This window comes from Danaus plexippus (genome assembly GCF_018135715.1).
Source record: "Danaus plexippus chromosome 13 unlocalized genomic scaffold, MEX_DaPlex mxdp_40, whole genome shotgun sequence".
Classification (NCBI taxonomy): domain Eukaryota; kingdom Metazoa; phylum Arthropoda; class Insecta; order Lepidoptera; family Nymphalidae; genus Danaus; species Danaus plexippus.
Genome location: NW_026869850.1, coordinates 515,716 through 587,804, shown reverse-complemented (window position 1 = coordinate 587,804; position 72,089 = coordinate 515,716). Strand labels below are relative to the sequence as shown.

General features: G+C 30.3%; 1 protein-coding gene across 1 annotated transcript; it reads right to left on the bottom strand.

Annotated features, from left to right (window-relative positions):
- Positions 1-15,514: 15,514 nt before the first annotated feature.
- On the bottom strand, positions 15,515-40,899 carry LOC116770127 (metabotropic glutamate receptor 2-like). Its single transcript, XM_061528001.1, has 17 exons — positions 40,238-40,899; positions 39,683-39,825; positions 37,960-38,046; positions 37,617-37,700; positions 36,154-36,298; positions 30,575-30,826; positions 30,286-30,460; positions 22,262-22,368; positions 22,009-22,158; positions 21,364-21,497; positions 20,605-20,771; positions 20,235-20,393; positions 19,850-19,996; positions 17,742-17,971; positions 16,694-16,845; positions 16,387-16,504; positions 15,515-16,317 (listed from the first exon to the last, which is right to left on the bottom strand). The coding sequence occupies exons 1-17, from the start codon at positions 40,827-40,829 to the stop codon at positions 16,073-16,075; spliced, it is 3,087 nt and encodes a 1,028-aa protein (XP_061383985.1). The 5' UTR covers positions 40,830-40,899; the 3' UTR covers positions 15,515-16,072.
- Between the last annotated feature and the right edge of the window lie 31,190 nt (positions 40,900-72,089).

Below are 72,089 nucleotides of genomic sequence, written 5' to 3'. Positions count from 1 at the left end.
GTACAAAAGTCATTACGATCTATTCATCAAAAAACTTGCATGAATATAGCTAGAGGTAGACATAAAGTGGAAAATACATTGAAATACGAATAAAACTCTTTATTTTTTAAATATCACATGATGTTCTGACTATTTTCCGATTTGTAATTAGTTATGGTAATCTATTTACAATGTTGTAATCTCTATAATTTCCATTAATAATATTAAAAGAAACTTATATTTTATTTAAAATAAAATAATATATAAAGAAAACCAATCTGATGTAGGTTTTCTTTATTGACTGATAATATCATTCAAATTTATTTTTTTCGTATTGAGACTTAGAGCTCTAAGTATTATGTAAAAATAACAAAACACTTCAATTAATTTTCCTGTGAGACGCTTAAGCTTACCAATTACCATTTCTATAAAGAAACCGATATGAATCGGTCGCAAAACAAAAAATAAGTCAATGTAATTAATTCGTGTTGATGTTTTATTATTTCCGAATGTAATGTATACAATCGTTCCTTTATAATCTATACTTCATTCAGACCATATTCGAAATGTATACACAGGACTTCACACATAAATATATTTGGATGGATATATGAATAAAAATAATGAATGCAGCCAAAAATATATGTATTTAACTCTGCATTTAAAAACCTTGTGTACTCTATTCTTTGGCAATAGCTTTTTAATCTTAGTTAAAGTAAATTTTACGATTAGAATGATTTACAAAGTGATTCTTAGTTTATGGATATTTTTTTACTGGCCACTGTACACACTAAGAATTATTCTTATTATTTTTCATTAACCTACATGAATTGAAAAGCCTCTGTATGTTTTAATTTAAAGTATACGATAAAAAGAACCATTTAAATTACCCCGAAAAGGTATTCATTTTCTTTTACGGTTTTTAACGGCTAAGAGACCTGAGTGTTTTATAATAATTTGTAAATGATTGTGAAATTAATAACAGTTTTTAGAGTCAAGTCGTTAGACGGACACTAAAGTTTTGTGTTTTAATAAATTATAAACTTTCCGCGTAATAGCACTATAATGAATATGATATCAATACATAATTGTAAAAGCCTTTGTAGTAGACAACAAATAAATGAAATTCTGACACATATATATTTGAATGAGAAAATAAATGTAATCAAGACAATCAATAAATACATACGTACCTGCCGGCCAAAAGTCTGAGACCACTTGTAAAAATCTTCTTCACCAACAAAATATTTCAAAACTGCATATGATAAATAGCTAACTTGAATGCCTGCATATTCTATTATTATTAAACTACTAATTATGGTCATTATTCTTGTATATTTATAAGTTATGATGCTATAAAGGTCTATTGTTACAAAACATTAATGAGTGCCGCGCAGGGACCAGGTGGCAGAGTCATTGTAATATTTTTATGAGCTGCTCATTACTAATAATTTTGGTTTTGTTTCTAGTTAAAAGAAATTCAGGATTATTTAAGCATTCTAAAAAATATATTTTACCTGAGTTTTTATAAAGTTAAATAAATCTTGGTTAGTCTGAGCTCGTCACTGTTAAAGTAAAGACATTAATATGGGTAAAGTGCGCGAAATTAGCAATGAAACTCGTTGTGTTTTACATAGTTGTTTTACATAACGAAGGCAAATCTGATCATGCGATTGCCTCTCAACTTAAGTTCTCGAAGACTTGTGTTCATAACACAATAGCCCGATACGAAGAGACTGGCAGTTATAGAGATCGTTTGCGATCGGGAAGGCCGAGAGCTACCACTTCTAGCGAGGATAAATTATCGTCGTTACCAGCAAGCGGAATAGACGCCTAACAGCACCACAAATCCGAGCAGAAGTGAACAAATCCCGATCTAAACCTGTGTCACTGACTGCAGTAAAAATATGATAGAGAGATGCTAAACTATTTGGTCGCGTTGCCGTTCGAAAACCACTACTTAGGCCACAAAAAAAAAAGAAACGAATGCAGTGGGCCCTTACCTATCGAGACTGGACTGAAGAAGACTTTAAAAAAGTTCTTTGGACAGATGAATCCTTATTTGAAATATTTGGATCGAAAAGACGAATTTTCGTTTGATGTAGCGCCGAGGAAAAGATGATGCCAGACTGTGTGGTGCTAACCGTCAAACATGGTGGTGGTTCCATTATGGTCTGGGGATGCTTCTCGGGCTATGGAACCGGAGATTTGGAATTATGAAAAAAGAGCAGTATAAACGAATACTACAACAAAATGCCGTTCCGTCTGGTGTAAGATTAATCGGAAATAGTTTTTTTTTTCCAACAAGATAATGATCCTAAACATAGTTAAAAAATATGCAGGGGATAACCCCTTCTAAATAATTAGAAGATAAAGAAACAGAAGGGGTGTTAAAAAACATGGTGTGGCCTCCTCAGAGCCCGGATCTCAACCCGATCGAGCTTTTGTGGGAACAGCTTGATAGAAATGTACGCAGTTGTTGCCCCTCCTCGCAAGAAGACATGTGGAAGACTGTACAAGAAAGCTGGAACAATATTTCACAAGAGACAATCGACAAATTGATTGGTCGTATGCCAGGACTAGTGAAAAAAGTAATAAAATGCAAGGGAGGGTTTTTTTGATGAAAAATCTGTTTAAATATTAACGGCATTTTTAATGTAAATTATATATTTTTTCTTCTTGAGGTATGTGAAGGAAGTATGTATAAGTATGTCAATTATTAATTAAACCTCTTGCTTCGTAGTTTTTTTTAGTTTTATTTCATTTTTATTCTTTGATGAGGGTGGTCTCAAACTTTTGGCCGGCAGTACGAGTACCTTTATTAAACAATTAGGCATTATCATATAATTAATTTAAGCATCCAAAGGCGTAATATTTCGCTTGTTCCTTATAGGTTTTTTTATTACATGTTAATGTTACCTTAACCTTTTTATTCTACTCATTACAAAGTAAGATTTTGAAATTTTAAAACTTGTTAACTTTGTTCTTATCTTTTAACAAAATATCATTATTTTTTAATTGGAATTTTATTGATTTGGGATTTAAAAATCTTGTTTCTTATCTACCGCCAACGGTTTGTAAATTTTTCGTGCTGCACGGGATGAGTGCATAACGTTTAGATGTCTTCGACCTTATGTGTGGTAACGGTCATGGGATTTCATATCTTCTTTCAGGTAACTTCACTATTGAAATAAGCATATTTTTAATTTGTACAGCCTTACTGATTAATCTTGTTATATAATTGCAGTCACTTGCGAGGATCTGAGGTTTGTTAAACAGGATGCAAAGCTTTTCCAAGATACTCAGATAATCAGAGAATATGTTGGTATATGTATCATAATATTAACCGTCGGTCATCAGAGTAATGCACGCTGCCAACCCGTTCAACATTTCTAGTTATTTTTCTGATGAAGTTATTCGAAGGGTCGTATGTTTCTGCACTGTTCAGACCAATCCCGCATTAACACAGCAAATCTGGTAAATGATTACAAGGTCTCGTTTAAATTCCATCCTTTGTAATTACTTGTGCACTCTATCCACAAATTTGAATATTATATTAAAAAACCTCCTTTTAAAAGCAGTTGCATTTCCATTCTAAAATGCACCACATTAACATGAGAGGCCTGATTGATATCTGTTTGTAGTTTACTGTCACTTAGAGACTTATAAGAAGCATTGGCTTTGTTTTGACAAAGTGCCTTACATACCTGACTTACACTTTGATTTTATTTTTTATCAGAACGACGTTGTAAGCGTGTATATTTTCGATATTATCTGCTAACAGCTTTTCTGTCACCTTGAAAACTCCAAATTTTCCGCTTTTCGGATGCTGGTGGACACTGGTGTGAAGAAAATAGTCTACATCGTTCAGTAAAACTACTTATGTGGGCAAACTTTGTTACCATTCATCAAGGGTCGTCTTAATAAATTTTGTTGCCCACCATCAAAATAAACATTTTCCAACTGAGTTGCGTGATAAAAGAAAAAAACGAAAAATTTTGTTTTAGCTCTAAGTCTTTCCAAGTTGGTCAAAGCAGCTACATGGGGTCAGTGTGGACGATAATACAATTGGTTCTTCTGCTGATAAAATATTTAAATATAATCATCCAAATTAAGTTAAATTAAGTTTAAGCATCCAAGTTGGCTCCTATTTAGACATGCTTGTATCGACTCTATTTAATGTTTGGTACAGACGAAATATTCCTAAACAAATTCAATTATCTGTATATTTGGTGAAACTTAATGTCATTTTAAAAGTATGATACATTTTTTCTCTGAGGTATCTTTGCTTAAACAAAGCACTGGTTTGTTGTGGGCCGGTGCTGTCAGATGAAACCTCAATGTAGAGTCTGTGGAAAAACGTAAGTAATGTTACAGTGTAAGTAGTTTATATATCGATTTAGGGATTCAGTAATGTTTACGAACTGAATTCCTTATCTAAGTGGTTTATCCTTGTTGAAAAAAGTAAATAGGAATCCTCTATCTGAATCAGTTTCTAAATTGTGTTTAATTTTCCATTAATGTTTTGAACAGACCAAGTAGTAGCTTACTTTTAAATATACTTTTCGGCACCAGAATGATAAAAATAAATTAAGTTAACACATTTTTTTTTTATATTTATTACTTTTTAATAACAACGTTTGTATGATTGTGTATTTATTTATTGCTGATGCTTTCTTTAAAAATTCAATTCAATTTATTTTTAATAAGTTAAACTATTCTTTTCTATTGAGTTATTTGATATTATTTTATTGAAATAAATTGTTTCAAATTTAATATATTTAAATGAAGATAGTTATAAAATCATCTCAATTGTCTTTTCCAACAACAGCTGCTTTGCGTTAGCCTGATGTATTAAACGTTTAATCCACGCTAAGACTCTCTATGAACGACGTGTTAGGACATGTATGGAAATGAAATATTTAACGTTTACTACAGTGAAGGTTTACATATATTTTCTACTATCATAAGATCATTTGTAAGATAATCACCAGCTTATAGCTATTGAAGTTTTTAAGACAAAAAAAAAATTGAATTTCATTCTTTATCGAAGTTCAAGTTTCTTCTCTTTAGAAGGAAGATTTTTTAGATCAATAACAACAGTTTCGATTAAGGAGTACATTTGAAGAACTGCAATTAAACATTTTTTTTTTGTATAATAAAACAATATTTTTTAATTATAAAAAGCGATTGATCTCTATTAAAATTTGTTTAAAATCCTTGCAACTGTACAAAAATACATGCAACTGTACAAAGTGTGATGTTTGCCACTATTTTTGATAACAAAGCTTTAAACATTAAATAATCCCTAAATATACACCAACTTGAAATAAATTTCCGTAATAAAAAAAAATAATTTTATATTATTCTATTTACTATAAAGTAACGTTAAGTTCAAAACAAAATTATGTCACAGCGCCTTCGGGGTTCAGTTTCGAAGGAGTAACTATAGAAATAAATAATAATAAAATATATCAATTTTTTATTTATGAATGTATTTAAGGACTTGTAATACTAACAGCTCCATTTTGAAGGCGATATACAACCGATTAAACTGAAATAATGTTAGAAAGTTTGGTTTGGACCTTAAAGCATTGTTTTCCTTCGGACGTCATTCTTGATCAAATATGGCTGCATATCCAAGAGAGCGGACAGATTATTTTAATGCATTTCTGAAATACGGGTATTAAATGAAAGCGTTTCCTAATGATAACTGAAAATACATATCAGGCGAAAAATTTTACAAAAACAAGGTAAAGAAATTTTTAAAAAATAGCTATAAAATGAAAAAATATAAAATTCGCCATCAAGTTCTTTCACCATCTAATTATAATATCATTATATAATGTATTTGAAACAAAAAGTGTCATGATATTTAATTCCGGAGAAAAACAAGTTAATCACTTCATGTGATTTTTTTTTGACGTCTGATATTTTTGACAACAAAGTGAATACGAGTACTTACATCGACATGATTTGTATCATATAAATTAGTAATGACGTCCAAGATCCCAGGGCCCCTAGAACTTACATATTTTTTGTTGGACAAAACATGTATACATCGGCTCTATTGGCATTAATGACGGTTGCAACATGCAATTAACCTGACATCAATTATTATAAAAATTTATTGGTAGTTATAATCACAACGTCATGACAACCTGTTTAAAAGGAGAATAGAGCTATGTTTGAATTTTGGTATAAATACGACGTTTGGACGCACGACAGTTGCGTTCAGTGATATATATATTTAATAGGTTAGTGCTAATGTGTACAGTAAACGTATATAATTGTCAGGTATCAGGTGCTACAGGTAAGTAAAAATTCTACTCAATTTATTTTATATAGATTTTTACTTATGTTGTATATATATATAACACTGCCTCACAAATTCTGTTGGCAGCCTTTTTTGCCAGCCACTTTAGTAACTTGGTTTCGAAATCGATTTCTTTAAGCTCTCTTCATGGCTACCTCAGTGTCTTGAGACTGGTAGACAAGCTTTACTGTCAATAAACATAGGAAGAAGGCATTGATGAAAACTTTCGTTTTCAAAATTTAAAGTATTGTTTGTTGATTGATTTTTTTCACCGCAGTCGGAAGCCAGAGGAAATTCCTTAATCTTGTTCATAGAAAATAAGGCCAGTTGTACAAAGCGCCAGTGAAGATTTAACGGTTCCTGAAACCTGACATCCAGTTCTTCTTCTTTGGATGACATCTGTCTCCGTCGTTATTTCAAGTGTCAAAATAATAAGACAAAATATGCAATTAGTATCCTCATAAAAATCAGTATGATATATATTTGTACAGGTGACGTTTCGTGATTGAAATTTCTCTTAAACTTGTAACACCGAATGTGTAGTTGACTGTTGATACCACAAACTAGAAGGAAGGAAACAGCTTACCGATCGTATTTCATACGAATGCGGTTCCAAGTCTAATGTTTGATACTCCACCAGCAGTAATGAGTTTGAATGTTGATCCTTTCTTCGTCGAGAAGATGTCAAGTGGACTGTTACGAGTTTTGAACATAGCAGTCATTAAAATTGTTTGGAAAAATAAGTACATGTAAAGGTATGGGCTTTGTATGTCACAAGTGGTTATAGTTATTTAGTTTTTAGTATAGGACTTTTAAAATGAATCAAAATTAATACCGAGACAAAATAATTTGGGAAAAAATGTGATATTTTCTTAAAACATATACATATGTTATAAAAAAATCATCGGAAACGTTCATATCTTTATAAGAATATCTATATTGTTATTTTAACATTGCTGATGTACAAAAATATGTAACAATAAAAAAAAATACACAATTTTTCATTATTAAGCGATCGTTATCTGAAATGTTAACACATTTGACATTCCCGTCACAGGAAGTGGAATTTATATTGTGCTCATGTTTGTTGTCAAGTGTTTCAGACGAAATATTCTGTAGACTGTAGGACATGACTTATTTAATATTTGGCTCAATCAAATTTACTACTTATATGATGATATTTTTATTTCAACAATAATATTTATTAAAACTGAGAATTTTTATCGAAATAAATATATATACGATAACGATTCCAATAACATTAATTGAATTTACAGACAGAAACAATATCTCACTACTTCCTTTGTTTCTATGCGATTCAGAATTAACTTTAATAACCGTTTGTGCTTTCATCGAGTAAGATTAATTTTTATAAATTAAAATAGCTAATAGTTTTTAAATAACATCTACCAAAACTTGCAAATATCACGAGGAACAAAAAGGAAACACACATACAACATGTGACGTCGTTTGTCGTAGACGCAACTTAAATTGATCGTTTTTAGAAAAAATCTATTCACCACCCACAAACCGGAACAAGCCACTTAATAGTAGTTTTAATGTCTAACATCACCCATTAGATGTAGAAATTAATTTTATTATTAAAGATAAATATTATACCAAAGGGTTGTTTTCCTTCCTTATCATTGCCTTAAGTCATCCGAAAGACACCCCTTTATTTATAACGTGTGTATATTTTTGTTGATTTGTTGATCACTTCTTATGGGAGTGTAAACCGCTTTATCACTTGACGCGTCAGTATTGTCACGTATTTGCTTAAATATTTCTGGATTTTTTTTCTGGATTTATTATATCATCATCATCAGCCTATCGGAGCCCACTGCTGAGCAAAGACCTCTCCTCAAGGTTAGAGCATTAATCACCACGCATCCATAGGGCAGATTTGCGATTTCAAACTTACAATTTGAAATTATAAGTTCAGGTGTCCTAACGATGTTTTCCTTCACCGTCTGTCAGTGGTGTCTAAATACACTTAGAAAGTATATATGACTCCGAAAAAAATAAAAAAATATAAAATTAATAGAATTAGATACGTTTTATAAAACATATGTCATAATATATGCATATTCTCATGACAAGAAATTTATAAATGTATTAATAAAATTTATATGAACATGGTTGGAGATAATTCGTTCTCATGTTACATGAACCAATAATAAGCTCAGATGCTATTAATTATGTTTTCTTTCATATGAAAAGAAATACATATACAATATAAATTATATTCTTAAGTAATGTTAATAGCATAACTATAAGGTTATTTCCGTTGCGACTTATTTGGTCACACTTAATTTTTTCTTCATCATTACATAAATAGATTTTTGACACAAACTGTAATATTAGTTACGAGGTATGTTTCAGGGTCCCCTTTTATTCCTAAAATAGACGAGCCGTCGCATCTAGTAAAGTTGTTTGTGATTTCTATAACTGTAATTAATATTTTAATTGCATAACTTAATTTTGTTTTAAATTTATAATTATAAAGGCTAATTCGAAAGTTATATCATGTGTCAAATTAAGAGTTTTGCTTTATACCTTTTAAAGTTCGAAATAAATGTAACGAGCTCTGTGTCAGTTTGACCTCCAAAATTATTTAATCAATGTATAATTTTGTTACATGTTACTATATTAAGGTACTGCCACGTTAGTTTGTGGGTTTGGTGCAATTAAAAATTTTCTTTACATCGTATTTAACTGAATAACTGAAAATTAAAATCGCTTTTCAATATTTATTTCCTAGTTTGAAATTAGGAATAGAGTTGGGAAATATACGGGGAAAATGATTTGCAACTTTAAGCTTAATGTGAATTTGTTTATAAATTAAATATAAGTGATAAACATAGGAATTTAAATTAATATCGTAAGAAAAAAAACAAGGAGGACTTGAAGAAACCACCGAGAATGTAAATATGTCACCTCCAGCTGATACGCGCCGTTCTGCATAGCCATATTGGACTTGGCTATCTCGACAAGAACTTTCCTTTTTTTCCTACCATATGTGATGCTGTTACGGACTAAAACTTTTCATTTTTAAAAGCGATTTCTGCTTTTGTGATCGTATGCCTTGTTGTAGAGTGTTTAAAATATTTATATTGTTTCGTGTCATTCGTGTTTAATCCGATTTTAATTTTATAATTATTCTCTCCGACCCCCTTGCTAGTTCGAATCGGAGGAGATTTTAACCAAAATTCGTGTTATTGAACTCTACTAAACCCTACGAGGTTATATTAATTTCTCTTAAGCTGTGTTTCATATTGAAATTTAAATTCTTGTAAGTAACTAATATATAAGAAACAGATTTTAATAAAAAATATTTAATGTTAAAGAAATACCTAGTTCAAAAATTATATGAGATAATAATAACGAAGCAGTATTGAAATACCAATTAAAACGTCCCTTGTGAAGCTTAGCGGAGTGAAACCTTTCTTATCGAAGCCGGGTTACTTGATAACTCAGATGTACGGAAAATATCTAGAAACTTATATCTAGAGGACACTGTAAAGAAGTCGTGTAGAAAGTAACTTATCATTTTATATCAACCTTGTGGTAAAAACTATTTGTGTTACCTAATATGTTCTTTATGAAATTGTAATAGTATTCTGTATGATATGAGACGAATGATACACTCTAGATAGAATGCTTTAATACTCCGCTTAAACACAATTTAAGTCTTGTATTTCAACCATTAAACTAGATTTACTTTTAGAATATAAATGTTAAGTCGTAAGAGGATCACGATTTAAGGATTAAGGTATTTAATTTCAGATGAGTGAGTTCGCGTTGTGTGATACGAGTGAAATAATAAAAATATCAAGTCTAATGCACAGCACATAAAGGAAATGTGTATTTTAAAAAAAGAGAGTAACATTACTCATCATAATTAATTGATCATGGAATTGATACTAGCATTTAAAATATATCACATGTAACTAATTTCAAATCGCACATATACTATTCGGTAATGAGATACGATCAATTTAACATTGAGATGTTATTATCATGTAACAACAGTATAATGACTAATAACATAATTAATTACTACAATGTACGAACACGAGATCCTCTTAACAGCCGAGATAATCTTATTGAGATTAGTGCGAGATGTTCGACTGATTATTTGAGTTCGTATCGAGTATTTCAAAATGGCAACACATTTAAAATGATTAATTGGAAGTAATATATCGTTTGTGTTTGTTGCTTTGTAAACAAAAATACCATTCCAGCTTTATACAAAGAACGCCTAAGGTGCGGCCTTTTCGATCCCATCGTTTAAAGTTTGGGAGTTCCGCCTAATTAAGGACGGCCGAAAGTTTAGGAACCTCAAAATTAAAATGGAACTTTTTATTTATTTTCTGGCCACTAATGGCTCCGTTTTTTCTCGTTCACAGGAAAAGTGAATGACTAACTGTTTTAAGTGAACGTAAAGAGATATTTAACCGCTTACTTGAAATAAAAAAGGCTTGGTCTCCTCTCCTACATACCAGTATTCTCCAGACGGATAAAATTTATTTAATTGAATAATAGAATATTTTATTTGTAAAGCATGTAACCTTTTTATTTTTGATACATTTATCACACATGGAGACTTATTAACATCATGTTATTGAACATAAAATAAATATGGTGCATAAAATAAATTTTCATATAATAAAGTGAAATACACATAAAACATGAATACTTAGTTGATCTAAATATAATATAGAACGTATATGTATAACTGTAAAATAAAATAAAACTTAATATATTTAAATATTTTCATAAAAATTATATTAATATTTATCTAAAAACCTGTGAAAGTAAAATGAAAACAAAGATTTTCATGTTACTTTAATCAATCGTTTTTTATGATTTTGTTTCCGAGACTTAAATTTTTAAATGTTTCCGAGAAAATTTTTAGAAGTTGTATTTATAAAATTTCAATTAATATTTCAAATGAGCATGTTTATTATAGTTTTACTTGTGGTTAAGATAATTACATCATGCGGTATTAGTTTTGTTTCAGCATAATGGAGACTTATGTCACCGCACGTAATTTAATTAGTACTAAGTAGTCTATACTTTTAAATAAACTTATTATATTTTAGAAATTTTTCATCTTACATAAAGTGTTTTATTTATTATTTATATAGCAAATTTTTTTAACGTTTGAACGAGAGAACGATTGTATAAGGTATCCGTCGTGTTTGGCAGCAACTGAACAAATATAACAACATATATTTGATTTTTATGAAGTGTGACGTCAGCAGAGCTTCCTTCACTGGCACTATTTTCAACTCTGGCTTATCCATATTCATTTAACTAATAAAACAGTCACATACGCTTGTAATTAGATAATCTCCCTCCCGGTTGGCTCTCACTCTACTGTGTCTCTTCCGCCAACGTTTGCGAATATAAATGGTTTCTGTGATGTCATTACATTTAATCTTTGAATTTTAAATATTAAGTTATAACTACTAATAATCTTAGTTATAGAAATTAGCACAAAATATTACATAAGTTTTAGTAATTAATTATTACGACATCCAATCTTCATATCGCAACTTCATATTTTATAGAAAACACAATTGATTAACACGGATTACAACTTGATAAGAACTTAAATTTTCTTTTTACTAAAAGTTACAGAATTACTAATATTCACATATTACAAATCACGATACGAATTAATATTTACTGTTCTTTAATATAAATCACACAACGATCTATAGAACAAATAATTTTATTAAAGAAATCACTAACGCCATGACATTGTTTATATTACATCTACCCTCTAAAGTCTAAAGTAAAATACTCATCAAACAACTAGGCCTCATAACGCCTTTTGCCGTATATAATTGTTAAATTCTTATATTTAAAGGTATATCTTTGTGACAAGTTAACTTTATTTCTTGTACATTTCCAAGAACTTCATTGATAATCCTTTCATTGGAAGGCTACAGTGAGTTAATAAACTAATAAGTGAAAATTAAACAATATAAATATTTTTTCATTTGCATGTTATGTATATCATTAATATTTAGAGGCCATAAGGTACTTAATCAGCAAGAAACTGATATTTTGCTTTAGGAGGCTTAATATTCGGCTTAATTCAAAGACATAGTAATTCCGAACTCCGAAGCATTGCTTATAGACATCTCAAAGCAGAGCGCCGACAAGTTATTTAAATATTTCATGTTTAATCAACACGACCAAAGCTGTTAATGGATTTTCTCCGGAGGAATTAAAGTTCTCTTGGTAGTTTGAAAATTTTTGGAAACTTTTGAATGTCTCATAAGTAAATGATTGTAATATTTATTTATTAAATATTCTTGATAGATTGAAATATTTTAAAGCAATTCTATGAAAACTTTAAAGTTTTAACACCTCATATATATTTTTATAATAAAACTATGATTTACGCATTTACTATGTGACCTATTATGTTACATTGTATACTTCTATATATTAAGTTAAGATTTACAGCATCCCTGATCACAGATAGACGAGGTGAAAGTAGAAATAAATATGATAAATCGCGTAGTATCCAAAAACTACTGTTTTTAAAATGCATACTCGAGAAAATTTATTTTAATATAAAATATTCTTACTTAGTTGAGAATATGATACTTAACAAATATAACTAATAAAGTAACTCGCTGATCGTTTTATAGAGACTGGCAGAGTACTTCCCACTTAGTCGTAGCGGTGAGGTATGCAGACTTTATATTAGAGAATTCCTCAAAGCCTTCTATGGGAAGTAATTTACAAAGAAAATCTATATTGCTGCTGTTTCAATTCCTTGGATTCTTATATTATTTTCTTAATATTATTTACATTTTAAATACACTCTCTTTTAAACCAAACAAATAACATCTGGTCTAAAACCAATTTTGAACATTAATTTCCTTTTAGAATGTTTCAAATAAGAAAGTTAATTTATACGTCTCTTAATGAATGAGACGACCAACATACTTAAGAAGTTGGTGTTAAAAGTTAGTTCCTTATAACCTGAACAACAGTTAGTGGCTCAAGTTTAATTTGTTTTTCTTCTTTATAAACTTTAGAGCAACTAATTGAAATGTAGGAAGTTTTCTTTTTCTACATTATTAAGTGTGTGATAGAGATAACCTCTTCAGGTTCCGGATACGTAGAAGATTCAATCAATTTTAATATTTCTTTAAATATAGTTGAAATTAGTAATCGTTTTGGTTTTAACGTACTCAAATTCATTTGTTATGATGACTGCTCTATAAAAGGCGCTGAAGACAATATTTTTAAAATCATAAATAATATTAAAAAACAAATTAATCAAATTGAATAGTTCTGATCGTTTTTTGTATTTAATAATATTCAAAAGAATTTGTCAGCTGTAGACGACAAACGACCTTAATTTCATTGAAGGACGATCTGATCTCGTCTCCGCATGAAAAAGATTACTGAAAGGAAAATACTTTTTGGTTTAAATTAAAATTGTAATCCAATGCGATTGAATTTGAAAATATAGTTTCATAGTAATCAAGGATTTATTCTATATTATCAATAATTTGATTGAAATTAATCAATGTAAACTATAATTTACATAAATGTATAACAAATGAATAAAGCAGAAGTATATTTACAAACTTCTTAGCGAATACAAAATATTTTATGTTAATTAATGTTAAAAAATATAGAACTTTTCTCAACACTTCCTAACTGTTCAAGTTTAAATAAACTTTCCTTGTTAATCAGTGAGCACGAAGATAGTTCTGCAATGTTTTCTACAGAATTCGTCATTTATTTATTCAACACATTATTTTACGTATCTCTTGAAGTGTCGAAGGAGAATTGTTCACATTAAGTCCTTGTGTTGAAGATCTTATATCTACTTAATAGTTCACGAGCAGTTCTCACTAACCCTAATTTACACATGACCCCTAGAGCAGCCGAAATTCGTATCAAATGTAAGCCTCATTAACAAAGGCCCAATTTGACTGTTATGTTAACTTCTAAGCTGGATTTCTTATTATTTAAAAACTTAATTTTTGAATATTTTACGTTAAACATATTATTTTATAACAATTTCTTTTCTTGTTGTTGTCTTTATCTCACTTTGACTTTAATAATTGAAAACCATTGTAATTCATCAAATTTTTTCGTCAATGCGATAATTGTATATCAAGGATATGCTTATGAAATGTCACTATCTGTGTTGACAGCCTTTTAAAGTTTTGGTGACCTAATTCTATCTCGACTATTCTTGTCAATTATTTTCTTATACCTTTCCTAAAAACCACCTACATTATAAAAAAAATATATTAAGTTAAGGAAATCTAACAATTTTTTTGTTATTATAATAAATGTGTAACTTTTAACAGCCTTATTATATAAATGCTACTCTGTAATAAAAATTGAACTAATATTCCCGGGGTCAAACATTAGTATAGATGATATAACGAGTGACGCTACTGAGTCCCTGGAACGAACATCTCACCGCGTGAACCCGAAGTTTTCTGGTACTGTACCAGAATTGTGATGGTATTGATTTTATTACGTCGGGGCAATAATGTGGTCTTAAGTACAGGTCATAGGTTTAATTTTATAAAATACGTATGTTTAAGCAATATTCTATATAACTAAATTGCTAACATTTGAATTTATAAACACGTTTTTTTGTTACACCTGTAAACAAACGAGAATTAGTTAAATTTTTTAAACAAGATCCATAAAAAGATCTCGATATTTACTATTTTACAATATCTCAATAAGTCAAACATTTTAAATTACTCTTCATCCAATAGTTACAGATGATTGTTTGAATTGATCTGACAAGAAAATACTTAATATAATAAGATCAAGTCATTTTAATATCACTGGCTAGATGGTAGAAAACATCAAACTATCTAGATAATATTCCACTGTATAAGTTATTAATATAACTTATACTATTATACGGTACTTTCATAGCAAAAAAAAATTACACTTAGTGAAAAGTTCATTAATAATAATAAAAGAAATTGCAACATTAAAACCGTTTATTGGCATACATTTCAATACATAATAACTTACATAATTCAAATACGCAGGCCGTGCAAAGGACGAGGGTAGCCGAGTTATTAAACCCTTAAACACTATTAAAAACTTTAAATATTGTAATATAACAAATTATTTATCTAAATGTATATTTATTTATGATTTTCTTTTCCTACATAGTTCTTATTTTAAAAGTCTAAAATTCTATTAAAATTTTTCTGCTGTGGAATTAATATCGTTAAAAAGTGGTCGAAAAACGATTAGTTAAATCAGTGTGTGTGACCTAGCTTACAATAGAAAAGGCTATAGTATAATATAAATGTTTGTACCATACAGATATAGAAGATAACAGTATAACTTGTATTGGGAGACTGCTTAAAGATCTAAGTCGAGGAAATATTAGTATTATAATCTAAAGTTATTAGAAATATCAAAAAAACGTATTCACTGACTATTTTTAACAACTTAGTTTCCTTCGCCCTGGCTCAGTGCTTCGTCCTGTGTATTCGTAGTGCCTTCATTAAATTCTACATATACATATAACTTTATACAATGTCACTATGTGTCTTCAATTTTATATGTACATGTTTCACCTTAACTATATACAGTCTGAGTTATAACAATATGTACATAATAAAATACAAGATTAAAATCATTTTAAACAACTATCGGCTTTCTTTCTCTAAGTTTACAAGAACAGCTTTTCTTTTTGAAGCTGTTACTGCTTTTCTTGATGTCGTCCAGAGACTTAGAAGATTCTCGTTGCTATAAGGACCCCTTTTCCTTCAGAGCACTCTTGTCAGCGTTATCTGTCTTGACAATATTGGATTTGAGTATCTCACCCTTCACTCGATCACTCTTATCTTTTTCTCTTCTATTACTTTTTTCTTTTTCTTTTGTTACTTCCAGTTTTTCTTTTTCTATTCCATTTTTATCTACAATTGTCTGTCCATTGGATAATTTTGCGAAATCCGATGGATCTGTTTGTGTTCCCTTATCCATATTCGGTTCTGAAACAGATTTATAACTATAATGCTTGTTTGGAACACATAAATATAGAGAATATTAATAGATTTTACTCTTAATATGAGTGGTGTTCGATGATGGATGCGGCAGTGCGAGCGGTTTTTGGCTGTAACGCACTGGCATTATGCTCTGACGAACGTTGCGCTCCGGTCGGATTAGGATTATATAGAGCTGGAATATATTTGATCGGTTGAAATTCAATCAATACTTATATTAAGGTCTAAAGGAACATGAAAATTGAAATAAAATTACACGTAAGTTAATTCTTATTTGATTTCATTCATGAGACTATTTGATACAAAACAAAATTATCAATATTTTAAAATTGAATTATTCCTAAAGAATAAAGAAATGTGATACCTTAGGGGAGAATAAACAGACAAGGGTAACGCTGGCGCTGAGGGAGATGGTGACGGCCATGCTCGTGATTCTAAGCGGCACATGACTGGCCGTGCCGAAATATAGCGGCACAAATGCCAACCAGATGACGCAGGTTGTGTACATTGTGAAACCTACACATTACAACACATATCAATATATTAAATATTAAAGGAACCATATTCTAAGCATTCTACGGGCATTTTTATTTACGTTTTTGTAATAATCAAAGGTTTTTGTTCCTTTACAGTTTACAGGAACCGCGGTAAGCGGAGATTGAGACTAAAGAGTTCGTTATATGACACTCAGACTTGTAAGAGAAAGATATAGAGTTTAATAACTCACGCTAAATAGAACAAATTAACAAAAATAAAATCATTACTAAATAAATTATTCACCGAAGTAATTGACATTGATTTTAAAAAGTTGTATCCAAAATAGGATCCAGTTTTTTTCTAGGTATAGGAATTCATCCTTTTAACTTTTGATTTTTAGGCTCGCAGCCTTTTTTAAACGATTAAAACCGTTTCAATAATAAAATGTAATACACTCATTCAAAATATATATTATATTTGATATTATTTTTACAATACGTTACTAAGATACCTTTAAAATGTTACTTGGCTATCTGCCTGACCTCTCGATAAGCACTAAGACTTAAACTTAAAATTCACTACAATTTTTCAATTATGGATTTGAAAACTGCCAATATGTACTAGTATTTTTCGCCCAATTCACGTTGTTTGAAGCTAACATGAAGTCATTTAAGTTTTTTATTATTATCTCAATACATTAAACCGGGGTCACATAAACTAAGACTAAATAATATATGTCATTAAAAATATTTGTTTTGGTACCTACAATTAAGATTTAATATTGAAGTTACAACGAAAAATTTTATTGAATTGAGACCAAACTAAACCAAAAGTAACACTCCTATAGAGGCGACTGGCTTAAATTGTAATTTTTTAAGTCTGAAGTTAATTTTGCGATATTAAACTGCCATCAAATTTAATCAAAACATACTCACCTATATGTTTGCTTTCATTGAAAGCCTCGGGTATCTTCCGAGTGAGCACAGCGTATACCGTGCATATAACTATCAACACAATGGGATAAAAAAAGGCGATCATGTAGGAGGCGTCGACGTACGAGTCGCAGACTAACATGTTGTCCTCTCTAGTCGGATAGTGGAACATCGCTCGAGCTGGTGCCACTATCATCCACACTACCACTATAAGAACCTGGATGAACAAAAGTCTATTTGGATCTGTTATCAGCAGAAGGTCAGTATTTACTTTTGACAAGTGGGAAAAGAATTGACCGTAACACAAAAATCCAAAATATATATTGAATATATATTCGAACAGAACTAAGTAAATTGATTTACTATAAATTTTAATTACTATAAAAAAAGTTTAACTCTCACTTATTCGATAAAAGATATTAGATAGATTGGAACATTAGAGGTGAAGTGCAGTTTAAGGGATTAAAGATTTATTTTATATATTATGCACTTTACTCTGTAAAATATACATAAGGGATCAGTTTTTAAAGTTTATACGCGGAGCTTCTCAACAGACTTGTATTGTTTGGGGAAATTATACTGACATGAAGTTGTTATTTCATAATTGACGGAACCTTGTGAAGGCCAATAAGAGAGGCTAGTTTCAAAATAAACACCTTATTTAATATTACTACACATAGATTACACTATGTGTAATTGAGACATCACGAAAGAAGGGCAATAATGAAAGTAAAATAAAATAATTTCAAATAGATCGTTTGAGGTCACGTATCGTGTGCTGTGTTAGGAAGACTTAATTTGCTTATCATTTTAAATACCCTTTTTTGTATTCATTATTCACAAAATTGACTTATTACGTTTATTGAATTATTCATTACTGGTCAGATACGTAGAATGGGTCCTATAAATCAATTTCTCAGTTAACTGTCGTAACTTAATCCGTTTAGCGTACCTTGTTTGCGAACGAGTTTTGAAAGTTTATCAGTAGATTATACCAAATTGATTTATTAGTATTTTAAGTGTTAAACGGGACCATTAACTTAAATACAAACTTCCCTAATGGTAACAAGGTTACGTTTATGTGAGATTTTGTTATTATTGAATGAAATAAAATAATTATTACTTTTATTTTGATTGTAATGAACATGGAATCTTATTTATATTCTTTGATTTTATATTCCCGTAAGACTCTCCCAGAACTTCGGATAATGCTAGATCATTTTTCAGGTTTTTCACTTTTTTAATATTTTTTAAGTCAATAATAGTTTTTGTATTAGACGATGAACTGTCATTATCTTTTAAGTGCCTAATTAAGTAATTTACCATGTAGTACTTCCGAATTACTTATATGTCAAGTGGAAAGTAGTACATTTATATTAAAAAAAAATAAATAATTAATTCTCTTTTAGAATACTTTTTTAATGACATTTGTTTCTGAATTAAATAAAAAAAAATTGGGTTACTTGAGTAATGCTCGGTATCTCGTTAAATTTTTTTTTTGATACATTGTTCAAGATTGAAACTGATTCACGATAACTTAGGATTTATCATAAACGACATTATGAATTCAAATATAGAAAAGTCCTCTAATATCTGATCCAACTAAATATTATTTTATTTATAATATTTTCTAACATGTATAAGACTAAAATTAAGAAATTAGTGAGTTTTATTCAAATTACATTTTACTAAAGAAACAAATGTTTTTTTTTATTTTTATTTCTTTTTGCACATATATACAATGTTTAGAAAGATCAAAATACAGATAGCAAAATTATACTTATGATAATAATATATATTAGTTAGAGCTTTGTTATCGTCTTAAAACCTTATGAATAAGTTTCATCGTGAAGGTGATGATACTCTCTTGGTGCTTGTTATATTGAATAAAGAATGGAGGCACCCGGCTAGGGTTGTATTTAATACCCTCAAAACGTACTTATGAAACCATACATTATCCAGTTAGTACGGAAAAATGTAATTTTATATTTCATTAGGTTAGGTACAAGTCATTGAATATCCAGTTAAAAATGTTTTACCCAGATACGTATAAGTACACATGACTAAAACCCATTTATTTATGTATCTTACAAACCTGAATGGAAACTAGCGCGGCACATATCGCTAGCTGGGAGCTCGGTGATATAAGTATGGGTCGTTTGGCGGAGTGTTTGCTGGCGTTGAAGATACGGGAAATTCGATTTGTCTTAGTCAACAAGGCCGCGTACACCACAGTGAAGCAAAAACCAGTACCAAATCTACAAATATAATAACCAGTATATCCTCGTTTACTTTTATCTTTCGGGTATTTCTCGGATCCATATTTAAAGTTTCTTTGCTTATATTAAATTTCAAAGATACTCTCACGATGCGTTACATTGATTCAATTTAGATACTGCCATAAATATAGCAGATGATTTTTTTTTGTCACCTTCAGTGTTTTTTTGTAAATAACATTGTATGTTAGCAGTACAGTAAAGTTTTCTCTTAACTCACCTCTGTAAGGAGCATAATATGTCAGTCGGTCGAAATACGAGAGCGAAAGTCACGAGATAGCACATCAGAATTCCGGCAAGAAGGACGTAAGAGAGTTCCCTCCCGCTTGCACGAACCACAGGTGTTGAGCTGTGATACGCCCACACGCCACACACGAACCTTGAGATTTATTATTATAGCATTCAAATAAAAACAACGACTAAAATAATAAATTAATATAAACAATGATGTGGACTTTGGAGACAGGTTTAACTAAAAATGGGAATTTGGAAAGTTAATACAAAATTTAAATATTGCTTCATTCTCATGAGACGAAATAAAAATATTTAATAATAAAATATGTCAGTAACGATATATTATTAATACATACGCTGTCAATAATATTCCGACGGAAGAGAAAGACATCGCTCCGATGGCCCAAGCAGAATCTGGTCGAAGATATGCTTCTGGTATCGGACGGCACTGAGTCCTGGTTGGATCCGGTAACGTCCCGCGAGGACAGACCATACAAGCTGTTTCAACATACGGTGAACGAATCTAAAAAATATATGTTACTTTGTAAATAAGTAAACTCCAAGAAGGTAAAGTTTTCTTTTTTTTATGCCAAAGGGAACAACCGAGCAAACGGCCTGCCTGATGGAGGTAGTACCGCCGCCCATGGACATCCGCAACATAGATTTGCGGATGTGTTGCCACCCTTGATTAGGGAAGATGGGGAGGAAAAAGTGGGAAAGGGAGGAAAAAGGGAAGGGGTAGGAAAGGGTGGGAAAGGGGAAAGGGCAACCGGCTCTCTCACTCATCGAACAAAACGCAGCCATTAAAGACTACTTTACGCCGATCTTCTGCGAGAGGGTAGTACTTCTCCGGCCGAGCCAGCCCATGTTCGAACTCCATTCACTTGACCACAGCTAGGCTCTACCACCCCAAGCTTGTAACTAATGGCCTCTATAGATTTTTCTTTGTCAATAAATAATATACTCTATAAGTTATTTTAAGTTAAAAAGAGAATTACTTTTATGCTTCATAATCTTACTGGAAATTATTGCATATTTATTGAAACATTCGAATTACAAAGAATAGTAAAAGAATGCTGGTGATGTATTATGTAATTTTTATAATATCTTCATACCTCGTACTGCGTACAGTTGAAGCAATGCCAACAACAGCTCTCACCCTCCACGTATTGCTTGGCCTGTCCCAACTCACACTCGGCGCTACACACAGACTCCGGAGGTCGACGCTCGCCCCATTTGAACTGAATCTCTGTTAAGTTGCTCGCAGATAAATCGTTTGAAAGTAAAACGATTATATTTAACTCTAATAACTATAAATTTTAATTATTTATTGTATTTATTGTGAAAAATATATGTATATATATATATAAATCACTTGATTTTATAAAAGTTAGGTTAAATGGCACGTATAAATAATATAGTTACTTACATATTGAATTTTAATATATTTTTCTCTTTATTTATTAATTTCCCCAAAATCTTGCGAATTAAGAGCAAAGTATTTAGATTACTCATTTTTTTTATCATTGTATGGTTTACTTCATATCATCAAAAATACAAGTCAGTCGTTAGTTCCGCGGGATGTACAACAAGTTTCACATTAATTAAAATAGCAGTTATATTGGAATAGATATAAATAAACACAAACAAAAAAAAATCACTAAAAGAACTTGTGATTAAGAAATATAAATCAAAGTTATTTTAAAGTATGAAATACTCCAACACCAATACCTTGCTTGAGTAACGTTGCTTTAACTTACCATTAAGATGGAGTTGTAGTTCTCCATCAAGGTACTGACCCACTTTAACCCACTGATAAACTCCTCGAGATACTTGCTTGAAGTGCAGAATGTTGTACCGAGCGGGCCCGTCACCATTGGCGTCGAAATGAAATTCATCTCCGCTAAGCCCTGGGCAATGGAAAACGAGACGTATTATCGAGTAATTTACTGTAGGATTTGTTTTATTTGTGAGAAAATTCAAAGAAACATCTTAATCATAGAAAATATTTACCAGTAAAATTAACTTTTCTTAGATATCGAAGCAGCTCGGCTCCGCTCGCTGGCCTCATTGTATCGCAAAGACCAACTTTCCCACCGCACACAGACAAGTGCATATCCCTGTGAACATATATTAAATGCATCATTTTAATTGACAATCTGCTCTCTCCCAATCATGTACACACCATTTTACAAAAACAAAAAGACCTATAATTATGTTCAGTTAAATAATAGCTTGTAGTTTCAATGAAATACTGTTAATTAGCAAAATTACAAATTTATACTTCTGTTTAAATAACGAGTAATAAGGTTAATGTAATAATGTAATGTGTTCAAATTATTTATTGAAAAATATGAGGTAATAAAAAAAAAATACAATTTTTACGACTAAACGGTTTTTCAAGTTATTAGAACCATTAATGACAGAAAATTTAAAAATTAATAATATATTATACCTTATAGGAAGATAAATATATATGTATATTTGGAGTAAATAAAGAATCAATGAGTTTATTCTGTGAATATCAAACGTTTCTCATATTAAAATAACTCGCAGAAATATTTAATATATACAAAATGAAATCCTGAAATAAAAACATATCCTAAAGTGAAACGTAAACAGTGGAAGAGACCAAGTTTACTCAAGGGCCCTGTTTGGAGCGAAGCGACGTGTTTGAACCCTTCTGGTATTACATAATTAGACGTGACTCATACAACACGAATATTCTCATATAATTCACTCTGAGGGTAAGGAAACATTTAAATTTTGTATTTCAACTTCAAGAATGTCATTTATTTGTTTTTTGTTTGTTGTTATTCACTCGCTGTTAGCATGTTCAAAAATAGTGTTTAAAAACGAAATCTTGTTTTAAACGTTCTAAGTATTGTATATTAAATATAAGATGAAGCATTTTAAAGGATACACTACATATCCATATTGTTACTAAACTAAGTGAAAGTATAATTATATATAAGCCTTAGATGAGGAATTGAACGACAATCGAAATGTTGTTGTTTGTTTAATGTGTTCCATTTAAATTGATGTTTTCTGTGTTTCACTGTCTGCGGTCGGAGGAATTCTTGTGACGGTGTGTTTATTTTACCTCAAATAGTTCACCGTAACCCTGATTAACATGTGAACACCCTGTGGCCTACAAGTTACAACACCTGTCGTGGGATAGTGTCCGAAATAACAAATGTTTCATAGAAATACCAAAACTTCACATCACACAAAGATAGACAAATACTTACACAGCTTTTATTGAACTGGAAAATAAGTTGTTGTTGAGAAATTTTATAGCTATTTAAAACGAGTCTATGTATGTCTCATACTTACATTTTATAAATTATTCTAAAGTCCATCATCCCACTATTGGGTTTAAAATTTGGCGTTTTAATTTTGATGAATATCAACGAACTGACGATATAGTATGCGCGTTTTATGTTTAGTTTGAATTTATAAGAACAACTTCAAGATCTTATAGAATAAAATAACAATAATTTTATATTGTATTCACTAAAGTGAACTTGTTTAGCCTTCACGTAAAATCAGAACGATAAAATCTATACGCCTATATTTTTTAATTTCACACTATTTTAAAAAAACCTATTGAATTTTATGAAATAGTGAAATGATTTAATTTACTTAAAGATGTTTCTTGAAGCGTGTGGATTTCTATACTGTCTACTCAAGTTTTTCATCCACGGAGTTGATCTCGGCAGCCGAATGTCCGATCGAGGCGAGATTTTTTTTCGATAGAAAATCTGAGGTGGTTTTTACCAAAAAGAATAATAGATCGGATCACCAATTTCAATTTTAGTGCCGGAAAACCGAACCCATATCCAAAAAAACTGTTCGGTACCAAAAGAATGACGTAGCTTCAACCCGTACTGAGAGCTCGCTTTGTTCGGACAAAATGCAAAGCTGCATCTTCTTGTTTATTAAAAAATAATATTTTCGTTCATTCCGTACATACAGTATTTATATTATAAAGATAATTTTTGTTAATATTTATTTTATCTGAGTATCAATATGACGTCGTCACGGGTATTGTTTAAAATAATTGTGTCATTCCCTTCAGTCTCTCATAAATAATTTTATTACAACTCTCAGTAACTAAAATACTATTCTGTAGAACACCTTGAATTGATCAAATGACAAATACGACAAAGTAATTTTTATAAACGTGGGAAAGTATAAGACATGATTGCTGTCTCAGATTAATTAAGAGATCTTTGTAAATATCATCTCGATTTCTAAATGTTGTATGTATTATGTAACGTGGAGGTTAATCCGAAGTAAATTTTATTTAGATGAATACTCGCGAAAGTCTTAGATCTCATTATAATCCAAAGTAATTAGTGTAGTCATCACGATCATTAGGAGTGAGATTAAACAACATCACTCAAAGGAACCATGTATAGTTAAAATAGGGAATAAACTTTCATAAACGTATTAAATATTTAGATAGACGAAGCGATTGAAGATAAGAATGTTTCTTAGAATGCCTCGGAATTAGATGCTATTGTGAGTGATATTCTTTTATAAAATTTAACAAAATTTCAACTCAATTCCTAAGAGATTTAATGTTTGTAATAATTCTTGAAACGTGTAAATGAAAGTGAATAATTTAATATCTTTTTGTCTGGAAAAGTTACTAAATGAGTTTCAAACAGAATATTCTAAAACAAGAGTGGTTCATAGAAGACTATTTTATATTGTGTTTTAGACTGTATCAATAAAAGATAAAAGTTTATTCTAGAGCCTAAGACGACTTTAATTTAACTTTTTATTATAACAACTCTTACTTCAAGACATAGACCGTGCGTTGAAGGTTGAGTATTCCTTTCTATTTTTTTTATTTAAGCTATTTCAGCCAAAGCGAAAGAGAAGTTATGTAGCAATATACAAGTTCTTGAATTTATTTCTAAAATAGTAAACGCCCGCCAATACAGCACACACTTTGTTTGAGAAGCGTATCGATTGCACGATGTTCAATAAAATGACAATTTACAACTAGCGCTCCGATCTCACTTTCATACGTGAGAATATATCGCTTTGATGTCTTTTATATGGCAGATTTATGTTTTAGTACTTTACTTCCAATATGTTTAGAACCGTCGTTTCCTCAATTATATTGTATGTCTGATTCGGTTTAGGAAAAAATTATAACCGAGTCATACTTTGGATTGTAATGTCCACGCAAAAAGTCAGATTTGCGGTCAATATCAAAGGAAATTAGATTTTTGTCATAACTCGTAAATTAAACTATGAGTTTTTATGAGTTTTTAAGTAAATATTTTATTACTTCCAATAGCTTTAATACTATTTGTATCGTGAAAATAAATACAGAGAGTCATAAGTTGTCCTTCGTTAATCTATGTTGATATTATATGTTTATTATTATTGAAGATTTATTAATGTAAAGCTGGAAATTAGGCGCATGTCGCTTGACGACGATGACGATGCAAGGTTGTGGTACGTCATAGACGTTAGAAGGCATTTTATGAGAAAGTTTGGCACAGTGTTGGTGACTCTGTCGGAACTCTAGGGAATACACATTTTTGAATTTAAAATGTACAAAACATTTTTTACTATATACAAACAGAAAATGTGTACTTAATTTGGAATTCTTTTATTTAGCATAAGAATTACAAAATTAATACTTATATCTTAAGATCTGTGTGCTTTACAATGGTAACTAGGATTTGAAAAATAGAAAGGAGGAAAACAAAAGCAAATCTTCTGAATATTCCACTATTTGAATGTGACGTAGGTACAATATAGTCATTCAAATATATATATATATATATATATATATATATATATTTGATTAAAACTGTATGTTGCAGATGTGTTGGATAAATTGAAAGCCTTTGAGAATAACTTTCTTTAAGTCTCAAACGATTTCATCTCCACTTTTTTTCTTGACGCATATTTATTTAAAAAAATATATTTACCCTTCCAGCCATTACTTTGGTATCTCTTTGCCCTGTTGTCTGTTTATATAATATTATAAGAGCATAAGGTTTGCTTAAATTGGATACTCCCTATAATTTTGCTCGGTAAGCTATTTCTCTACAAATAATATTGTAAAGCGAACATTTTATGTGTTTTTTTTTGTTACGTAAATCTCTACAAGTATAATTTCGATTGCATTATTAAATCAAGGAATTGTCAATTTTAAAATATTAGCTTTTTTCATTATGTGTATTCAATTTAAAGTGTTCCATAAACGTTTATGTTTAAAGTAATGTAAAAAAATTCACAGTAAACGAGTTTATAAAATAATGCAGAAAAAAATAAATAAAAGCAGCCCAGAGTATTTATTCTATGAACGTATTTATTTATAAGGTTGTAATGCTGAGGTTGTAAACCTTTCTTTATAGAAAAGAATGTTCGTGAAAACTGTAACAATGATGACGACGAGAACTTTTTCTTTTTAATTTTTAAATTTATTATAAAGCCAGTTTACTAAGTTTTATGCTACAAAGAAAACAAGGATTACACAATAAACGTGGAAAACTATCAAAAAAAGAAAAGAACTTCTAAAAGGTACAGTTGACTGCAACAATGTAAAATACCGGAAATACTCAGCGAAGGTTTAATACTTGTGTCGCTGAAACTATAACGCATACCTTAAATCAATGTGCCAGGATATTGAAGACAAGACTATAGATTAAAGAAACTGATAATGATAAACTTTGGTGATAATGGTAAAAACGGTAAACTGGACGCATACCATGGACTGCGAGAAGAAGCAACAAATCAACCTTAGACCAGTTGAAGCTACCTACGAAACTCTCATCGACATGTTACCGGAGAATTCTTGCCTACATTGGTAACATCGCTTGCCGTGAATCAGATAATTTAGGCAAGAAAATTGTCGTAGGCAAGGTCGAAGGGAGAAGACCACTCGGTAAAACACCAAGCCGCAGGTGGGACTAAATCACGGCTCTAACGGGCTGCCCATAACAGTGGCGTTCAGAGAAGCAACTAACCGAAGGAAGAGGAAAGATAGAATGAACAACGCGCCAAGAACCTTTCAGGGACACGACCTTCAGTAATGAAGAAGACGACAAAGAAGACTTTATATTCGAACTCTGTTTCCGTTGTTTCACGTATCAATAAAGTTTTCGTAACTGCGCCCAAAAGTATAGTTATAAAAATAATTATTTCTAAAAACTTTGATAAACATTTTTCAATTATTAAGGGTCAATATTAATAAACTAATATTACAGAACTGTCATTTAATAGGAAAAAAAATTCTTCCTTTTTAAGGTCTAATTAGTATTAGACAAATGCTTACACTTGTGTGCTGGCATTTGTCTCCAGTCAAGCTCTTGTCACCCATTGTAATTTTGAAAAAAAAAAATTATTTTTTTGTTTAAATAATACAGATTTTTCTATTATCCATGTACATATTTTGATCAAATAAAAGCCAGATTGGTGCGTGACGAATTTTAGTTGGAGCAATTAAACCGCTTACACTTTAATAATTTATAAATTACTTTCAAATATTTAATTCAATATTCATGAGAATTTTCTTTTAAAATTTAATTTATTCTGTCTTGCTGAGTACATTCTGTTATTATATACTTCATCATCTAACGTTGAAGTCGCAGATGTTATACTGAATATTTGAAAAAAAACGAAGTGTATTTTAAATAATATGTATTTGTTAAAAAAATATATTTCCTACAATTATAATATTAATTACACGTTCTTCAAGCCATTTTAAGCCCTACTGAAGTTGGTTCAACTATTAATAATTAATACCTCTTTAATGATTTCCATTTTTCTAGCTCTTGTCAGTTAATATAATACGCATAAAAATATTGCCAATAGTTTGGTTGATCTTGTTAATAACCTTGTTTTTCTCTTAATTCATTTTCAAACAATTAATAGTGAACAAGTTAACACAAAACATGTTACAGCTTAATATTAACACGCCTTTTAATTATAATTTGTAATTCTGATGCGAACAACAAATTTTTATCCGCAATCTTTATGGGGGCGGTTTTCTATAGAAACGCTAATTAGTACTTTGTCTGGTATAGAGTATAGACGAGAATATATTTATTATAACCTTATCTAAATCGAATCCACTGAAATGTTGAGTTATCAAGTCTCAAACTATCTATTATTTTTCTGTTGAAAAGTTAATTGTGAAATAGACAATAGTTAATATTTAGTTTTGCTTCATTTGATAATAAATATTATTAACTTGGTATTGCTCAAATATTATATCAATAGAAAAACTCTAGTAAAATATGTTTCTTGGTTATCCACTGCTTTTTGTTTTTTTTGAAGTTTGGGTTTAGAAGTCTGAGAGAGCGAATTTACCGGTGAGCTGATTAATGTATGCAGATGCTGGTACAATCATCACACACGTGGAATTCACCGGACAGAAACAATATCGTAACCTAACAAATTGGAAAGTGCTGTTACACAGCGCTGCCTGACTTCGTCATACCCGTTCAACTTGTAAATGAACTAGCAGTCAGCGTGTTGGATGCTAAGTTATCGGGCTCTGTGCCAACAATTTGAGTTACGATGATGACATGTTGCTTAGCGCATCAGTCTGCGGTTTATGAAAATTATGGCCTATGTGACAGGGTGTGAAGTACGATGTAACTAATATTTTTCGGATTAGGAAGCGTATTTTATTATTAAAAAAAAATACATAATCCTGACGTTTCGGTTACTTTGCAGCAATCTTGATCACGAGCAGACGAGATGGCAGACATCAAGCTTTTTAAATACGCGTAGTGGTCCAATAAATATTAGTTTCATTTAAATGAATACTCCCGAAAGTCTTAGATCTCATTACTTTGAAGTACGATGTAAAAAAAAACCAGATACATTGTTTAATAATTCAACAGGAGTGCCTTATCAAATTATAACACCAGCCATTTTACTCAGATAGAGTTAATAAATTTAAAGAGGTCATCGAATCACAGCGAATTTAAATGATATAGCGGGTATGGATAACGAGCGAACAGCCAGGTCAGTGAGGCCAATATGATAACACGGAGTTGTTCTAAGGGCGTCACCCTGTATAAATCATATTGCACATTCCTATACCACAAACTATTACAGTATGTGATCAATTAGTGATTGTTTTAATTGAATAATTGTTAAGTATTATTACGAGGACCCTTGAGATATATGTTTATTGATTAATGGATATTAATGACATAAGTTTAAGCTATGTTATACTTTTAAAATATTTTTTTACATTATCTTTTATTGTTTCCTGATGTTGATTATTATTTGTTAAATTGTTATTAAATTTATGCTTAAAGTTACTTGAACGTAATTACTATTGTTGTAGTGTTTTAAAGCATTTTGGTATGTGATATCTCACGATAAATATTGAATGCGTATTCAAAATATAAATAAGTGGAAGCCACCCATCATACGGAAAGTTGTTGGGTGCAGGGGCAAATGATAGCTAAAAGATAATTTTTCATCCCCATCATAATCATAATATACATTCCTTACATTCATTTATACTAAATAGTTAAAGAGAAATAACAGAATAGAAGAGGACGATTTACTTGGTCGATCTCAAATGAAACAAGTACATATAACACGTGATTAAAAATTAAAATATAAAAAGTATTTACTATTAATATTTTTAAAAACAATATGGCACGGTTTTATAAAACTATCATAAAGAACAGGCCTTTAACTTCAAGTTGCCGAGTATTATTCGATTTTAAATGGTCTGGTCTTTAATTATTACAAATTGACATAAATTATACGATAATAATATCAGTTAAGCCATACAACTATAGATTTTTTTTATTCTGCTTATTACGAGCCATTTGCTGCCATATAATTGATTGATCTGCAGAACGTCACTCATTTTACTCTTACTCCGCGGTTGACTATTCAGCGACATACGGTAGATGAACTAAACAATTTGAAAGAGTAGAAAAATTAAAACTAGAAGTGGATAATGGACACAATATAACGGTTTATATACATAAAAATACAGCATTTTAAAGACAATAATTTATGTATTTTACCTTATTGCATAAGCAAAAGCCATCACAGCATCTGAAACGAACTGTAATTGCCGCTCGAATTCCGTGTTTTTATTTGTGAGTCGCTCTAGTCCCGAACACTGCCTCTCGTATTGGCCATTGTATGGCGTTTTTGGACTACCAGGATAGCGACATTGGAAGTGGTCTTCCCAGAATTCTGAGAAAATATTGTTTTGTTGGCATGGGTTCTTATATAGAGCTTAAACCTGATTATGATAGTACGCTACATTATCAAAACCAGGTTTAACATTACTTTCTCAAATAATCTTACCTACAAACCAAGGATTCCTCCTATTATTTTTGACGTTTAGCCCCAAGAAGTATTCTTTAAATCCAATAACATCATTTGCTTGAGGTTGCACACTTATGGTACCTTCTACTGCTCTTTCGTTCCCATCAGAGACTAATGCCCTGGCACTCCATCCATCAGAACCAACCCAACTAAACGCTCCAGTAGCGTTCCCTCGTTCCACAGCTCGCATCACTCCAGCTACTTCTTGATCTGACCCAAAGATAATGGCACCTAAAAAAATATTACAATTACACTGTAGTACTGATTCAATTATTATAACTTATTTAATAATATAATCTATTTGTGAGTTCCAATTCAATCTCCCTTTTCCCTTCTGATTATTTCAAGCTCTTTCGGCATTTTCGTTAAATTAACATAATTAAAAACAGACATAAATGAATAATTAAAAGTATTGCAGCTTTTGATTAAATGAAGTTCATTTATCAAAAATAAATAAAAATAAACGTGTATTCTTCTTGTGCTATATTAATAAATACATTTAAGTTATTCACAATATGCAATAAAACCAGTCCTAAATTATAAATTAATTGGTACTTGTTACTAATATCTCAAAATAAATATTTAAACAAACTGAAAACTGAAAACTGAAAAAGGTTTTAAAATTTTACCAAATAGCAATAATGATATAATGATTTTCAATGTGTTAATTCAAAAATGCAATAAAGATGTCACGGTATGTTATAACTTTATAAAGAAATTAAACCCTTAAATAAAAAACAATATAAAAAATCCTCCAAATTTCATTTAAGTATTTAGATTAAAAATGAAAATGTTTCAAGCTGTTAAATTTGATCCTCTTGAAGACGTAATCACTATAATGAAATCCAATACCCTAGCAACAAGCAAAAGTTTTATCGAACAGATTTTCATTAAACTTTTAAAGATAAACAAGTCACATATTGCAATCCAATCTTCCATTAATTTTAATTAAAATGATTCACAAAATCTATGACCCCACTTTTTGGAATTTGTAATTACTGTAGATTCAGGAACTTTTTGTTTATCTGCTATATTATTATGTTTCCCGAAGTTCCTAACACTGCTCTCGCTGTAGAGAAAAATACAGAAATAAGGGAACAAACATATATTATGGAAAATTATCTTCTTGTTTGCTATACTTTGAACATAAAAAGCATATTTTTTTTATAAGAACGCTGAAACGAAATGATTAGAGAATTTTAAACAAAGGAGGTTATAATTATATAAAGTAATTTAATTCTGAATAGAACATTGTAGATGTAAGCGTATATTGAGGTATATCGATTGGGATGAGAAAACTGCTGATCGGCTTTTCTGAGAAATTGCCTATATTTGGAAGTACAGGTTAAATTATTCAGCTCTCCAGCATTTTTTTTCGTAAAATCTTATTTCTTTTGGAACTTATATCAGACGTTTTTGAATGTAATTGTTTTTCGATGGAAGGAAATATTATTATTATCTTTAATGTAAAACAAAGTATTTTATCTTATATATACACATACACATAGTTTTTTTTATACAATGTATGTAACTGAACAAACTTACAAAGTTAATTGCAGTTCTTCAGATATTCCTTTTTTATCGATCGGAACTTATGAAAATAGAAGAGACATCAAGCAATCAGCTCAGTAGTTTGAGAGAAACATTGAGTTTTTAATATAAAAGTTAAAAAGTACATTCAAATAACTGTAAATTGAATATATATATAACTTTTTGTATTTGACTAGGAACCCGTCACCATTATGCCATCTATTTGTGTATATTAGTTTGGTTTTTTGGTTTTGCAAGATAAAACGGTTATTAAAAAAATTAAAATTTTGAAAATGAACAATTTTTATAATTGTTGATGTATTTTTTGTTTCTAAATTTATTGAATTCCCATAAAAAACACGACTTGTTTAAGAATGATAATATTAACCGAATTTATTTAAGTATTTAATCCCACACACTGACAAGAATGTTTAAAGAAAAGACAGAATAACTACAATTATAACTGACATCGTTAAAGTATTCAACAAAATACAGAACCTTTAAAAAAATATCAGGAATTAGAAAATCAGTGTAACATAAAGTGAGCATTACTAAATGAACATTTATTTGTTATAAAATATAACGTTAAGTTCAATTCAAAGTTTGTGATGCCTTATGTCAGTGGCGCCATCTCTTCAATGCTTTAGTTGTGACCATTATTTCTTGCCAAAGGCCATGTAACCTCTGCTATATTTATAGTAGTCATTGCGGGAAGTTTCATACAGTTGAAATATAACAAATTTTTTAAAGAAAATTCTCAAAGTTCACCGGGGACTTTAAATGAGTTCTGTTCTTTTGTAACGACGTTTTATTGTAAAAAATAACCATGTCTACTCAGTGACTTTTATGAAAGAAATTATGCTTGGAAATTTCAAGATGTGTATGGAAATATTAAATTTAAAACCAATGGCTAAATATGAAATACTAATGATATGAAGCTATTTTTGATATCAGCAACGACATGTTAACTACAAATGGGACAATGCATCCAATTAACTTATATCGTTAAAGTCCGTAACTATCGCTGGGTTGCTCGTTTATTGCCACTTAATCTTTGGTCCCATGCAAACAATAGCATTTATGATCTCACAACCCTCTACCAAATAACATATATCTCACCTTGTAACATTGAATGTAGGAGCTTTGAACTATTAAATTACCGTACACATACTAATTTACTGTATTAAATAATGATTTGGCTATGGTGTACAAAAGGTAATAAACAAAGTAGATATTAAATTATATTTTCTATAATCCACTAGGGTATATGTACTATAAATTATCATCCAGTACTTTTTGCGACTGCTGGCAGATTTCGAATAGACGTCTTCATACTTGACAGCGACGTTGGTTATCGATAGACTTTTTATAAGATCGTAATAGATCGGACGACTGATATTAGTTTAGAAAAATACTTATATTTAAAACTGATGAAAGGTTTCATATATATTCCGAAAGAGAAACGTAAAATTGATCTTAGATTAACCGTATAATTCTTTATCCAACAAAGAGATAATCCTTTCAAGTCTCAGCCGTCATCGCCAGCTGAAACTGTTTGTAATATTTTAGAAATATGTACATGTATGTAATGTATTCTGTTCTGGCAGCCTCAGATTTTCAGCGGATTATGGATTACTCCTACAATACACTGTGTTGTATTCAATTCGTATAGGTATTAGGAAAATATATTGGGGAAATGATACGGGAATATTAAATAATATTTTCTACATACAATGTTGTTTTTAAGATGTATCAAAATGTCAAGTTTCTTTTTATTAGCCTGCAAATTATCTCAACTGCACATAAATAATAATTATTCTTAATTTAATATTTTCAACATTCAAGGGCATTCAATCAAGTCATTCTCTTTCTGGTAATGAATTAATTATATTAAAAATATCAAAAAAACGTAAAATTTGAAAATAACAAACGAAGAAGTTTATCAGCAGCCGTTTTATTTATATCATTACGAATAAAGCAGACGTATGGTAACTGGAGAGATTCTCATTTGTTCTTAACAGAATCTCAATTTGCTTTGAAAGTGAAAGCCCTCAAGCGGGAGGAGCGCCCCATACGCACTCGCTGGGCGCGCTAAACGACAATCATCGGTTATTGACGAGCATCGATTCAATTTGTATAACCACTTTAGCGAAAAATTGTGTCGCTCCGCAGCTGGCTATCGGGACCAACGACGCGCTATTTATCTCAAGTTTAGTGGCCGTATAGTTTTTAGGTATTATTTTTTGATGCGGGTTTTGTGGAACGTTTTTCGTGGCATACTTTATACACATGAAATATTTTTGATTTGATAAAATGTGAGAGAAAATAATGCTTTATAAATCATATACCGAGCGTATTTTTTTGATAATGAAACATTTAATAAAATAGCTCAGGTATAAAAAAGCGTTAGTATTTTTATCACCGCAGTCCATTAGAAGAACGATATAACTGCGGGCTTTATAAACACAAAGATTGTAGAGAGTCGATATTAGCTTTTTGATTTACAGCGAACAAAAACATTAGAGACACAATATCTCACGACACAGCTGGTTATCAAGAGGACTTGTAATTTATGTTTCTGGAAGATTGGTAACAATTTGTATTCTATTCTACTTCAACTAACTTTACAGCGAAGCTACACTGTCGCATGGATTTGAATTTATAGATCTGCGTTTTATAAATTAGAATTTTATATGTCAAGAATGATATATATTTACTAAGCCCTAGTTTCCATTTGAAGAGACTCTTTAACGATTCTTAGTGATACGTGATCTGCAAACTGCCTTAAGTAATTTTTCCAATATTTTATATAATAAGTCCTGAAAAATAATCCTTTCCATTCTATCGTTTTAATTTTCTATATTTTAAAATATTTTTTTTTATTTAAATTAATAACTTCAAAAATCATAAATAAATTAATAAATAGGTATTATCCTACCACCATATAAGTTCCATTTCAGAGGCTGTAGACTCGTAAAACAGCTTTCAATAAAACATACTCGTACAGTTGGTTAGTGAATCTAAAGTGGCTCTCTGAACTGAACAACTGGTGCATTGAAAAGACCTGCTGTTTTTCAAGTAACTTCCAATTTCATGAAAGTATTTTTTTCTATTAAAGTAAGTTCTGATATTTTTTTTCACGTAAATAACCCTTTTTATGTTTCCTAAGAATTTTGCTGACGTTAATTTCAACATCAGAAAAACCTTTCGTTCGAACCTTCATAAAATATAACTCGAGAATATTTTGACGAAAATAGATGGTGTGACGTATTGTTACTCTTTTTCTTTTCACTATGTATTTGTCGTCTTTATGTTTTGTATGAAACTATCCTAAGTAATATATATTCAAATGTTTAAAGAAAACCTAATTGATTCATATTTAAATTCAACTTTTATTATTTGGACTTCAACGAGGGAAGCTCTCTAAATATTATTATATGGCAGGTTAATTGATTTATAATGATGGAACTGTAATAAAAAGTTTCTTTAACAAAATCTATAAATAAATAGTATATAAAGATAGAGTTTCAGGAGTTATTTGACATCGAAGGCTGTCGATCGGGTTTCTTTGATGTATGAAGGGCGATCGTCGACGTGGCAAATAAAGTCGGCAATAAGAGCCAGATGCGACACGGAAAGTATAAGTTTTCTCTACTTTACGATATTTACAAGAAAGAGGCCTTTTTATTAAGATCATATTACTTCAAACTTTAATTTTAATATTATATTATATCTATTGGTGAGTATATACAAAATATGAGAAGATTGTTAAACAGAATCTATTTTATTTTTAAATTAATGTAATATTATTGCAAAAAACGATGACTTAATATTTTGGTAGATCTTTCAAATATCGAAGTTGTCACCCCAAAACCTAAAAATAGAGTAATTTTCGTTCACAGTTAAATATATTTTTTACATGCATCACTCATAAGATTTAACCTGTATTTCTTTATATTTCGTACAAAAACATAACATACATCGTAGATAATGTTTTTGTAAGTTAAGTAATGACACTAATAACTCACCTCTAGCCCTGGGTTTTGTTAAAAGTTTTTGGACGATCTCATCGTAAGCGCGTTCGTCAGCCACGCCAGAATCCTTTACCAGCTTCTCCTTCACAGCTATACAGATTCCATTTCGAGCCAGCAAAGCTTCCAATTCTTCAAAAGCCTAGGCATATTGAATGTTTTACGTTACTCACACTATTATTATGTTAAGAAGGACATATAATTAAACTCAACTCGCCTTTCAGAAGATATGTATAAGCATATATAGCGATTAGAATGCTCATTTTAAAAAGTATAATGTTGCTCAGAAGTTGTATTGTAGACTAACAATACTGTACAATTATGACACTATCTACAATAACTGTATGCAAGAAAATATTTATATGGTGTTGGATTAGACAAAGATCCAAGAAAAAGATTTCATACTGACATTTCAATGTGATCGTGATGACAGCTGACATGTAACAGTACATTTTGTTCAAACATAACAATACAAGGGAATTGTCTTTCACTGAATAGAGGTCTGAGGAATGATGTAGAATAAGATTGTTTATTGTAACATTATATGAAGGCGTTACTTTATGTGGAACACTTAAACGATGCTTCAATATATTGGATTACTTACGGCAACACCATTGATATTGTTACAAACAAGGACTATTACTGTAACGCTCAGTTCTATTATATGATAAAAAGTTATTGTATTAGAAATATATTAAACAAAAACCTCTTTATTATTGTATACTCAGGTAGGAACTGACTTTAGATTGACCTGGCCAGGTGAACAATATATTTAACAATGATGAATTTAAACAGCTGTAAGCGCATATCTTCAAGAGATTTTCGGAGTTTTTTCTGAATAAAAAACAACGTTTAAATGAATCGGGAAGTGTTAATAAAAGGGATTTTTTTATTAATGTAGTCATATATCGATTTTTGTTTGTTTAGAACTAAACTTGATTTAAATAGTAAAAAACAAGATATAATCTAATATTTTGTAAAAATATTTTTTTTATCAGTAATATTAGTAGAGTTAAGAAAAAGTAATCTATAAGATCTGCGCACACAGAGTATGTATATATAAACAACAAAATATGAAGATTACTTATGACTACGAATAAATGAATACGAAGTTATTTAAACTATGGTATCCGTCGTTTTAAACAAATAACCTCTAAAATTAATTTGAATATAAAGTTTGAGTGATTATTAATATTGTTCGACAAAAGAGGGAAAGCTTGAGAAATATGAATTGTCATAAAAAGATACGAAAATTCTAAATTACTTAAATTCTAAAGGAATTATGTTATTTCTTGTATTTCAAGAGACTTTATTTCTTTGTACTAATATGGAAATATTATTTAAAAAAATAGTATATTAAAGTTTTTGAAGCTATTTACAATAACAACACTTCACAAAATGATCTTTTTCACCAAACTACATCGATTAAGACTTTATAGGACTATATCTACACGACTCACTTTTATTCCATAGCTCGATTCTTCATAAATTATTGAAACATAGCTCCAGCCCAATTTCTTTACAATTTCCACCATGGCGCGCACCTTAAAAAAACACTCGTATAGTAACTAAAAAAAAATCGTTACAACTTGCAAAATACATTTCACTAAGATGTACGTAAAAAAATATTGAATGTTAAGATTATAAAATACATTTGATAATGACTCATAAACTAACGGTCACTTATTGAACATTGAGCTTATAACACGATCGTTTTTCATTTCAATCAATTAACAAAAAGCGAAATCGATTTCGAACTTAACTTTGATATTTTGAATTTCAATAATAACTCAAACAAATTACCTGATGTAAGTCAGATGGAATGGTCCGAGTGAAATATTCGAAGCGAGCCTTGTTTGAAAGTTCTGGTGAAGTGGAGAAGAAGGAAACCTGTTGGAAAAATAACAGAGGCATTAAATATACGTTCAATGTGGAATAAAATAACATCAACCACCTGAAGCCACCCACAGTTGAACGACAACCTGCGATACTACCATATGTGAAGGGAGTTACTGACAGAATAGGCAACATCTTGAAGAAGGTTTCCATTAAAACTATTTACAAACCACATAAGAAAGTGAGCCAATTCTTGAGACCAATCAAGAGTAACATTCCTTTACAACAAGCGGGTGTATACAAACTCGACTGTGACTGTGGCTTGTCATACATTGGACAGACGAAGAGGAGCATCGGTACAAGGGTTAAGGAACACATCTCAGACATCAAAAACAGGCGCGCGTCGAAGTCAGCAGTGTGTGAACACACAATGGACAAACCAGGCCACTACATTCGTTTTGATAAACCTCAAATCCTCGCTCGGGAAGACAAGTATATACCGAGATTAATTCGCGAGGCTATTGAAATTAAAAAACATCCCAATTTCAATAGAGAAGATGGCTGGAATCTATCAAACACCTGGGACCCCGTTCTTAAAAATATAAAATCCCATGTCCGAAACCACACCGCAGGACCTCAAGACACCGTGAGCGCATTCTGCCGGCATCCAGAGCGGTACGCCAGAAAATTAAGAAATCGATGGCGGTAGATGATAAATAACAAGGACCAACTGACAGACATTCACACCTCGTCTGCCCGTGATCACGGTTGCTGCAAAGTAACCGAAACGTCGGGATTATGTAGTTTTTAAATAATAAAATCCGCGTAGTAAATCCGAAAAATACTAGTTTCATTTAAATGAATACTCGCGAAAATCTTAGATCTCATTAAAATAACATCTCTTGGTGCAAATGGTCAAAATAAAGTTATAACAAGATGCGATTCGTTTCCTGAATATTTTAAATCTTTTATGAACAGTTTTCTCAATCACAAAACTTTGAATTTCCTGTTCTTATGTTTGGAATTCCAAATTAATATTTTGTTTTTCCAAGGTTTTGATCTTATTTTGTTAAAAAGTTACCATTTCGTCGGGAGTATGGAAATGAATTTTAATTGAATCTCGTATTTAGCTTTGAAACATATTTATTTTTCAGGAGGTCAGTTATTATTCAAAGATATTTTAATATACAAAAATTAAAACACAGCTCGATAAAATCCAGTTTTAAATGACAAGGATAACAATTTTAAGTATCATCTAAACTAAGTAAACGTTTTAATGTTACATTTATTTAACAAAACAGCCGCATTTAGTTAAACAACATTTTTCTCAGTGGATTTTAGGCACCTGTTTATTAGGATAAATGTTGGGCTTACAGTCATTCGTCATAGTCAAGCGGCTGCTCGGGTCACTAGAGACCGAATGAATGGTTATATAACGATATTCAGAAATATCATATTATTATTATATGAACGTTGAGATAAATTATGATGACGTCACAAATTAATGCGAAGAAGGCTCTCTTAATTGATTCTCGATAAATTCTATAACAACAATCTATCAATACTATCTATTTTTTTTGTCGAGACGAAAGAATATTTCGGTATTGATAAATTATTATAAGAAAAATTTACCAAAGTAATAAGCAACGTATGATTAAACTTAACTCTGCCAATAATATTAATTGCTCACTTGAGGTATCTTAAATAGACGCAGTAGATTAGCAACCTGCACCGACGTCACGCTAGAGGCAGCACCCACCACGCCAGAAATCACCTTCCGCATTGCCGTCGCATTGCATGCGTATTCCGCATCGTCTATATTGCTTATTGATCCTGGTATAAGAAATGTAGATATTTATAGGTAAAGCTGTAGCATAATGTATTGGACGCTATTTGTTTTCAAAATACGATATCACTAATATAACTACACCCTTATCGTAGGCGAGGAAGGAAAGAAGAATATTAAAGCCATTGCTATGTAATTACAAAATTGTAATAAATGGAATTGAATATATTGCAGGAAAGCGGCATTTTTTCAACTGTTCATAACGAAATTTCATTTTTCATGAAACCACCGCTGCCTTTACAAACTTGGTACACTTCCAAGTCTATCTAAATTAGAATTCGAAGGAGCAATTTGGAGTTTACTTATTGAAATATTTTTATTAGTATATATGCATTGCAGAATCTGTTCGCTACTAATAAAATACAGAACTTACTTTATAAAATATTATATTTTAATTACCTTTTATAAAATCTACAGCCATCTCTAGCCCATATGTATCCCTGTCACAATCGTCTAATATATGTGCACCAATTATCACTCCAGGGATTAATTTTAGTTTGTGATTTATAATATCTAAAGTAAATAACATTGTCTCGAGGGCTTGAACGCCGCCCTGTGGCATGACAGGACCGCAGATCATATTATCAGATCTCTCGTGGACCATCATTAATCCACCTAGTACCAGGTCACCTTCAATAACAGCTTCCCTTTTGATGGGCCAATGTTGTTGTTTCTTGTCTTTCATTTCTCCCATCTGATTTTTTGATATATTCCACCAATCATTTTGATACTCTAACTCATCATTACCAATCAGAGCCCTATCATCGTAAGTTTTCTCTTTAAAAGTAATGTGGGGTTCGAAGTGGGAGTATTTGTATCTTCTGTCTAAATGGTCCAGTAGTGGGGATTCAGTCTGCTTGTGTTTATGTCTGTGGTGATGTCTAGTGCTCGGGTTGAGAAACTCTTCCGTCAGGGTTCCGTGTTTCATTTCTGATTGATGAAGAATGAGGAGCAGCGTCGTGATTGCCAACCAAGTCTGGCTGGGACACATGTTAATGTTGTATCTCTCATGCCATTATTGATGAATAATATATCCATATCCTTGCATTGGACACCCACATTTTAATCTGTAACAAACAAACGTATATTGGTTTGTGTTATTTATAAAATATCGGTTTATAAATCGACGATTATAAATTATATTTAATAATTTCTCCGTAAATGCATTTCCACTTTATAACACTGTTTTAAGATAACTAGCGAAATTATATGAAAAAACATAACATTGATGCAGATAGTGGTAGCTTCTCTGCATTTTATGTCTCATAAAACTGATATAAAAAAACCTCTTTTCTCGAAAGAAAAATGTGGATTCATTTTCCGATACGCTTACTATACGCTAAATGCAAACATCTTCGTCACTAAATTATGATCAACATAGACGCCGTCGTAGAGGAGTTGTGTTGTCTGTCAACATTTAGAAAAGTGAATCGATGTTATTAAATGTCCGTTTGAAATATATTTATGGGAATATTATAGTTACCTCAGTTAATTAATATATTATGTTATATGTACTATTAGATAATAAAATTAAAACAATATGAAAGTTATTGTAAAATTTTAATTGTTATATTGAAATAAATATCTAGGTATAATTGACAAAACAGCGTTGTTGCCTGATTGAATTTTTTACCGAAAGGTATTTAATTTCCATCAAAATTAATGATAAGTACTTGAAGCTCAAATCGAATTTATTTACAGGCGCTGGGTCATAATGGAATTTTATTTGTTTAACTTTCAATTTGGGTTGGTGTGGGAGGAATCATTAGGGTGCTCAAGAAAACGGAACGAGCTTCGGAAGTCAAGAGTAGCTTTTTATATATATTTTTTTAATTATTGTGACCTTAAATTAAACTACTGGTAACATCACCAGTAAAAATATTATATTTTTAATAATATAACAGTTAATATCCATGAAAAGAACTCATAACAGATTAATATTATTCTTCATAGAGTAGTATCATCCTAACATTAGTGTTAGGAGTCTGTAAAGATGGTACTTAAAATGAACATAATGTCTCCAATAAGTTCTATAGAATTTGGTATGTCACTTTTGGGCTTATTGAACTTTGTTTTCATCTGAAACTGTGTTTTTAAAAGTTATGACTATACTTTAACAAATCGAAACTTTATCAGGAATTATTTAATTAAAAAATAAAATACGATAAATTCTCTAAAGATTTGTTTCTTCAAATTTTCATCGTGACGTAGTTTTAAAGTCTGCTTTGTTTATAGCTTTTAAGGAGGTTTTTGAGCTGGCAACATTCTTCTTAGGTTTTCCGATGGGAAAAGTATTATACGACACAAAAATATTTATAAAACGGCTTCCTTTTACACATCTGGAAACTTTGGGTGGGGGGGGGGGGGGTTAAAATATTTGGCACATTACTGTCTGCTGTGAATTTGAAGCACTTTATACAGGAAAAGTTAGATTATGGACAAAAAATATTACTACTTAACGTACTTTCAGTCATAATAACCAAACTTTTAATTCAAAATCTTTTATATTGTAATATTGGACTATAATGATAGATATATATATATCTAAATGGTCTCTTTTAATTAATATGGATAATGACTTGTAATTGTCTTGACACTTAAAAAAATCATGCATATTTTTCTTTTTCTATTAATCTTTCCATTCTTCTCTTAATTCTTCGTGGTTTTTCAGTTTAAATAGATACAACAATAGGTACAATTATACAATTTCGATATCGTCCTTTGTTTTTTCATTTTAAAATATGAAAACAAGAATATAAAATACGAAACCTTTTCACGCAGCACCGTTTAATGCGGCATGCTTCTTTAATATTTATAGCTGGATGAGTAAGCCTTAACTTATCCTTAATGCAGTGTTATGAAGGGCCCTCTTATACAAATCTCTTTAAAATTTTCAAGTATATCCTCGTCTGGATGTAATTGTAAATTATACTGTTTGTAAAAGCGTTCAAAACAACATGATTCCGTGGTGAAATAACAAGTTTAAAATTGTTATTTGATAAAAATAAATTATTCCATAACATATAATAATGAATTATTCAATACAAAAGAAAGTTAATAAGCAAGATTGTATCCAGATCGAAGGCTTGTCGTAACTTTCTAGTCGTTTCTTTTTGTTGTGTTATCTCAGCACCAATGAACTTTATGGGATATATTATGTATCCGATACATTTTTTTGATTTATCGCATGAAAGTGTCAGGTTGGAGTCATTTGAGATATTGTGTTTTATGTTTGGTGTTCGATATTTCGTACTTATGAGTAATTTTATTGTAAAAAAAGGAATTCACTGTTTGTTATAACATATTAATCTGATAATTTAAAAGAGAAATACTCTTAATAGTAATATTTTAGTTGAAATTGCAATTCAATATTATGTCAGTTTAAATTATCTCGGCAATAATCTGCGGTTATGGATGAGAGGACTGAGCCCATATTATAAATGTCAACAATTATTTTATGAGTAAAATAACATACTTGTCGAAATCATTACATTTCCTGCGTAATTCAGTCGCATTCATTTCATTGCTCTTGATGAATGACGTAATATTTAAGAGACTATTGCTCTTCTTAAAATGGTGTTCCTATCTATAGCACGAGACGCCACAATCATCATCATCAGTTTGCTATATTATTCTAAATATTATTTGGAAATATCCTCCTTTCAAAGAATAAATAAATTTACACTCGGTCTTATTCTGCGCTCGCATATTTAAGGCACAAAAATAAAATGAAATATTACTAAACGTGCAAGATATATTTTTCCTTATTATCCTGTATGTGTGATGGATCTACTGTAAAAATTCGTCACCCTCATATAGCGTAACCTTCCTAACATAGGACACATTTTATGGTTATGACTTCTCATTGAATATAAATGTGTATAATGACAGCGCTATTTTATATACGATTAGAGGACTTAAAATTTTGTCGTTGAAAATATAGTTATATTTGGATACTTTATACAATATAATTGGAAAGCAAAGTTTTTGTACATTTATAAAATCCCTCGCTAATGCAGCTGAATTTTTAGAGAAGAGATAATTTCAAACGTAGATTAAAGTGCTGAAAGTACTTCTTATACTTTAATCTCTACCTCCCGCCTTCAAAACGTCAGAGATTGAAAAATATTATGCTAACTGAAGTTGAGAAATATAGTACGCTCGCTTAATAGGTCCTGAAATAAATTGTTAACAATTAGTCAATTTTAAATACACTCAAACAATAATGTTATCTTCTTTTTAATTTATAAAGTTTTAGTTGTAATTATAACAGATTTTGTGAAAGGCATAATTTGAAAATAAAACTTGCATCATAATTAGTATAACTAACTAAGTGATCCTCAGAAGATCTAACTTAAATCTGTGCAATTTCTTTGAGTGGAGAAAAAATCAACTTTAAATGAGGACAAAGTTTCGGACAAGTTAGATTAGTTCTGTGGTCCAACTTACGGTCCTCTCAAAGATTGTTATTAATTCGTACAGATTACACCAAAGACAAGTTTTTTGGGTAGTTTTCGGCATGTCTGTTTTCCGAAGGTTATTTCTATATAGATTAATTTAGGGATTGGAAATCGTTGTATGCTATCTGATGTAGATTAAAAAAAAATATATACTGGCGTGGCTATACTTAAATAATTTTCTGTTTCATAACAAAACTAAAAGCAACAGTCGATTAATTATAAAAAAAACATTCACGAAGATCATCACGTGGTTTACTTTTCTTTTACTAAGAAACGACATAATTGAAAAAGTCTACTTCGGTTTTGAAAAGGGTAGCCCAAAGTATTTTTTTTTATTTCGACTGGATAGTGCTTGACTGTCATTTCATCTGGGGAAAAAAGTGACAGGGTGATGATGAAGTCGTTGGTGGTAAGCGCACTATCTCAGTATCAATCTATTCATGCTTTTCTTGAAGACGCCTACGTTATAATATGAAGAAAACACACATGGAGCAAAACTACATATATCAATCCTTTGCTGTGTGCATAAGGAACGAAGAAGCGTATTACTTTTTCCAAATGCAAGGAAGGTCTAAAACGACAAGATGAAGGCCCAACTTTCATCTGGTAGATGAAAGTTGGGCCGATGATAGAAAGGCGATTCAGAAATTAAAGCACGTAATTCCTGTGCACACTCTCCAGAGTGTAAAACTTTTGCGTATCCAACCTACTCCACTAAGTCCAAGTCAGTAAGGAGACACTTAATAGCGCCTTCTCAAATGAGACAGCATTATTCCAAACAAGAACAGATCCATGCTTGTATAGACAAACAAATGTCCCCGGTCTAAAGTACTGTCGCACTTTTGTGAGAGCACCAAGATTCCTTGCAGCTGCTTTAGCTTTGGACTCCATGTATCATCTAAAGTTAAGTATCGAGGACACCTCGATATGTATGAACTGAAGACTGCCAGAGTACCAAGGTTCCAAGAACGTATTCCAAGAACGCTTTCCAAAAAGTTGGAGTCAAGGTGAACGGATTCTTTCTAGCGATGAAAAAACACGCTAGCGCTTTGGTGGAATTTGGTTGAATTAAATTTCACAAGCTTGTTATCGCCCCTTTGGAGATTGCCTGAAGTGTTTAGTTACAACTTTCTACCATGGCCTGTAATAATTTAATTATTTGACAATTACTGTCTGTGTGACATGGGCAATTAGACAATTTGATAATTAGAGCAAGCTATGCATTTTTCTCAGACTACATTAAAATAGGCTTAAGTAGTGACTTTGAAGTCTTGTCTTTAAGTCTTGCTACGTGGCCAACCCATTTAAACTTCAACCGCTAAAAGTGTTTGAGTGTACCAGTACATTATTTGTGCCTCTTATATTATTGAAGCTATCTAATATATCCTTCTTATTTTAAGTATTCTACTTTCCTTTGACATTTTATTATTTTATTTATAATATAAGATAAATTTTATACATAAAAATAATTATAAAATATCTAACAAAGTCTGCTCCAGACTCTCAAGTAAATTTCTGAAAATGTAAGAACTACAAAATATTTTATGCAGATAAACTTTAAAATACTTAATCTAAGTTAACAACATCTGACTTCGTTCCGAAAACATTTTACTTTGGCTTTAAAACTAGAGGTCGCAAAGTAGCGATATCTAACGACCTCAACGAACATACACCCAGAAGTTCATGTTAGTCGTTACTGTAACTACTTTAAGTTGCAGTGAAAAATTCTTATATTGCTTTTCTATTTATGTGTAGGTATGAATTGTGTATATGAATATATTTATATAGTTCTAAGAACAAATTAAAAATCAATATTGATTGTTCTCAATGTTTTTAAAGTCAACAATATTTATTATTTCACCAGTTTATAGCAAAAAGACATTCTCAACACTGTCACATCAGTAATTATAGCCTAAGTTTAATTAGGACACTGTGATAAAAATGTTGCGAAAATTTTAGCTGGATTAAAAAAACATACCTCAATTGTAGTGACCAAAAAGACATTATCTGTTATCCAGTATGACATACACCAGTCATCGTTTCTCGCAATGAAATGTAACAATAATATTGTAAAGAGCTTTCAACTCAAGCCAGTGAATGCAAATAAGGGGGAATTTAAAAAACCAACCTTATTGAAAATAAATATTAAAATTAAAAACTTATATGCGTATAAACGAAGAAATCTTCTTTAAGGACAATAATAATTCATTCTTTACATTTTATAAGCTGAATGAAAATCTAAAAATTGGCTACTTTATTTAATCCTCTCGACAGTACGAGTAGACTGATTTAATAAGGATTTAATAGAGCTGTACGAGCTTCTTTAGATCAGATTGCGATTGCATGTTAAAAATAATCATAGAAATGACTGCGTATTTTTGTCGTTATCAAGATGAACTATTATTGCTTTTTAAATTGTACTAATAATTAAAACCTGTATATTTTGTGATTTTAGTTTTTCTACAATAAAAACTTGTAACAGCTATACGACAAATAATACATGTAAGTTAAGTTCATATACTAGATTCTAACCAAAGAATGTCTACAGTGTAAAAGTAGAAGTTAGCGAAATTCGCGAGTAAAATTCTTTTCCTCTCCAATAGTTTTTTTTTTTTAACTAAAGTATCCCAGTGTTCTAATTCCAGTGACCGACCACAACTCCCAACACATTATGTCCCTTCCATTTCTTTTAAAACGTTTTATGTTTATTTAGAATCGTAATTTTTTTTTTCACCACTACAAAGGTTATATAATATATACATATGTTACATTTCAGCAATGTCGAGCTTATAACTAAATTGAAATACGGCAAGAAAATAAAGAGAGAAAAAAGTTGAGGCAAACAGAATTCGAACTTGCAACCTCAGGATGTAACGTTCTAGTTTCTTTACTAATTAACTTGCCGTGCCCAGACTCGAGTCGGTGTATTTAGTATTTTATATATTTAACCATTTTACCCACACAAAGAAATTCATTCTTAGATTTTCTCAGAAAAATCCTAAGTTCTCAGTTTTCATCAGAACGAGCTGTAAGAAAAAAGCAAAAATGTTCCTTTATAAAGTAATATTGAGCTTATGACACTAACAATGGTCACAAGTAAGTTTTTTAGTAAATTTATTATTTTTATTTTTTATTCCTTTAATGTTACTATAGTGTGAGAAATGATGCGAATATTCATAATGTTATTTATTTTAAAATATTTTATTTATACAATTTTAATTTTTCATAAAACAAAAAGTTTAAATTGAAATGGTTATCTAATCGACTATGTTATTTACGACTAACCGTTAAAAGTTGAGTTCATTAATTTTATGATTTTAATTAAAATGTTTTTTTAATGGTAAAAGGTCCATTATAGCTATAAAACAAAACATAGCAGTAAAAACATCAAAAAGAAATTTATAGAAAACCTCCACAATTAATTCCGTTAATTTTGTGTATCTTTATTGTAAATTGTGTAATACCTTCTAGGTAAAAATAAGTGTGGTTGCGAAAATTTTATCAAAAATGCTGATATTTCTCGATCTAAGGAAAGCATTTCTGCATTGAATCACGATTAAGTTTCCGACAAGTTAGATTAGTTCTTCGGTCCCAGTGACGGGCTTTTGTTTGAAAGATAGCTTTGATTCGGTGAAGTCAAAGCATAGATTACGTCTAAATTTTAGAGAACAATTGAAAATATTCTTCATTTAATATACAGCTTTTAAAAATTATTTTTAACTAGAAAAATTTCAATTATAATTCAAATAAATTACCTAACAGTCATCTAACCTCAAATTTTTTGGACAAGGAGTCAATGAAGTTTGGTCAATTAATCTGATCTATAAATTTAATTTCTAACAAAATCCTTATCTATACTGTACTATACTGAAGTTTGGATACAAGGTTATAAATATTTTACGAAGCATATTAAATTTGTAAGTGAAAAACAGGATGATAAGAAACATTATTTAATTTATAAAGACTCATGATTAACAACACAATTTTTCTTATTTTGTGTTTCAAAATAAATTTAATAACTTATTGATAAGAATATATACCAATGCTTCTGCTTACACAGATTCCATCTCCTCGGAATCTCTCTAAATTCTTTAGGCATTTACAAACCAAAACAAAGACAGATATTAATTTGAAATTATTTAAGTTACGATATTTGTTGGTGTGAATATAACAGAAATTGTATTATGTATTGTGTTATTGTGTATTCCTTGTACGGCTTTTGAATACAAATCTATTTGCTTACTTTCCTGTAAATGGTTCCAAGTAAACATTCGTAGTGATATAGGTAACTGTATCAGGGTGCTTGATGATATTCCGATGATTAATCAGCAGCTTTGACTTTTCTTTGATAAATATATTGGTTACCAGCTTTTCCTCACGGTTTTGCTTCCATTAGTCGTATATCGTATTCTTACGAAGAGACGAAAACTTCTCACCATTCTATTGATTCACTGTAAGGTGGCCGGGTCCAAAGCGTTTCAGGGGAAAGGAGCATGGACGGTGGAGATACTAGTTTAACGCGCGTTAGATAGGGGCACCTTCAATCTACATTTGGGTCACAAGTCCCAGGCATCGTTAAAGCTCCTCTCCCTACAACGCGATGGATCCGGCACCCGCACGTTGAATCTATGGAATACTTAGAGGTTTCGTCTTTCGTGATTTTTTAATTAATGTTCAATCTTAAATAAGGAAAATTTAACGTTGGTAAAAATATATTTTCTAGGAAAAACTTTATGGCAAAGTGAAAGATCATAAGTAAATAATCAATTTATAGTTAATTAGCAGATGCGGTGAGAGCAGAATCTTTAAATTGAATACTGTGAAAAAAAGACCTAAAATACTTTTATAATGCGACAATATTATCACAGTTTATTCAGTCAAGTAAACAGAATTCTGTTTAAGTAGATGAATTTAAATTCACCAGAAATATCTTCATAATGTTTGATACATTTTAATAGCGTTGTTTTGAAAAGGATTTTCCTCTTTGATGTAGTCTACAAGTATTTTAAGTAAAGTAACGTACCAGATGTACGAAATAGTCCTAAAATAACCTTGCCATTGTTAATTCTAAGAGTAAATTCTGAAAGAGAAATACCGCGTTCAAGACTTGTCCCTGACAAAGAATTCACAAGCAGTTTCTCAATCTTTAATTAAAATGACGGAGACGAAAACAAAATATGCGATTAATTGTACACGAAGTAAATCATACAAGGGCGAAATCAAAACAAAATATAATTATGTAAAATTTGTAAGGGGTGTGATCCCAAAACAGAAACCGGTTATTAAAAAGTATAAAGCATGCTCCTGTACCGTCGTTGACTATTAAAAAAATCATTTCTTACATTAAATTCATGTAATGAGATCTAAGACTTTCGCGAGTTTTATTCATTTACGTGAAACTAATATATTTCAGATATACTACGCGGATTTTATTATTTTAAAACTACATACTCCCGACGTTTCGGTTACTTTTCAGCAACCGTGATCACGGCCAGACGAGATGTGGTAGTATATCCTTAAATATATCAGTTTCAATTAAATTCATGTGTTATTTATATTTGGATGTAATGTGCCTGATGCATCTCTTAATTTGATTTAACATCACCTTTTTCGTCGGATTTTTGTTTGCTTTTTACAAATGACTTGATTATTATTTTATGGAAACTACAAATGGAATTATCAACTTTTGCCATTTATAAAGATTTTTTAGGCTTAAACTTATCTCTGTTTGTTGTGTTGTTGATGTTTCAAAGTGTAGTCCGGCAGACGTTTATTTTTAATAAGTTGAAAATTAATATTTTGAGCACAGTAATGATTGAACATAATTTTTTTCTTTTTTACGAACAAAACTGGAAAGTAAAGTCGGATTAAATGATTTATAATTTTGTATGATTATTCACATTATTTTTTTTATAAAAAGTCATTGCTATAAAGCAAAAGATTTTTCACTTCAAATCGATAAGACTCAAGATTTTCGCGCTTCTTCGTTTAAGTAGAACTTATATTTTTCGGATTTATTACGTTTTTATAATTATTTTTAACAACCTACTCTCGACGTTTTGGTAACTTCATTTTCGTTTCATCACATGACACTCACACCTCGTCCACCCGTGATCTCGGTTGCTGTAAAGTAAAAATTTTTATAGTGCCATATTTTTAAAATAATAGCCTGGAATTTTTGCTCAAAGTATACTTTCATGTCGTTTATTATCAACCAGATTTTCCAAATTTATTACAACAAACGTTTATTCAATTAACTTAAGGTATTTCAAAACACATTGAAAACTATATAATGTTGTCGCTGCTTCATCCTTACGAATTATAAAATCAAATCCTTTGAAGCAACACGATTCACAAGTACCTGGTTGCTTTTCAAACGTGATTCCATTGTCATGTGAATTGGCCTTATAATAATTTCGAATTGTTATTTAACTTTTATGTCGGTCCTTTCCTGTTGGAGATTATTATATTGTTGTTACTTAATAGATAATGGTAAAAATTCATATTCTATAAAATATAATGAAGTTCTTACTTCATTATATTTGAGACGAAACCTCTTAGCATTCAATGGATTCACCGTGCGGGTGCCGGGTCCATTGCGGATTTGTAGAATATTTCCTTCAAATATTTGAACAAACATACCTCCATTTTTCACGAAAGCATCGTGTAATGTACTGTTTATTACGTAGAATAATATCTAAACTAGATACTGAGTACTCAATAGAGGTGTAGGCCATCGCTCGTTTGTTCTATCTTACTTAGATAAAACAAGCGAATTAAACCACTCCGTCAGCTCAATATAATAAGATTTCACTAAATAAGAAATGCGTTTTAAAAGTTCATTATATACTTAGCCTTTTAAATATTTGAGTACAGAACTATCGTACTTTAGATTTAGTAATATTTAAAAACAAATAATATAATAAATAGTCAGGAGCATTAGATAGAAAAATTACAAAAGCTTTCAAAAGGGAGTGTCAAAATTTATCAGCAAAACGAATAACTAACTCCCCCTTCATGTTTGGTCGTAAAAGGAGAGTTATAACTGTAATTTATCAAGACATTTCTAAATTATATATGAAATTACTTCTAACAAGAATGATTTAAAGAAAAAGAAAGTTTTTTTAAATTTTGCTGAAGTAATCGTCATTTGTTACGGATAATTTGGTTGAAGAACTTATTAAAATGAAATGTGGTTATTTTAGGAGTGAAAATAGGTTTTCTTTTTGCCTAAATTTATGAATAAAAAGTATCTAATTATATAAAAATTGATGCTAAGAAATGAAATTGTTACAATTCTTGGTCGAACTATGAAAAGGAATGAAATCATTGAAGATAGCTCAGACTGTAAAAATATTGATGTAAAGAAACAAACTAATACTCGTCTTACTTCGGAATGACGAGTACTGATAAAACTCTGTAGCTATCTGGATTCAATAGAACATTGAAGCATTTTCAATAATTGTATATTTAGATAAGTATTTCTTTGATGTGATCTAAGACTTTTGCGAGTTTTATTTATTTACATGAAACTAATATATTTCGGATATACTACGAGGATTTTATTATTTTAAAACTACATAATCCCGACGTTTCGGTTACTTTACGGTACGCCAGAAAACTAATAAATCGATGGCGGTAGATGATAAATAACAAGGACCAACTGACGGACTTTCATATCTCGCCTGCCCGGGATCACGATTGCTGAAAAGTAACCGAAACGTCGGCATTATGTAGTTTTGAAGTAATAAAATCCGCGAGGTATATCCGAAATATATTAGTTTCGTTTAAAAGTATTACTTTGTCCCTATTTCTATTTTTTAAGTTACAATTAAAATTTTTTTCTTAAATAAGATTTGATATAGTATCTTTTTTATAACAACGTATATTTGTACGTAATTTTGAATTTTAAATATAAGATGATTCTTTTTGTTAAGGAGATAAACATTTTCAAGTACGCTTTTTATATAATATATCAAAAATTTCACTCTATTTCTATGACATAAAAGGCCGTTACTTTTATTTATGTGTTTATAAAATACGAGATAAAACTATCATTTTTGTATAAACAATAACAAGATGACAATATTTTTGTCACTAGCCTAACAATGCTTTGCAAAGTTTAAAGTTTAGTTTAGAATGAAATTAACAAATGTGTTACAACGTATTTAATTAAATTATAATATGATTGATGTGTAACCCGTGTATGTTTGATTATTATCGTAAGACCTCAGGAGCACTCAGTAATGAAATGTCCTCTTATTGAGTATCGTGTAAATAACAATAGAGCCATTGTTTTGCCTTGAATAATCTTGTCCGTGATCGAATACACCACAGTAGAAACTATTCGGTTAAGACTTTGATTAGCTTAATGGAAGGTGGGGGTTATTAAAACAGAAAAAGTTAAACTCACGATACTTAATATGAACGGTTTTTGTGAGTTAATATTTATTTTAATATACTTAATCATAATTACAATTTGTCATTTAATATAGAATAAAATGTTCAGCGTAATATTTTTTAAATGTCCTCTTAATTCTTCTTTATGCAAAACTATTTCTTTACTCTCAAATAGTAGTTATTCAGTTAGATCAAACAATAAATTACGTTCACTCGTTTTTAATGGATCCAAATACTTTTGTTTATTTTTTATAAAAAAAAAAATGCCTGAAAATGCTTAAACGAGAATTTTCATTTTCTAATTATTTTATACATACACAATTAAAATTAGTAGGTCATATTTCACGTCTCTTGTACAGTAAATGTTTCATCATCCTAACATAGAGTTGATGTACTATAGTTCCCTGAAATGAAAAGTAATTAAAATGTATACTAAACTAATCGAATACGAAATAAAAGACAGTCATTAGATTTAGACTCTGATTGATGAGATGACACGATGGGGACAATTTATTAATCAATGCCACGACTAATAAATTGTCCCCCAATGAAGTCATCCGCCGTGTAATTAAATAGGAATATATAAACTATTACGTCTTGTCAACTGTGACAGGGATCAGCAATATATGTAATGAGTAAATAGTTTTAATATCATTTATAAATATGTTAAATTTAGGCCTTTTTTCGGAATTTTCAAAAGCTGACCGATTTTTCTACACGTATGTACTAAATAGAAGCCCAGTTACTGTTATCAGACTTCAACTTGTGTATGAACTGATTTTCTTGGGGTGATACTCTTCCAGAAATTTCAATTTAATTGTTTATTTGTATTTAATGACTAGGTGCCCGACCCGGCTTTGCACGGGCTCTTTAAAAATATATAAAATACCCTTTTTTACGTTAAGTTGGTTGACTACTTATTTTTTAAGTAAACTCAAGACGAACAAATTTTTCATCATATTTCTTGTTTAACATATTTTAAGTTTAAACGAAACAATATTATATTTTGATGTTAATAATAGTTTGTTAATATAAAAAAATACAATATTTCATTGTATACAACATTAATGACGTGATCCTGTGAAGAAATGAACAAATTTTGTTAAGAAGTAGCGTGTGATATGGCAACATTTAACAACAGGAAAAGGTTTTTTTTTAATTGATGATTTTGAATCTTGTGCCGTTGCACAGTTTTGGCGGCCACAAAATTCTTAATAATATGATAGGGGCACCTACTTTTAATGTTAACTTATGTGGCGGGATTCCTGGAGGTGTTACAGATTGAAACTGTTACACGTCATTAGTCGATTGTAAGCTAAACCTACCCTGATCACTACCTCTACTTATTTATTTTGTAATATATTTGAACGATTTTACAGAACTGCACAATTTTACGTTCACATGTACATCGCAGATCTTTCATAAAATTCAGTATGTTTCGGGTGACTTCCTTCAAGGAGCGACTTTATAGGCTGTGGTGGCCAAACTATCTCGTCTATCTTCATCTTGCCATTAGCAAAGCAATATTGGTCAAATCGACGGAGCGCCTGTCGAATTATTTTAAAAATTGTAATGCATCGCAGATTATTCTTCAATGGACCATGAATTAGTTTTTTGCGTTCCACTGCAATTATTTTGTGAAGCATTTCTTAAATGTCTATGCCGTATATGGTCGTCACCCATGCGGACCTGTTTATCTTCGGGCGTTTCTGTTTGTTTTTAAACATGATGCCTATCACGATCCAATGATAATCGAAGAGTACGATCCAGCGAAGTGTCTCGTGCTTCAACAAATATCGTTAATGTACACACAAATAGATACAAAAACTTAACAAATTATATACTAAAACCTTCCTCGAGAATCACGCTATCGAGTGGTGAAAATTGTTAAACTGTAAAATAATTGATGCAGTATTTTTTCAGTTTATCGCGAACAGACAGACAGACAGCGCGGGGGACTTTATTTTATAGTTTATATTTCTTTTTTGTTATTATACCACGTTTTATAGTGACTGACGTTTCATGTCGAGTCACACGGGAATGCTGTCGAACGGAATAAAAAGTATCCTATGTCCTTCTCCTGGGTCTAAACTACCTCCCTGCCAATTTTCAGCTAAATCGGTTCAGCCGTTCTTGAGTTAAAAGTGGAGTAACTAACACGACTTTCTTTTATATATATAGATTAAAGTGTAAATATTAAATAGATGCTACTTCTTTATTATTATTATCCTAATATAATATTTTCTATAAGCAAAAAAGTATAGGATTATTTTTCATGATGAAAAAATCGAAGCAATTTTTTTTTTGTGTAATTTTTTTTTGAGGGTAATCCATTTTTTTTATAATCTTTGAAAATTCTTCTGTACTCAGCAAAATATTCAAAAAATTTTATGGTCCAAATCGAAAATTATAAATTCTTTGTTTTTGACTAAATAAAACTTTCACGGATTTTTGGTTTTGTTATGAGATGGAAAATGATGTATATGAAGAGTTATACATTTTCACTGAAATGAGAAGAATCATGAAGAAAAAGAAAGAAGAAGAAGAAACATGGAAACATTATAGGGAAGTATCTGAATATTTGGATAAAATATACCGTCGGCAAAAAGTATTCTCCAAGTAAAAACACGTAAAAAGACGCTGCGATAGGGCCCTATATAAAAAAAAAACATAATAAAAATGTATGTCATCGTCGATCAAGTCTAAAACTATCAATCATGTCAAAATAATAATCGCATTCAGTAAGGAATATTCTCATTACTAAATATTGAAATTTACTTAAAATTTTGGCTGTTAAATCATAAAGTATTTCATTCGTATATTTGTAAAATATCGAAGAATAACTTTCATGTATAGCTCATTGTCTACTGTATGTTCTATACGACGGATAGAGTCGTTTGGAACCAGGATCCATGTCTACATCAAAAGATAAAAATTCATTTTGTAAACTTTACGACGGCTCTACATTAAGAGTAACATTTACACCAGTAGGAGTTTTATTTATATTAGAACGAAAACAATCATCTTCCTATTTGTTTGTCGGCACTCGAATAATTTCCGGTCATGGAATCATTTTTTTAATCAGAAAAAATATTACTGTCCGCTTGAAGTTATGGAAAAACAATAAAATAAACCAACACATCTTGAAAGAAATTTAAAACCAGTCCTGTGTTTGTCTTGTGTTTGACAGAAGGCAGGGCACGATGTATTGGTTATATTACTTTACGCTTCAATTAGTTTGTCTGTAATTCAATACGTTGGAAGGAACGTAGTTAAAATGTTTGTTGTTTATTACGTTAAAAGATATCAAATACACCTGTGGATAGATAAAGATTTATATATATAGTGAGATCTAAGATTTTCGCGAGTATTCATTGAAATAAAACTAACATTTTTCGGATTTACCACGCGTTAATAAATTTATTCATCAGTTATGATAAATAACAAGACCAACTGACATATCGTCTGCCCGTGATAATAGTAGCTGCAAAGTAACCGAAACGAACCAAAACGAAAAATAATAGTTTTATTTTCTATATATATATTTCACTGGCTGTGTAGGTGACTTTATTTGACAGGAATAATATTATTTTAAATTACTAAAATAAAAGAAGTCTATGTTACTCCTTATTACATTTGCTATCTGCGAGGCAAAGTCCTACCTAGTCCTTTTTAATGATAATTACTGTTTTTATGGGTGTTATTAAATCGAAGTTCATTTATATATTTTGAGAATAAACAATTTTTTTTAAAAAATTAAGCATAAACTTAACAAAAGAGAAAATTTATAAAAGATGTCAGAGATGTATTTTACCTCGTAAATATTATAGCGAAAATTAATAACTTTGTTCTGACATTTTTCTGTTTAAAATCATTTCATATACAAACACACTATAAATTGGGTTTCTAGATAGAGTATTCTATAATATTTAAGCATAGTATACAGGAATATTATCAGATATTCGTGTGTACTAAAGTTATTTGGTTATAAAATTACCTTAGCTAACTTGAATAAACAGGGAATCCTTTCAACGAAAAGGTTAAAAGATAGTTTATTAAGTAAGCTCAATAAATAAAGTGCTAGAGCTTTACTCCAAACATTAAAACATGTTTCAAAGTCACTGTTAGAAAATTATTTTACAAAAAAAAAAAAACCATCAAAACCGAACGTTAATGAAAAAGAGAAAACGATTTCGACATTCAAATATTTTTTGTTAAAAAAAAACATGAGTACAACGTAATATCAAATAGAAGTAATTCAAAGCTTCAGTGACATGTTACAAATAAAAGCCGTTTAGATTAAAATTTTCAAAGTCCAAACGTAGTGTTGAGTTCGGATGAATAATGGGGTGCTCTTAGTTTATGATGATAAATGTTTTGCCGGTACGGTTACATTCACGCTCACTGTTCAGTAATATCTGATTCATTTGACTGTGATTCATTTCAACCGTAAGCTACATTCTAAAAACATCAATTAATTATAAATGAAACTAATATTTTTCGGATTATACTACGCGTATTTTATTAAAAAAAAACTACATACTCCCGACGTTTCGGTTACTTTCCAGCAACCGTGATCACGGGCAGACGATATGGCAAACATCTAGTTTTTTAAAAGTATTATTATTTCTGAGTGGTTTTTATTATATTGATCATCATATTATTGTTTAGGATTTTCAAAGCTATTTATGTTAGAACCCTAAGAAATTGCTATCGATTTTACTATTGTTGTCTGAGTTTTAGCGTCAGTGGCAACTTCTTCCTGTCTTTTCATTTTTACAGTGTATGTCGCCTTATATGTGAGAGTATATAGTTTGTAGATACCGAAAAGAGCACAATTTTCTTTCATGAAAAAAAAATACAAGCAAGACAAAAAAATGCGAAGTGTCTCTTAAGATTAATTTTGTGTTATGTAACTTTATTACACGACAGCATACCATAAGACGGGTTCCGGATAATATTCGTTTCACCGGATCGTCTATTGAATGGCCTGCATTAATTCTGCCATAAACATGTCTTAACACGTATGGTTAGGTCTTCTTGTTTTGGATTATATGATTAAGAGTACTTTATTGTTAATATACATTGATACATTGTTTGTGATACCTTTTTTTATTAGTAAAATGTAAAAATACATAACATCCATGTAAAATATTCTAACAGAAGGGATTTTAATAAAAATATATTTATTAAAATTAATGATGAAAACGGAAAATAAATCTTCATTAATAATATGCTTCTGATATTATGATTCTGAGTTCTATTTCACTTTAACAAAGTAAAATATAATAATAAGGTGCTCTTTATATAAAACACAATTATGTGTTTCAATATAAATTGACATAACAAAATTAAGAACAACCATAACTTTAAAAATGTATAGAATCACTATTTTGAAATTATTTTGTATATAGTTTTTTATTTTATGACATTACCTCTAAACCAAACTTTAAAATATTGAATATTGATAACAAATTGACAGTTTAATTTTTTATATTTTTTTATGAATTCATTTATTTCAGCTTAATAGAAGTCAATTCAGTAACGTTTCATAGAAATCGTTAGTTTGTTATTCATCCGTATAACATTAAATTATATACCATGACGAAAAGGTTAACATGACAAAAGTTCGCTTATCGTCTATAAGTGATCAGTCTGAAAATCAATAAGACGAATAACATGCGGAAATACTTAAAACAACGTTAAAAGAAAGGTTTAAACAATAATATGAAAATAATTAACTTTTTATGATTAAATATAAAAAGTTAGCAACTACTAACATTTTTCTAGCTGCATTTGAACCCACAATTTGCTCGTTATAGCTTTTTATCGCTACTAGATACAAATTGCTTTCAAATCAAATAACCATCGCATCCTAATGATATTAACATTAATAACGTTATGTTTGGGAAAAGAAAATGTTTTTCCCACAAGTACGAATAAAGAAAATTAGTTTGGAAATATAAGAATAAGCAAGTAACAAGAATTACAGCTTCAAGAAAACATGACATGGAGTATCTTGGTGATAATATTACAAATAAAACCCATCACGGGATGGAACATAAAGTCCAGGCCACCACTGTACGGTAGTAATATATAATGTTTGTAAGCATCCCACTAAGAACATTGACAATTCAAGTTATCTCTGGATGAAAATGAATTCTTCAGGAGCTTTGATAATAAGCTCTAAATTTAGTACTATACCTGAGTCTTGAGTACTCCCTACCTCTTCAACAAGAGAGCTGTAAACGAGATTAGAGCCTTTATAGTGGTGCAATTTTAATTTGTTGTAAATAATATCTGATTTAAATTCAGATTCCAAATAGTCATTGAATTTAAATGATTAAAGTTTTACATCACCGTTAAGTCACTTTTATCAATGATTTATTCTCGCCCAGTAAACTGCTGGCAGTTTCATTTTTTATTTTCTTAATAAAAAATGCTAATTCACTGCAATAAACGTTCTCTTAAAATCAGCATACATTTTAAAAAAGTTCTTTTCACTTTACAAAATGCTTAGGTACATACTGTGTTTCATATAAGTTAAGTTAAATAATCATATTAGTGACAAAAATGATTATCAACATCTTACAATAACAATGAAATGATACGTTTTTACGACATTTATGTTTTCTATATTAATAAGAGAGAGTCTCTATTAAATAAGAGAGTTCCGAGTGGAAGTGGATTTTTTATTGTGATTTACTTGAAAATTTCAACTAACGACTTGTAAGATATCGAAACGGGGATATGTTTGTCGGTTTACATCACAGTAAGTCTACTTATATATATTATTATTATAGTTATACACAATCTTATTAGCAGTCGCTAATAAGATTGTGTATAACATCAACGAGGTGTGAGAATTTTGTGTCATTTCAATACCGTGCGCTCGAAGAGAGGACGTTATAATATAATTAAAAAACATTTGACTTTTAGGCTCACTAAAGTAATGGAAAATCCAGTCCATCTAAATAGATAACACCTCTCATCGATAATTTACAATTTAATATTATATAAATAAATAAATAATACGTATTTTAATCTAATTATTATAGTGTTTAAAATTTCAGTCTTTAAAGCATTTAGATTATACAATTCCAGAATTTCTACTGGTTTCTGTATATTTTCATATATTACATGACAATTATTTTATTTAAATTCAATTATATTTTCTACACAGAAGCAAACATGGGGTACGCTAGCCTAATTGACAAATTGATTGGGAATTTAATATGTGAACCACACTCACGTTCGTTTTTCATGTTTTTATAAAAAAAATTATAATAACACGCATCAATATCAAAGTTATTGATAAATATTTTTTTGATAAATATTGTAGAAATCAAATATATATGAAAATAAGAATATTGAACTAAAATAACTGTTCTAATATTTTAAATAAAATAAATGAGTATATCGATAGAGGATCGTCTAGATTAGTTTTCATATGAATGTTACTGATCTCCAGCAAAAAAGGAACTAAGAGATTCCGTTTCAAGTTGTAAGTTACACGTAGGAAAACACATTAAAAAAATATATCGAAATATTTTTGTTAATAATGTTAATAATATACTCATTCTTTAAAAAATATTTTTAAAATATGAGACACGAGGTACATGCAATATTAATTTGTCATGTATTGTAAACAAAATGGCTTTTATGAAAAAATTGTTTCAGGAAACTCACGGAATATACACGTATTTTATGCAGGGTTAAAAATTATAACAACAATAGCTATTTGATTGAAAATTATTTATTTACAGATTTTTTGATTAATAATGAATATATTAAAAATATATTTGTTACGGTTTCGTAATTAAAAATATCAAAATAATATTAGTAAAATGAGTGCATAAGTGAATTGAAAAAAAGTAATTATTCTTTACATTTTGTTCTTTACTTTCAAGATATAAGTAACGCAATATGTATACAAAAAAAATATCTTTTAATATATTATGACACGACTGATAGAGTAAGAATGTGGAATTATTATGTCCAAAAAAAAGTCTCATGACATTTGGCAGTCGCTTTTCAGAGCTTTTATAAATTTTTTCAGATTATATTTATCCTATTGCAATTGAACCTTACTGCCAGTGAAATTGAAGTATGGGAGTTAAGTGCTGATATTTTACGCGTAATAAAATAACAAGTTCACGTTTCGAAGAGGTTGTAAAACTGAACTTCGAACTTGAACGAACTATTAATTCATGGGACACCTGCTGTTACGCGACGTTTGTTCCAGACTCGTCTCGCTTAAACGTATTAAAGGGTATGTCATTCTTTTTCAATAAAATGAAAATTCATTCAAGTACAGTTCAGTGATTAATGTAGGAAAATAATTTTATTTTCCTTAAAATAGATTTAATTGATTTTTCATGGAAAAAACTGGCTTGCTTATTATTCAGTACCAATTCAGTTAAAGCACGAAGCCAATTTTCTCTTAAAAATTTCATCTCAAGTTTTGATTTAAACACATGTTGTTTTTTTTATGATATTTGTTATAAATATAATTTAAGAAAACTGAACCAAGGTCATTTATAACTCTTATTTTAGATAAATATTCTGTATGGCAGATTCACAATCCTTTAGTTTTGCCAAATAATATGATTAATTACAACATAAGCTTACAATACCACAATCTACGCTAAACTCTTAAGGACAGTAAAAAGACAATTTTGGTTTTATTTCTTTATAAGGTCATTGTAGTAAAATTGTGCCGTTAAATTCTATTGTTGTAGATTTGTGAATGAATTTATTATACGAACATCAACAAAAAATAAAGATTCAACTTATACAACATTCGTCTTGACTCACCTGTTCCTAAAATTTATATTCTTTATACAAATTTCATGGCTTAGAATCTTCCGCTGTATTAGTGTTCTTAGATCAGTGTTTTAATTAAATACTGCATTAAATTTGTCCCATAATTCTTATCCTTTAAGTCATTATATGTAGTATTCACACAAAATTGAAAATCACTCTCATTCGTAGAATAGTGGGATAAAATAAAGTTGAACATCTTGTATATTATTTATTGTAACTGTAACACCCATTATTTTGAAATTGTTATTTGAATTTTAAAAATGTCTTTTGATAACATATTTTTTTTATAAAATCACAAAAAAAGTGCAAAGTTCAATCAATAAAGGTCAAATGTACAGAGGTTAAATAAAATTCATGTATTTTGAAAAATTATTGGCAATTATGATTTTTCTTTATTTTTACATTGTTCTTCGTAGAATATATACATATAGAGTATATTAATCACTCGTGACGAATTTAATTATATCTCTATATGTTCTCCGACAGAAATAACGACTAAAAAAATTCAGTAGAAAAAAAAAATATTTACCAGCATCATTAAGCTATATGTTTGGACTAAAACAAAGTGAAAGAGTGGTCTCGGAGATAACTGCGGGTACATTTAATAGTTTTGTTTTCTCCTACCTTTTCCAATTAAGAAAATCTGAGATGAATGTAAGTGAAGGCTATCTTTAAGTGTATGCAACACGTTGCCTCTACCACCGTATTGTCTAATATTTATTACTTAGGATTGTGTCAATAACTAGTTGTTTATAATATTTATTAAATGAAGGTCTTATTAGTCATTTCTAACAGCTTCTTAGATAAAACAAAGTCTTTTGATAGAATAATTTTAAAGCTTCTAGTAACCACGTTGTTATATTTAAATTTATTTCAAATTTAAATACGTCTTTTTGTTATCAAAATAATATACATCAAAATGTTCTTAAATTGTTAAATTTGACTTCTTAAAAAGCATCATGTATATTTGAGACCAATGTCCGTGGAGGTGAAAACAGTTCTGATTGAAAATCCAACATTCATTTATATTCAACAACAAAGGGGCTTTCCCTAAAAAAAAAAATATGATGTGAGTTTAAAATTGTTGAAACATTGTTGTTTCAAAGTAATTTAAACCCCACATCATATTTTTTTTCAGCGCATTCTAATTGGTTTTATCTCACAATAGTTCTATAAATTTTTAATAAGAGTCTGAATAATAATCGTTACAAATACCCGTAGCTTAAGAGTTTTTATTAAAAAAATGATTATAGTTCCTGTTTTAATGATCTCGTTATTGTAGGAAAGAAACCTTTTTGTACGGCAAAGCTTTTATGTAGTAATAAACAACTGTCACAACACATTACCATTGATACAGGAGATGTTGGTTCAGAATTAGGAGATAATATTACTAAAAGTATGTTCAATGAAAGAATATAAATTCCAACGATTTTTCATTTGCAGTGAGAACGTGAGCTATGAAAATCCGACCCCGACTCAGCCCTTCCAATTATCGCCGAGCGGACTTTTTAACCAAACGCATACATATTCAAACCAAGTAATTTAAACGCCTCTGAAATTCAAATTTGAAATGTCAGTGAAAATCTCGTGTTCTTCATTTTTATTTGATATGCGTAATATTTTTTTTTTTTAACAGTTATGTGTCAATGTTACCATCGCCTAAGCCATCTCCTAATCTATGAAAGGGGCACATCAAATTTGTTATAAGATTCATATTGTGTTTTTAATTTTCGAAAACATCACTTAACCTACATATTATTTTGTATATCATATTTTATATTATGTTAATATTCTTGAAAAGACAAAGTATATTATTAGACTATTATTTACTAATCATACAAACCTGTAATAATGCTTACTAAATTACTCATATTCGTTAAAAACTTTCGCTAATTAAATAGCAAATCGTAAATAAAAACAAATTTTAATCTCGTGATATATTTTAATGTTTATAAGCGAATCAAATCTTGTTTACAACGGGGCGGACTGTCTGAACGCATTCCTACGTTATGAGGTCTGTTTTTACAGAATTCCCCTTCTAATCATTTGCGAACAGAATGAAATGAGAGGAAGAAAAGTAAATAGATTTTTAAAAAAATTAAATCTTATTGCAATATAATTAATTTCTCTTCTAACTATTATTAATTGTATATCAAAAATATTGTAAGTCATATTATAACTAGTGGCGCCATCTAAAAAATGTCAGTTGTGTATATTATGACATACCGTTTTTAAATAAAGTCAGTCCATTGCCTGCTATTGGAACGCTAACGTATTGTTTTATTTTAATAGGTATTTATAAATTTTGACTTGATACTTAATATTACTTTTTTCGGTATATTCTTATTTTATATATTTTGAAAACCTAAGAAATATTACTTTTATCCTTATATAACATTGTTTGTAATGTTTTATAGTATTAGAAGTATTACGATATGACTGAAACTGATTTTGTATAGAAAGTTTGTTTTGTAATGCAGGTCGAGGTATAATTTTTAAAATTTTATTATTAATTAATTTGAATCCCAGAAAGTTAGGACGGCGAAAAAGCATAAAGTGTTTGTTTCAGTCAGAATAAAATTTAATATTTAAATTTAAAAGTTCTAAAAAAGTATTCACATAACTTTTTTAGGGTTCCGTAGCCAAATGGCAAAAAACGCTTATAGATTCTTCATGTCTGTCCGTCCGTTCGTCAGTATGTCACAGCCATATATTTCTTAAACTGTTGGGCCTACATAGCTGAAACTTTGTAGTTTGATGTATTCTGGTAACCGCTATTCGAATTTAGAATAAAAATTAATAAATTTAAAAATTAAAGGGGATGCCCCTCGGTACATGGAACTAATTATAAAAATTTTTTTTCAGCTAACCTATACGCGATGGATGTCTATGGATAGGTCTTTAAAAAAAATTAAGGTTCCGTAAACCATTTTTCATCAAAATCATTTGTTTGAAAGTTAGATGCTTCCAAAGTGGAAAAATGAGTGTGACCCCCCCCTTTGACTTTTATAATATGCTATAGATTTCGATGGAAACTTTCAACGAACACTGGTTTGAACGAATTAGTTTCTAAGAAATATACATTTCCAAAAAACGCATATTCAACTTTGTCGTCCAAACAAACACTATGTAAAACCAAGTAATTTTTTTTATAAAACATCGATCAAAGTGACAACGCACTACAATAACTTTTATATTACGTCATCTACTTGCTGCTACGGAACTCTTCATGGGCAAGTCGCACTTGTTTTTATTTTCAATTTAAGTTTCTTTTTCTTTATTTCACCCTTTAAATTTTCCACAGTAAAATATCATTTCATTTTGCCAAAACTTAACTTGTGTTGACACTTGCAGATAAAATGTTTTATAATATTTTGTTTTAAATGTTAATATTTCTTAAAAATCCTGAAACAGTATTACGGCTTTCTGAACAAAAAGAAAATCACTGAAATTGACAAAGATACATTAGGATATTTATTCACCAGTATCAACGCTTTTAAGACCTAAATTTGTCTCAGTATTTATTGGACTACAACTGGAGACGATAAACACAGGCAAAAAGGTATACAAAGGTAAACAAAACTTTTATAAAGTATAACAGAAATAGTTTTTCAGATATTGCGCGGATTACAACAACAATATTTTATGAAAATTATTTTGTGCAGATTACACATTTAAACACCTAAATGAAACATATTCAAGTAGCTCGAGGGTCACTTAAGTTTCAAATGAATTCTGAATGGCGTTAATTGCGGCTGAAGCGCTAATCTGGCTTTGAATTCATATGAAGTAATGTTCACTTTCGACGAAATTAAATGTCTTTGTAACACTAAGATCACATTTAGTAAGAACTCTGCTAGTGATTGGTTGTTTAAACGTGTCACAAAAAATAATGTTTCATGATAATTATTATAAATACTTATGTTTGTTAGAGTAGCTTACTAGGTCGTATATTTCCATTTCAACTTCAACAAAAGTTTTGCACAAATCAAAGGTGATTGGCGTTACACTTAATTATGAGCCACTTATTTGACTTTCATGCTCTTTGTAAGTACTTATTTAGTATTAAATATAATATAATGATAATATTTTTTCATTGTTTCACCTCATTTATTATATATCATTGTTCTTCATCACAATAAATTGTCAAAATATATGTGATCAATTAACAAAGCTATTTGCTTAAATTAGCATCCACAATTGCAGAACAACCGCTTGCACATACCTAAATTTATAACATGTACACCAAAGTTACCTACATATGTGTACAATCAGGCATATATACTAGCTATATAGAAGAACTTGTTAAAATGTTCAACCTTAAGCGAAATTTGAAAAAAGGGTAATTTTCTTAACTGGCATAATTTAGGAAACAATATGCCATCAGCGCGCATCGCATATCCTATAATCACGGTTAAAATAAAGTACTGCAACGAAAAGAGGGAAGCATCACGTTATCCTCAATCGCTGAGATAAGACGAGGATGAGAAGAAAATGCTATAAGATTTAATGTACGAAAAAATATACTTAGTTTGTTGGCACGATACCAAGATCTAATGGCTTTGAGTTTACACGGTGTTTGGTCTTAGTATTGTTATGTTATTTGAGGTATATTTTTTTGATGATTTCGATCACAAATTGAGTGATATTTAAAGAAATAAAATTTATTAAACTAATAAATTTATAATAACAAAGATAAATCTTTAATAAATTGTCATAATATCCTTACTATTATATTATTATATTACATATGTTTTTTTTTAACTCGAATTACAGTCACCGTAAAATGTTTATCTATCTGTAATTCCCCCTTTTATATATATAAACATGTTTATATTTAGCTCTTTTTAAATAATCAGTTTGTGGTACGACTGTATTAAACGATTATACATAATTATATAAGTGCCCCGATTAAGTTAAATGGAGCCGAGCTAAGCGTTACACTTAAAATTCATATCAATTATAAAGAACGGTAAATTCATCAACATTAGCAAGCTTCAAACTCAGTGACGTCGCGGTCTATTCGCTTTATTAATAGCGCTCTCGTGCCCGAACTCGAGTTGAACAATTAAGTATTCTATATGACGATAAAAAATTGTTTAGTTCACGAATTTAATATTCTATATTTATTTTATAAAATAAAACTAGTTATTTAAGAATTATTTAGATATTCCTTATTGAAACGTGATGCTTCCAGCCCACTAAGCAATACAAACGACATTATATGACGACGAGACGAGACGAGACGAGATGTGCCCGTCTCGTCTCGTCTGCCAGTGATCACGGTTGCTGAAAAGTAACCGAAACGGTGGGATTACGTAGTTTTAAAATAATAAAAATTTACGTAGTATATCCGAAATATATTAGTTTCATTTAAAAGAGAGATAAGATTTTACTTACTGTATATGAACAAGTATCAATTTATAAAATGTCCATAGATTACCATTTTTATTAGCTGATACACAAACAAAGACATCCATGATGTAGAATAATGTTAATATAATAATAATCACGCTCAAATTGTATGAAAAATGTATTAGAAAAACAACAGACAACTTTAATAAACAAAATACACATGTTGTTATGATTCGTTCGGTTAAAGATTGGGATTTATGAAAGTGTGTGTTTAATCATTTATTAATCAAGAAATAAGTGAAGATACTTTCATAGTACTAATTATATTTTTTGTAGGATTATTATTTATTTACACATATCACTATCTATAATGTATTCTCTCTGTGTAGTTGTAAGCTTTTACTGACGTTTTGCCAACGTGAAGTGCTTATCGATGGAGTCCTCTGAGGAAATGAGGAAATGAGGTCGTTATCTTTATTTTTAAAAAGTTTATATATTTTTTTAAAAAGAAATAAGTCTTATATTGTTAAATTTCCCTTGTATTAAGAGAACTAACTTATTATATTTTTTTTTTATTGAGAAAGTTACATTAATTTTCAATACGCTGTCTCCATTCAAGTTATTCTTTCTCTGTAATTAATAATGTTTTTTCAATAGTGTCTATCAATATTGAATTGTGATTTAGTGTGTATTGTCTGAGATCACTTTTATTAAAGTTAAGCTAGACATGTATTATTCCGGAAAAATTTGAACTTTGTGTTGTCAATGGATATGTGTTATAATTAGATATTGAGTTGAAAGTTCAATGATATATGAAAGGAGAAAAAATAATTAATTTACTTTTATCTTAATACTGTTTTCGTTATTTTGTTTGTTCGTTTACTTTCATTTTATGTTGTTGAGATATAATTAAGTTATAAAAGTAAAACAAGCTCCTCGTTCGAGTATTTTCGGGTTCAAACATAGAAAGGGCTCGAAGCTTAATTCAACATCCGCTAATGCGGGTTTGTTGTTAATAATACAACTACTTTTTATCTTTTTTGTACAAATTTATTTTACCTTTCCATCATCTATACATATAATAAGACAGTAAAAATCGAATGAATGAAAAAATTAAATATTTTTCCAAAAAACTGATAGGAGGCAATTAAAGAAGAGTCATAGAAACCAAAAAAACATTGTTTGGAATTTTTGTCTGTCTGTCTGTCTGGTACATTATAACTTCAAAACTACTCAACGGATTTGAACGCGGTTTTCACAGCTGCATTACATATGATGTACTAATAAACTTTGTTTCGTCAAAATCGGTTAAGGGAAAAAGTTATGGTAAATTTAAAATTTACTTCAAGCACTGCTTCAAAACTTTTAAACACTGCAACTTAATATTGATTAGTTATATATTATATATTAGTTTATTAGTTTTATTAGTTACTAAAAAAATATGTTCTAATATATGTCAATCTTAATATAAAAACTTATGAGAGGTAACAAAAATAACAAATAACGCAGTATGCGCGGGCGCGGTTGAAGTGTTGAAAAGCCCGACCGACCGCGAACAATAACTTATCAAAATCTAACTACCCGCCGCCGCTCTACATTAGAACAAATAAAAGCTGGAACGTAATTTCCAGCTTATTAAACGACAAAAATATAAATTTTATGTCAGCCCGGAATACAGCAGTAGGGATCAAGGTCTCTACAGCCACTCCAGTCGACCACCGTGCCCTGACCGCGATGTTACGGAAGAGTAACATCGAATTCCACAACTACGCCCTCCCGGAGGAGCGTAGGCTCACAGTCGTTATCAAGGGTCTTCCCGCGGAGATACCTGTTGAAATCATTAAAGAGGACCTTCAGTCCCAAAATCTGCCGGTGTTGGAAGTGCATCGCATGCACAGGCCCAACAAAAAACCATTCGACATGGTTTTAGAAAACTTGTCTCCTACCCCGGAAGGTAAGAAAATCTATAATATAATATCCATTTGCCGATTGTTGTGCTTAGAAGTAGAGCCCCCGAGAAACCGGCAATGCCACCGATGCCAATTATATGGCCATTCGCAGAGGTTCTGCTACGCACGCCCGGGAGCAGGCTCCCATCCCTGCTGCACCTCCTGCAACTAACGCCTGGCATAGGCCTAGCGTCACAAACGAACCGACAGCCCCTCAGGCACCCGCGCAAACACAGGCAAGCGGCCTCGCAGCTGACTTGCAGCTAGTCTGTGACTTCGCGAGTCTCATAGACCCCGCGGAGGTGCAGACATTCGCCGCCAAGCTGAAGGCCTCCGATGGCAATCCTCAGGCCCGCATGCTGGCAATGTGCCAGCATGCGGGCATGTTGTGTGCATTGGGAGCATTCAAAGCCAATGGCAATTAGCAGTTAAGATTAGGCGTCCCAGACACCTGTCCTAGACCCTGACAATAAACATATGACCGACGGTACAGACATAAATGTCCCCAAGACACACGAAGACAACATTACACTAACACATCGCCTTCGCCGGCGAAGACGAGGTCCCGTTTCGTACACGTCGCTCCGGTGTTCTGCCGTCGGTGGGCGTCATGCAATCCCATCTTCCGGTGCCATCCTCCACTTCATCGAGGTCCTAAGCCGAGGTCCGGCCTCTTAGAGGCACCCTTGGGACATTCGCATCCCTCCGTCGGGCCCTTCGGGTCCGAATTAAACGGGTAGGTCCCATAGGGCCCCCCCAACCCCTCCCGGTGACGCTGTAAAAGCCAATAGGGCTAACAGCTACTGTCAAGTCGAAAAAAAAAATGTTCATTGTTGTTTGTTTATTGTGGTTGTCTATCATTTGTTACCATCCCTTTTCTGTATGTAATTATTTTAAGTTTGATATATTTATGGTTATGCGAAAGGCGACCAACACGCGGGTGGCGCCGCGGACAATAGCTAGTTTTAAATATGACAGCAAAACCAATGCACAGATCAAACATTCTAATAAAGGTTTAAATTATATTGCTTCAAATAATGTATTATTTGTTTCTATAAAATATTCATATTTTCACTATTTTGAATTGAATACCTATATTGATTTTTAAATTTGTTATGATTGATAATATTTTAAAAAGAGAAACACTAGATCTGTAAACCCTGCTAGGAAAAAATATATTCCTGTGATGTTTCAAAGTTAAGGCATAATTCACTATTAATATAGATGATAATATTAAAATAAACGTAATTTTTTAATACTAATTAAAGGTATTTTCCAAAATATGTACAGTTTATAATATTTCGTACCTTTAAAACAATAGAAAATTATATTACAGCTTCCAAATTTTCCATTTTTTATATGACACTTAAAGCTACGAGTTGGTATATGTTATTCCTCAGTATTCTGTAAAAAAAATTTTGCTTCTGACAAGTTATAAAAATATAGACGACATTTGACACCTGACATGATAGCAAGTTGACGTTACTTTAAGTGACATGCCAAATGTAGGATTCACGGACCGAATATAAACAAAAGTCAAAGGCTGCCAGAACAAGAAGAAAGGTAACGAGTCATCACATTTTTAACATCAAACAGATAAAGAAATTTTCTTTTTAGTACTGTTGTCATTATTCTGCTCGAAATCTACGTTTATTGTGTCTTTTCTAAGCTAATCGCTACAAAATAAAAGTCTTATAAACATTTCTTGCTCCTAATTATTTAATATAAAAGATTTTAAAATATTTTCAATATTAAAACACTTTCTTCAAAGGGATCAAATTAGTTAAAAAAGGTTTTAATAGAGTTCGTTTCAGATGTTATTATACTTTTTTTATTTACTTGTTTTTTTATTTAGATGTTTTTTTTATAAAAGTATTATTCTTTCTCTTAAATTATTTGAATTCCAATACCTCATTCATAGACATCTCAATAATGCGTATCATCAAATGTAATCAAGCTTTATGAAAAGTGATGTATGCATTTTATAGTGACGTTTTAATATGATTTACAGTAATTGTAGTTTTATATTTATTTTGTAGTGCATGCGTTGATTTGATTTGCATATTTTAAAGAGACGGCATGTAAATTATATTAACTTTTTATTCTTTAAAAAAATCAGATCATTTCTAATAGGAAGCAAGATACAACAAACTTAATAAATTATTAATTGTACATACAGTTATGTATATAAAATAAAAATAAAACCATATATATAATCCTTTATTGTCCATCAAATCAAACTCATCGTTAGAGTAATCTTGAGTAAGTTTGTGTTGGTAGCCTAGTTTATCTTCTATGAACTTCGATAAAAAAATATTTAAAGTAAACTCGACATACACAACTTTCATGAAACTAACATTACATAATGAGATCTAAGATTTTCGCGAGTATTCATTTAAATGAAACTAGTATTTTTCGGATTTACTACGCGGATTTTATTATTTAAAAACTACATAATCCCGACGTTTCGGTTACTTTGCAGCAAGCGTGATCACGGGCAGACGAGGTGTGAATGTCTGTCAGTTGGTCCTTGTTATTTATGGCGGTAGATGATAAATAACAAGGACCAACTGACAGACATTCACACCTCGTCTGCCCGTGATCACGGTTGCTGCAAAGTAACCGAAACGTCGGGATTATGTAGTTTTTAAATAATAAAATCCGCGTAGTAAATCCGAAAAATACTAGTTTCATTTAACTAACATTACAGTCTGACTATCAACTTTATGAATTACAAACAAGAACGCTGTAGAGACTAGTTTTATCCTACTAATGTATTATATTTACTGTGTATGAGTGGAACTAAATTACTATTTAAAAGGTAAGTTACATGCAGCAAATTGTTTTCATTACGGACGGAGGATGTTGTATATTTAATCTCGTTAATGTTTATTCTTTTCTTTCAACTGTAGATTACTCAGAGAATAGAATATAAATTAAAATTGGTTATAAATTGGTCATCTTCATCATCATCATCAGCCTATCGGAGCCCGCTGCTGAGCAAAGGCCTCTTCTCACATGGAGAAAGCAGGTTAGAGCATTAATCACCACGCTTGCTCAAGACGGGTTGGCGATTTCAATCTTATAATTTGAAATTATAAGACCAGGTTTCCTCACGATGTTTTCCTTCACCGTCTGTCAGTGGTATCTAAATCTCACGTGTGAGAGGCGGGCCTTTAACCTTCAGGCCAAATAAATAATAAATAGGTAACAAAAAATATTTAAACGAATCCATAAAAATTAATGGATAAAAGGACACAC

Bases quoted from the DNA above. Each gene is read 5' to 3' on its own strand.
- LOC116770127 (XM_061528001.1), bottom strand. From the start codon at position 40,829: ATGTGTCCCAGCCAGACTTGGTTGGCAATCACGACGCTGCTCCTCATT. The intron at 30,827-36,153 runs GTGAGTTATTAG...ATATTTTTTTAG, and splicing joins AACAAAACCCAGGGCTAGAG to GTGCCATTATCTTTGGGTCA. The intron at 21,498-22,008 runs GTAAGTTAAAGC...GCAACTTAACAG, and splicing joins ACTACAACTCCATCTTAATG to AGATTCAGTTCAAATGGGGC.